Source organism: Ranitomeya imitator, chromosome 2, assembly GCF_032444005.1.
Source record: "Ranitomeya imitator isolate aRanImi1 chromosome 2, aRanImi1.pri, whole genome shotgun sequence".
NCBI lineage: Eukaryota > Metazoa > Chordata > Amphibia > Anura > Dendrobatidae > Ranitomeya > Ranitomeya imitator.
The window spans coordinates 386,123,847-386,195,935 of record NC_091283.1 but is presented as its reverse complement, the minus strand read 5'-3'; the positions used below and the strand labels follow the sequence as shown (position 1 = coordinate 386,195,935).

The following is a 72,089-nucleotide window of genomic DNA, read 5'->3' as shown; positions in this document are numbered from 1 at the left end:
CTATGTTTCCAAAAATGGGAAAAAGAAATTGTCAGTATGAAATCTAAGATATTCCAGAGGGATAATTCTGATTATCAGAGTAAGACTGTCTATAGATGGAGGAGAACCAATAAAATCAATAGACCAGGTGGGTCTAGATCTGGATCAATGTCTCCCTCGACATCTGTAGATGAATTACGAAGCAATACTGGTGATCCCCCCTTTGAGGGCACATCAGCAACGGTGAATACCAGAAACCCTAGGAAGAACAGTAAAACCAATAGAAGGAGAGTTACTCCGCCGCACCAGTACTTTAAGAAAACTCGTAGTGCTACTAACAACTTAGAGGTAATCAATCTCTCCACACATAGTTTATCTCAGGCACAGCAGGAGGTTCTTAGTTTGGGCCTATCATTTTCCCCCACTAATAACTTTCATTATTTTACAGCGGTAAAAGACCTCCATCTTTTTTGCCGCAAGTTGGTCCTGAGGAGGCTGCACCATCGACCAGGGGAGGATATCGGCGTCCGCGGTGAATCTGAGCAGGAGGCATTGGAGGTATTGGAGGGGTTACTTTATGAGCAAGATTCTGAGAGTGTGGCCAACTTTCCTAAGTCCATCATGCCCAGATCAATGACGTTTCCTCCCTTGTCCATTTATCCGCAAATTGATATTTTTGCACGCCTGGTAACAGAAGATTTTAAAAACATACCGACTAGAATAAAGAGGGATAACCTCAGTTCTGAACACAGACGTGCTCTTAAACAATTGAGAACTTTAAATGATGTGGTTATTAAGCCTGTGGACAAGGGGGGAAATGTCGTGATCTGGCCTGTGGATAAGTATGAGAAAGAGGCTCTCAAACAACTAAAGGCCCCTTCACATTAAGCGACGCTGCAGCGATACCGACAACGATCCGGATCGCTGCAGCGTCGCTGTTTGGTCGCTGGAGAGCTGTCACACAGACAGCTCTCCAGCAACCAACGATGCCGGTAACCAGGGTAAACATCGGGTTACTAAGCGCAGGGCCGCGCTTAGTAACCCGATGTTTACCCTGGTTACCATCCTAAAAGTAAAAAAAACAAACACTACATACTTACCTAACACTGTCTGTCCCCGGCGCTCTGCTTCTCTGCTCTCCTCCTGTACTGGCTGTGAGCACAGCGGCCGGAAAGCACCGCTCTGCTTTCCGGCCGCTGTGCTCACAGCCAGTGCAGGAGGAGTGCAGAGAAGCAGAGCGCCGGGGACAGATAGCGTTAGGTAAGTATGTAGTGTTTGTTTTTTTAACTTTTACGCTGGTAACCAGGGTAAACATCGGGTTACTAAGCGCGGCCCTGCGCTTAGTTACCCGATGTTTACCCTGGTTACCAGTGAAGACATCGCTGGATCGGTGTCACAGACGCCGATCCAGCGATGTCCGCGGGAGGTCCAGCGACGAAATAAAGTTCTGCTTCCACCACACCGGCGCCCGGACACCAGCATGTCTCAAGGTAACATTTTGACACTCTTGGCAGCATGCGTACACCTTTCCTAGGACTTGGGCTTGCTGATGTAGAGTACATCTTTATGCTCTGTATACTTTTTGAGCTTCATAGATACATATATTACTTCGGGGATTTTTCATCACCTATTTGGGTTATCGCTCTGGGCCTGTTACTTAGTATTTGATACTGTTATGCCCTTATGTGGAGCGATTCATGTATGATCCACTTTGGATGCTCATTCTATTCATGAGCATATCCCGGTGTGGTGGTATTGCTAGGATGCCTGGATTTTTTGTGTTCCTTTTTCAGCAGTTTACATCTATAATGCTGATGTAGTTTGTTCTGTTTTTCCCAAGCATCTGCTGTCCATGTATATTTATTGCATACTTTGTGTGTATTTTTTGCTTTAATAAATTGTTGTTCATACCTCTATTTGCCTGGTTGTGTATTTTGGGTTATATTTATAGTCCTTGTCGGACTTGGTATATCCTTTTACTTCATACCCCAAACCACCACCTGGCGTTTTTCTTATAGGTTTATATGTTTAGGCTTAGAGGTATGCCCTCTGCTGGCCGAGAGGGCAATTTTGGTTTAAAAGTTCTGGACTTTGTTCAGCGACCAACGATCTCCCAGCAGGGGCCTGATCGTTGGTCGCTGTCACACATAACGATTTCCTTAACGATATCGTTGCGATGTCACAAAAAGCAACGATATCGTTATGTGTGAAGGTACTCTAAGAGATAAAAATTACTATACTGTACTCCCTGGAAATCCATTGACCACATTCTCACTGCTGCTCGATACGATTCTGCTGCAGGCATGGGAGAAGGGGATTATTCCTAAAAAGATATTGGATGGGTTAATGACAAAATTTCCCAAAGTCCCCACCGTCTACCACCTGCCTAAAATCCACAAAGACCCTGTCGACCCCCCGGGGCGTCCCATAGTCTCTGGCATCGGAGGGCTGTCCGACCCAGTATGTAAATTTATAGATTACTACCTTAAACCTTTGGTCGAGACATTGCCCTCATATGCCAGGGACTCTGTGGACGTCTTGGTACGGGTCGATGGTCTCTGTTTGGAATCTGACATGCTCTTGGTCACCGCGGACGTCGAGTCCCTGTATACGTGCATTGATCACCAACATGGTCTGCAAGCGGTGCGTTTTTTTCTGGAGATGAGCAGTCTGGATGGATCACTTGTTGATCTCTTACTCGAACTGTTACAGTTCGTTTTGTACCATAACTTCTTTACACTCAGGGATCGGTTTTACTTACAGAAACGCGGCACTGCCATGGGGGCGGCGTGTGCGCTGGCCTACGCGAATCTCTTCCTCGGCTTTTGGGAGAGGGAGGTGTTTCGCGGGGATAGGGCATGCGCCGCCGACCGTGTGCAGTGCTGGTTTCGTTATATTGACGATCTTTTGATAATTTGGCAGGGGCCGGTCCCTGATTTGGAAAGGTTCATGTCTTCTTTGAATGGAAATAGTTATAACATTAAATTGTCATACACCTGTCATGAACGCAAGATTGATTTTCTAGACATTGCTCTATCAGTTAATAGTCTTGGATTTGTCCAGACTGACATTCACCGGAAGAAGACTTCCGTTAACTCAGTCCTCCACGCCTCCTCGGGACATACGTATTCTACCATTAAAGCTATCCCCACCGGTCAAATCCTTAGAGCAAAACGCACGTGCTCCACGGTAGATAAATTTGAGGAACAGGCAAAGGACCTGAGAAATCGCTTCATGGAAAGAGGGTATAGCCAGAGAAACATCAAACATGGCTATCACCGCGCAAAATATACCCCTCGACAGAAATTATTATGCAGCTCCGGCACACGCAAGGATAAAAACGATGCACAAATTAGATTTATTTCTACATTTAACTGTCAGTGGGATATAATGCGTCAGGTCCTAACGAAACACTGGCCTGTCCTTCATACAGACCCTGTACTTAGTAAACAAATCTCTGAGAGACCCCTAATCACTGCAAGGAGGGGCAAGAACCTTAAAGACCAATTGGTAAGAAGCCACTACGTGGCTCACCATAGGAGCCTCTTTGGTGATTTAAAGCAAAGATGGGGCTGTTTCCCATGTGAGAAATGTATGGCATGCAATTTAGGTAATGTTATAAGGGCCAAGACATTTACGACCATTGATGGTGCTCGTGAATACAATATTGTTCACTATATTTCATGCACCACTACCTATGTCATCTACCTTGCCCAATGCCCCTGTCCCAAGGTATACATCGGGTTAACTTCAAGAGAATTACGGGTCAGGGTGAGGAAGCACGTGAGGGATATTTCGGCGGCGAGAGGGGAGGAAGACCTATCCATGCTAAAGACCATACCAAAGCATTTTCAATTGTGTCATAATTCTGATCCACGTGGCTTTAAAGTCTTTGGCATTGATAGGATACATGGAAGTGTTAGAGGGGGAATTTAAAACAACTGCTGGCACAATCAGAAACTAAACGGATTGTGGAATTGGGTACCATGTCCCCTGCTGGACTCAATGAAAAGTTGAGTTTTGTTCCGTTTTTATAAGATCTCTGCTTTTTAATTTTAATATTACATAGTAACATAGTTAGTAAGGCCGAAAAAAGACATTTGTACATCCAGTTCAGCCTATATTCCATCATAATAAATCCCCAGATCTACGTTCTTCTACAGAACCTAATAATTGTATGATACAATATTGTTCTGCTCCAGGACGACATCCAGGCCTCTCTTGAACCCCTCGACTGAGTTCGCCATCACCACCTCCTCAGGCAAGCAATTCCAGATTCTCACTGCTCTAACAGTAAAGAATCCTCTTCTATGTTGGTGGAAAAACCTTCTCTCCTCCAGACGCAAAGAATGCCCCCTTGTGCCCGTCACCTTCCTTGGTATAAACAGATCCTCAGCGAGATATTTGTATTGTCCCCTTATATACTTATACATGGTTATTAGATCGCCCCTCAGTCGTCTTTTTTCTAGACTAAATAATCCTAATTTCGCTAATCTATCTGGGTATTGTAGTTCTCCCATCCCCTTTATTAATTTTGTTGCCCTCCTTTGTACTCTTTCTAGTTCCATTATATCCTTCCTGAGCACCGGTGCCCAAAACTGGACACAGTACTCCATGTGCGGTCTAACTAGGGATTTGTACAGAGGCAGTATAATGCTCTCATCATGTGTATCCAGACCTCTTTTAATGCACCCCATGATCCTGTTTGCCTTGTCAGCTGCTGCCTGGCACTGGCTGCTCCAGGTAAGTTTATCATTAACTAGGATCCCCAAGTCCTTCTCCCTGTCAGATTTACCCAGTGGTTTCCCATTCAGTGTGTAATGGTGATATTGATTCCTTCTTCCCATGTGTATAACCTTACATTTATCATTGTTAAACCTCATCTGCCACCTTTCAGCCCAAGTTTCCAACTTATCCAGATCCATCTGTAGCAGAATACTATCTTCTCTTGTATTAACTGCTTTACATAGTTTTGTATCATCTGCAAATATTGATATTTTACTGTGTAAACCTTCTACCAGATCATTAATGAATATGTTGAACAGGTCCCAATACTGACCCCTGCGGTACCCCACTGGTCACAGCGACCCAGTTAGAGACTATACCATTTATAACCACCCTTTGCTTTCTATCACTAAGCCAGTTACTAACCCATTTACACACATTTTCCCCCAGACCAAGCATTCTCATTTTGTGTACCAACCTCTTGTGCGGCACGGTATCAAACGCTTTGGAAAAATCGAGATATACCACGTCCAATGACTCACCGTGGTCCAGTCTATAGCTTACCTCTTCATAAAAACTGATTAGATTGGTTTGACAGGAGCGATTTCTCATAAACCCATGCTGATATGGAGTTAAACAGTTATTCTCATTGAGATAATCCAGAATAACATCCCTCAGAAACCCTTCAAATATTTTACCAACAATAGAGGTTAGACTTACTGGCCTATAATTTCCAGGTTCACTTTTAGAGCCCTTTTTGAATATTGGCACCACATTTGCTATGCGCCAGTCCTTCGGAACAGACCCTGTCGCTATAGAGTCCCTAAAAATAAGAAATAATGGTTTATCTATTACATTACTTAGTTCTCTTAGTACTCGTGGGTGTATGCCATCCGGACCCGGAGATTTATCTATTTTAATCTTATTTAGCCGGTTCCGTACCTCTTCTTGGGTTAGATTGGTGACCCTTAATATAGGGTTTTCATTGTTTCTTGGGATTTCACCTAGCATTTCATTTTCCACCGTGAATACCGTGGAGAAGGTGTTTAATATGTTAGCTTTTTCCTCGTCATCTACAACCATTCTTTCCTCACTATTTTTTAAGGGGCCTACATTTTCAGTTTTTATTCTTTTACTATTGATATAGTTGAAGAACAGTTTGGGATTAGTTTTACTCTCCTTAGCAATGTGCTTCTCTGTTTCCTTTTTGGCAGCTTTAATTAGTTTTTTAGATAAAGTATTTTTCTCCCTATAGTTTTTTAGAGCTTCAATGGTGCCATCCTGCTTTAGTAGTGCAAATGCTTTCTTTTTACTGTTAATTGCCTGTCTTACTTCTTTGTTTAGCCACATTGGGTTTTTCCTATTTCTAGTCCTTTTATTCCCACAAGGTATAAACCGCTTACACTGCCTATTTAGGATGTTCTTAAACATTTCCCATTTATTATCTGTATTCTTATTTCTGAGGATATTGTCCCAGTCTACCAGATTAAGGGCATCTCTAAGCTGGTCAAACTTTGCCTTCCTAAAGTTCAGTGTTTTTGTGACTCCCTGACAAGTCCCCCTAGTGAAAGACAGGTGAAACTGTACAATATTGTGGTCGCTATTTCCTAGATGCCCAACCACCTGCAGATTTGTTATTCTGTCAGGTCTATTAGATAGTATTAGGTCTAAAAGTGCTTCTCCTCTGGTTGGATTCTGCACCAATTGTGAAAGATAATTTTTCTTGGTTATTAGCAGAAACCTGTTGCCTTTATGGGTTTCACAGGTTTCTGTTTCCCAGTTAATATCCGGGTAGTTAAAGTCCCCCATAACCAGGACCTCATTATGGGTTGCAGCTTCATCTATCTGCTTTAGAAGTAGACTTTCCATGGTTTCTGTTATATTTGGGGGTTTGTAACAGACCCCAATGAGAATTTTGTTACCATTTTTCCCTCCATGAATTTCGACCCATATGGACTCGACATCCTCATTTCCTTCGCTAATATCCTCCCTTAAATTGGACTTTAGACAAGACTTTACATAGAGACAAACCCCTCCTCCTCTCCGATTTTTACAATCCTTTCTAAACAGACTGCAACCCTGTAAGTTAACTGCCCAGTCATAGCTTTCATCTAACCATGTCTCGGTTATTCCCACTATGTCAAAGTTACCTGTAGATATTTCTGCTTCTAGTTCTTCCATCTTGTTTGTCAGGCTTCTGGCGTTTGCGAGCATGCAGTTTAGAGGATTTTGTTTTGTTCCAATCTCCTTGTGTTATTTCTGTTGTGTCTTTTTGTGTCTTTGTGATTTAAAAAATTTTTTTTGTAAAAAACTTCTTTACTCTAGTACTGACCATGAAAGATCTATCGTCAATAATTGTCCTGGTTTACGATGCCATCCGTATTATCCATTCGTATTGAATGACATCTCTCTACTCACTGGCACTATAGGAGAATCATGCAAGGACTTCATAGTTTTGAAGATTGGCAACATTTATCCAGAAGTCCCTTATTTGACATCGTTTGGAGACTTGGACCATACACAATGGACTCCTTATCTGGCTGGATATGCCTATATAATCTGTATGCACGATATGCTAAAACTATGTATTGTCCAAAATATGAAAATTTATATGGCTTTGTATATATTATCACCTGCTTTGTGATGTAGACCTTGGCGCCTCTGTGTTTTGATGGACGGCGTTACGCCGTCTGCCTATACGCCGCTGTCTGGATGCGGTTGCATTCATCATTACTATTAGCCTCCCCCAATATGGCGACGCGCATGCGCACTGCACCCGATATCCGGCATGCTGTTGAAGGCTTCCCACATGATCAACAGTGCGGATGTGACGTCACGGAGGATTTCCTCCCCGCACTTTGATTAGGAATGCCGGAAACAAATGCACCTGGAGCCGGGGGCGGCGGTGCTATGCGCGACGCATCACTGGGCAGCATGTAAGTGTGGACGCCTATTTAAACCCGGACTTTTGGAGACATGACAGGCACACCTCTCCCCTTGATAAAGCGATTAGCGAAACGCGCGTCAGGGTTTCAGTGACGGAGGACGGGCAGACGATATGGGTATGTGTTCAGTGACCACCTGACCTATTTTTGCATGGACCTTTTGCACTTTGCACGTTGCACCTGTTGGGCTAACTATAGTTGGCTGTACCTCTTGTACTTATCAATAGAATAGATAGAACCTGAATATATTTTTCCTCTGTCCTGTTTGTGCATTTGGCTTGAGTAAATACCTTTCCTCGGATAGTTGTGTGTTTTTAACCATAGTACTTGTAAGATGTGTAATTTAATAAAATTTGTTATCCCTTTACCTTCTCTCTCTGAGTGGTGTGTTAAGATATTTTCTATACCTGGTATTTGGGTTTACTGTAATACAGTGGGCCTGATTTATTCACTAGTCTCCCATATAAAAAAAGGGAGATTTTTATTGCCAGTGTGTGCATCTGCGTCAGTCCTGTTAGTGGCATATCTGTCAGCCACTGTTTGCCACTGAAGCTGTGTACTGTAAAACAGTGGGCCTGATTTTCCCTGCAGTCTCACACACCTATAAAGGGAGATTTAAATTCACAACAAGTTTGCGTACACCTTCTAACTGGTTTTACAGTACCATATAACGTTTGTTAGTTTGGTTACATTTTTCCAAGAATGAGGAATTCTGGTGGAAGAGGTCGTGGCCGTGGGCAGTCATTGCCAGCTGGTAATAATGGTAGTGGAGCATCAGGTGGTCCTGGGAAAAGCAATATAGCACCTAAGTCTCGAGTTGTTGAGCCAGTGTCATCGTCTGGCTACACAAGGCCTCGAACGCTCCCTTTTCTGGGAGTAGGAAAACCGCTTTTAAAGCCGGAGCAGCAGGAACAAGTTTTGGCTTTCCTTGCTGACTCTGCCTCTAGCTCTTTCGCCTCCTCTTCGGAAAGTGCAAAATTTAAAAGCAGCGCGTCGTCAGTGGATGTTCCCGGTCAGGAACAAGTCGCTTGTGCTCTTCACCCAGAACAACAGAGAAGAATGCGTCAGACGACACAACGGGTTACTCCATGGAGCTCTTTACACATACCGTGCCTGGGTTAGAAAGGGAAATTGTTAACAGGCCATGCCCATTACAAGATGAATCGGACATGGAGTGCACAGATGCACAGCCACAGCCAGATTATTATGCTGTTCCTTTGACTCAGATCACAACATTGCTCTCGCAGTGTACTGATCCAGAATCTGACCCTGATGAGACTATGGAGCCCCGTCACGAACGCTATAGCACCGGCTTACACGGTGACACAGAGGAAGGTGCACAGGACATAGAAGAGGAGGTCATACATGACCCAGTTGTTGACCCCGATTGGCAGCCATTGAGGGAACAGGGTGCAGCTGGCAGTAGCTCTGAAGCGGAGGAGGAGGAGGAGCCGCAGCAGGCATCAACATCGCAACAGCTTCCATCTGGCAGGCCCGTATCTGGCCAAAAACGTGTGTCAAAACCTAAAACAGTTGTAGGACAGCGTGGCCATCCGGTTAAAGTAGCTCAGTGTGCAATGCCTGAAAAGGTATCCGATAGTAGGAAGAGTGCAGTCTGGCACTTTTTTAAACAAGATCCAAATGATCAGTGCAAAGTCATCTGTAAGAAATGCTCAAGGACCTTCAGCAGAGGTCAGAATGTTAAAAATCTAAGTACAAGTTGCATGCGTAGACATTTAACCACCATGCACTTGCAAGCCTGGACCAACTACCAAACGTCCCTTAACGTTGTTGCACCCTCTCACAATGAAGCTAGTCAGCAACGCTACATTCCTTCCCTCACTGTAAGCCCACCGTTTACCACACCACCTGCAGCAAATGTGGAGGTTTCGTCACAAAGCCAAAGCTGTCAGGGAATCACCAGGTTCGTGGTAGGAAACACTGTATGTAGGCCAACTGCAAGAATACCATCATCACCAACCCTCTCTGTCTGCCATGTCTACCGGCACCCCCACTAGTTCCACCATATGCAACTCTCCAGTCCAGCTCACCCTACAATAGACTCTCATTAGGAAAAGGAAGTACTCATCCGCTCATCCGCGTACACAGGGTTTGAACGCCCACATTGCTAGACTAATCTCGTTAGAGATGATGCCCTACTGGTTAGTTGAAAGCGAAGCTTTCAAAGCCCTGATGGACTACGCTGTACCACGCTACGAGCTACCCAGTCGACACTTCTTTTCGAGAAAAGCCATCCCAGCCCTCCACCAGCATGTAAAAGACCGCATTGTCCATGCACTCAGGCAATCTGTGAGTAGAAAGGTGCACCTGACAACAGATGCATGGACCAGTAGGCATGGCCAGGGGCGTTACGTGTCCATCACGGCACACTGGGTTAATGTGGTGGATGCAGGGTCCACAGGGGACAGCCCTATTGGGACAGTTCTGCCTAGCCCACGGTCTAGGAAACAGTTGGCTGTAGGCGTTCGCCCCCCCCTCCTCCTCGTCCTCCAGCAGAAGCGAGAGATCGTCCACAGACCGCAGTCGTACGACCACTCCATCCGCAGCTGCCACTGTTCCACACGAGGTGTCCCATTATGGAACAGCTAGTGGCAAGCGTCAGCAGGCTGTGTTGGCAATTAAGTGTTTGGGCGACAACAGTCACACTGTGGAAGTTCTGTCCGAGTTCTTGCAGCAAGAAACTATGTCATGGCTGGGCAGTATACATCAAAAAAAGACATTTGTCCATCCAGTTCAGCCTATATTCCATCATAATAAATGCCCAGATCTACATCCTTCTACAGAACCTAATAATTGTATGATACAATATTGTTCTGCTCCAGGAAGACATCCAGGCCTCTCTTGAACCCCTCGACTGAGTTCGCCATCACTACCTCCTCAGGCAAGCAATTCCAGATTCTCACTGCCCTAACAGTAAAGAATCCTCTTCTATGTTGGTGGAAAAACCTTCTCTCCTCCAGACGCAAAGAATGCCCCCTTGTGCCCGTCACCTTCCTTGGTATAAACAGATCCTCAGCGAGATATTCGTATTGTCCCCTTATATACTTATACATAGTTATTAGATCGCCCCTCAGTCGTCTTTTTTCTAGACTAAATAATCCTAATTTAGCTAATCTATCTGGGTATTGTAGTTCTCCCATCCCCTTTATTAATTTTGTTGCCCTCCTTTGTACTCTCTCTAGTTCCATTATATCCTTCCTGAGCACCGGTGCCCAAAACTGGACACAGTACTCCATGTGCGGTCTAACTAGGGATTTGTACAGAGGCAGTATAATGCTCTCATCATGTGTATCCAGACCTCTTTTAATGCACCCCATGATCCTGTTTGCCTTGGCAGCTGCTGCCTGGCACTGGCTGCTCCAGGTAAGTTTATCATTAACTAGGATCCCCAAGTACTTCTCCCTGTCAGATTTACCCAGTGGTTTCCCGTTCAGTGTGTAATGGTGATATTGATTCCTTCTTCCCATGTGTATAACCTTACATTTATCATTGTTAAACCTCATCTGCCACCTTTCAGCCCAAGTTTCCAACTTATCCAGATCCATCTGTAGGAGAATACTATCTTCTCTTGTATTAACTGCTTTACATAGTTTTGTATCATCTGCAAATATTGATATTTTACTGTGTAAACCTTCTACCAGATCATTAATGAATATGTTGAAGAGAACAGGTCCCAATACCGACCCCTGCGGTACCCCACTGGTCACAGCGACCCAGTTAGAGACTATACCATTTATAACCACCCTCTGCTTTCTATCACTAAGCCAGTTACTAACCCATTTACACAGGTTTTCCCCCAGACCAAGCATTCTCATTTTGTGTACCAACCTCTTGTGCGGCACGGTATCAAACGCTTTGGAAAAATCGAGATATACCACGTCCAATGACTCTCCGTGGTCCAGCCTATAGCTTACCTCTTCATAAAAACTGATTAGATTGGTTTGACAGGAGCGATTTCTCATAAACCCATGCTGATATGGAGTTAAACAGTTATTCTCATTGAGATAATCCAGAATAACATCCCTCAGAAACCCTTCAAATATTTTACCAACAATAGAGGTTAGACTTACTGGCCTATAATTTCCAGGTTCACTTTTAGAGCCCTTTTTGAATATTGGCACCACATTTGCTATGTGCCAGTCCTGTGGAACAGACCCCGTCGCTATAGAGTCCCTAAAAATAAGAAATAATCGTTTGTCTATTACACTACTTAGTTCTCTTAGTACTCGTGGGTGAATGCCATCCGGACCCAGAGATTTATCTATTTTAATCTTATTTAGCCGGTTTCGCACCTCTTCTTGGGTTAGATTGGTGATCCTTAATATAGGGTTTTCATTGTTTCTTGGGATTTTACCTAGCATTTCATTTTCCACCGTGAATACCGTGGAGAAGAAGGTGTTTAATATGTTAGCTTTTTCCTCGTCATCTACAACCATTCTTTCCTCACTATTGTTTAAGGGGCCTACATTTTCAGTTTTTATTCTTTTACTATTGATATAGTTGAAGAACAGTTTGGGATTAGTTTTACTCTCCTTAGCAATGTGCTTCTCTGTTTCCTTTTTGGCAGCTTTAATTAGTTTTTTAGATAAAGTATTTTTCTCCCTATAGTTTTTTAGAGCTTCAATGGTGCCATCCTGCTTTAGTAGTGCAAATGCTTTCTTTTTACTGTTAATTGCCTGTCTTACTTCTTTGTTTAGCCACATTGGGTTTTTCCTATTTCTAGTCCTTTTATTCCCACAAGGTATAAACCGCTTACAGTGCCTTTTTAGGATGTTCTTAAACAGTTTCCATTTATTATCTGTATTCTTATTTCTGAGGATATTGTCCCAGTCTACCAGATTGAACAAATATTGGCAACCAAACAAGCAAATCTTGCAGACCGTTTGATTCAGGCATTCCCAGCACACAGCGCCGGTGATGGTTCTCACACGAGCTGCAGGGGGCAACAGGGCAGAGGTGTTAGAGGTGCACAAATCAGAAGTGGCGTTGGACAGAGGGGTTTTCTGACCAGGTTGTGGAGTGATTTCGCAATGACCGCAGACAGGACAGGTACTGCAGCATCAATTCAAAGTGACAGGAGACAATATTTGTCCAGTATGGTTACTATTTTTCCTCCCTTATCGATGTTCTCCCTCACCCGTCATTCCCATTTGATTACTGGGCATCCAAAATAGACACCCGGCCTGAATTGGCCGAATATGCATTGCAGGAGCTTGCTTGCCCAGCAGCTAGTGTGCTATCAAAAAGAGTATTCAGTGCTGCTGGTTCAATACTGACCGAAAAAAGGACTTGTCTGGCTACCCAAAATGTTGATGATCTAACCTTCATTAAAATGAACCACTCATGGATTTCTAATTATTTTGCCCCACCTTTCCCGGCTGACACCTAGCTTTCCTGTAAAAAGGTATTGCTTTTGGACTGGTCTTACTGACTGTTCCAATTTCTCAATTTGCAGCTGCTGTATGTCCAGCATACGACATGTTTACACCTCCCTAAATGGGCTGACTCCCTCCATGGGGCCGTGGTCACCACTTGGCGCAAGCACCCGTGAGAGTGCCATTTGTCTGAAGAGGTGGGTGTGCCCACTATTGGTCGACGGCCCTGGCACTCGGTCCCTCATAGTACAATGAAGTGTCTCTGGCGGTGATGGTGCGCACCCAATGTCAGAAACACCATTGTAACATGAGGGGTCCTGGGCCAGTAGCGCCGGCCACGAGAGTGTTCCCCCCCAGCTCAAACAGTGCTCTACCACTTGCAAAATTATCTCTCACTGCTCCACCACTGTTTAGTCTATGTGGTGAAATCCTTCAATGCCTGGCACTGACAATACCAATTTGTTGACATGTATGATGCTAGTTATATTGAGGTGCCCTGTCCTACATTTACACTAGTAAATACTTGGCGCCAAATAACAATGTCTGAAAGCCAGCAGAGGAGCCCACCCCTGTACCTATGTATGCCACCTGTTTTTTTTTTTTTGTTTGTTTTTTTTGCGAGACATTAACATCTATTTATTATTTTGGAGTACTAACTGTGTCAGACACTCCTTCCAATTGTCCTCCGCTGACCACACCAATGCTGCCTGTGCACCCCTGCAACATAATTAAACCTGCATTGAGCCTAATTTTTTTATTTTAGGCCTACTAAGTCTGTCTGCGGTCACTCCTTCCAGTTGTCCTCCGCTGACCACAGCAATGCTGCCTGTGTATCCTGTAACCTAATAAAACCTGCATCGAGCCAACTTTTTTAATTTAAGGCCTAGTAAGTCTGTCTGCGGTCCCTCCTTCCAATTGTCCTCCGCTGACCACACCAATGCTGCCTGTGTACCCCTGCAACATAATTAAACCTACATTGAGCCTAATTGTTTTTATTTTAGGCCTACTAAGTCTGTCTACGATCACTCCTTCCAATTGTCCTCCGCTGAACACACCAATGCTGCCTGTGCACCCCTGCAACATAATTAAACCTGCATTGAGCCTAATTTTTTTTATTTTAGGCCTACTAAGTCTGTCTGCGGTCACTCCTTCCAATTGTCCTCCGCTGACCACACCAATGCTGCCTGTGTACCCCTGTAACCTAATAAAACCTGCATCGAGCCAACTTTTTTAATTTAAGGCCTAGTAAGTCTGTTTGCGGTCCCTCCTGCCAATTGTCCTCTGCTGACCACACCAATGCTGCCTGTGCACCCTTGCAACATAATTAAACCTGCATTGAGCCTAATTTATTTGTTTTAGGCCTATTAAGTCTGTCTGCGGTCCCTCCTTCCAATTGTCCTCCGCTGACCACACCAATGCTGCCTGTGTACCCCTGCAACATAATTAAACCTGCATTGAGCCTAATTTTTTTTTATTTTAGGCCTACTAAGTCTGTCTGCTATCACTCCTTCCAATTGTCCTCCGCTGACCACACCAATGCTGCCTGTGTACCCCTGTAACCTAATAAAACCTGCATCGAGCCAACTTTTTTAATTTAAGGCCTAGTAAGTCTGTTTGCGGTCCCTCCTGCCAATTGTCCTCCGCTGACCACACCAATGCTGCCCGTGTACCCCTGTAACCTTTTTTAAACCTGCATCGAGCCAACTTTGTGGTGTAAGGCCTACTACCAGTGTCTGTCTGCGCCACTCAATACAGCTGTCCTCCTCTTAAAAAAGCGGAGCTGCAATTGTCAGGTTTTCAGCCTATCGGAATTTGAAAACTGCATTGGGGCCACAAGTTTGGTTGGGTTCTACAAACGGTAAAAGCACAAAAAGAGGATTCAGAGATCCTGCAAAAATTAGAAAAAAACAGCAAAACACGGCAGAGGTTCTTACCTGCCTAGGCCTCCAAACAAATGCACTAACAGGATGCAGTGGACCCATGTGGTTAAAATAGAAACAACACAGGTGCAGTATAACTGATGAGGCAGCCACTCAACAGCTACCAAACTAATGGAGGGGGTGGCTGCTTGGCACATTGCTGCACATAAAAACTTGTATGTGGCGCTGTTCACACAATGGAGATGCACAGCATCCAGGCAGGCCTAGTAGTTACATCCTTCTATTAGATCAGGCGGGCCTGCCCAGCGCTATCCAAATGCACCCCATGTGCAGACACCACAGTTTACAAGCAGAAAATGGGCCCAACTGCACCCCGAAAAAAAGTGAGCTTGCGTATTTTGGCCAGAATATAAACTAATACCTCACATAATATTTTTTTGTGTTTTTTTCACTTTTTTGGACTTCGTGGTGGGTTTACCTAAGTCTCGTAGCTGCACCGTTATCTGGGTAGTCACCGATCATTCTTCTAAAATGGTGCACTTGGTGCCACTTCCACGGTTGCCTTCTGCACGGGCCTTGGTGGCATTGTTCATTAAACATATTTTCCGTCTACATGGCATGCCTGTAGAGGTAGAGGGCCAACCAGACTCTGGTGACATACCTGCAACATTTTGTCTCCGCTAGGCAGGATGACTAGGCATCTTTGCTACCTTGGGCGGAATTTGCTTTGATAACGCTGTAGCCAACTCCACTGGGCAGACTCCATTTCTCCTTAATTACGCGGGTACCTGTGCCCATGCCCATGTTATCCTGATTCCAGGGTGGCAGATTGGGAAGTGGAGGCCCGTGACATTTGGGACTGCACACAGAATGCCATTCGGGCCTCCAAGGAGAGAATGAGGGTTTCTGCCGATGCACACCGCGCCCCGCTCCAACCATTGCTCCTGGTGACTTAGTGTGGCTCTCCACCCGTAACATCAGGCTGCGAGTTGAGTCCACTAAGTTTCCGCCTCGCTACATAGGTCCTTTCAAGGTTCTGTAACAGGTTAACCCTGTGGTCTACCGTTTGGCTATTCCTCCGTGCCTTGGTATCACCGACACCTTTCATGTTTCCCTCTCAAGGTATGTGCACACGCTGCAGATTTTGCTGCGGATCCGCAGCGGTTTCCCATGCGTTTACAGTACAATGTAAATGTCATGTCGGACGCTATTCACACTAGGGCGTCCGACAGACAGCGGCAATTCAACATTTGTCAACTATACGCTCAGTGGCGCTGACTAGATTTTATCCAGGTTATCCAGGGTTAATCTGGCTGGTAATCTGGTTGGAGGCTGGGTCATGCCCGTGGCCTTTAGTCATTCTGGACTTTGGGCGTCGCCGATTATAGCTTGTGTCTTGTGCCTGGTGATCTCGGTCTGGAGTGGTGGTCTAGGAGTTGAAGTATCGTATCTGGTGGTGTATTATCCTTTGTCATATTTCTCCTTCCTATATTTGTGTTTATTTTTGCCCTGTACACATTATAGTGTTTTCCTGTGTGTCTGCGGCGTGGTGCGTTTTCAGTTTTCCCTGTCTGTACTTCCTGTGTAGGTTGGTGTGTGGTCTTATCACTGGGTGGCGGGTGGAGGTTTCAGCATAGGGCTGAAACAGGAGTTAGGGTCAGGCCTACCGGCCCAGACAAGCACACCATCAGTGTCAATTCTGGGAGAGGGACAGACAGGGTTTTCCCGAGTCTGAGAGATATCGCAGGGGCCCGGGTAATCAGTTTTAGTCTACCCACTACCCCCGTGATAGTAAACCTATGGGAAACGAAGTCCGCAGTGCACATGCTGCGGAAAAAACCTGCGGAAACGCAGCGGTTTACATTCCGCAGCATGTCAATTCTTTGTGCGGATTCCGCAGCGGTTTTACACCTCCTCCAATAGAAAACTGCAGGTGTAAACCCGCAGCGGAATCCGCAATAGAAACCGCGATAAATCCTTAGTAAAAAACGCAGCGGTTTTGCACTGCGGATTGATCAAATCCGCTGCGGAAAAATCCACAGCCCTCACAGATACGTGTGTACATACCCTTAAATTTAGAACACCTATTGAAAGGACACATCACAGTAATAATCACAAAAGATCTAATATTTAGAAGACTGCGATGTCTATGGACATAACAACGGAATGTCGCAAGACTAAATATAATACGGAGGAAGAATACGACAAAAAACTCCCGAAAATGAAGTATATAAACATGATATAAATTTTATTAATAAGACCAAGTACAGATGACACAAGGAGGGGGGAAAAAGAAGAACACCCACTCCGCACATGTCCAGAACAAAACGCCCACAGAAAAAACAATAGCAAATAAAGATATTAATAAGCATTGCCAGCAATCATAATATCAGTCTATTGCACATAATCCCAAATAGTCCGTTGCATAACAGTCCCCAAGAAGAGAGTATAAAAGTATTAAGCTGGTATATAATGGGGCAGCCACAATGGCTGTATATATTACCTATGCGATAGGGAAATCCTGAGGACGCCCACAGGATTTCCCTATCGCATAAGTAATATATACAGCCATTGTGGATGCCCCATTATATACCAGCTTAATACTTTTATACTCTCTTCTTGGGGACTGTTATGCAACGGACTATTTGGGATTATGTGCAATAGACTGATATTATGATTGCTGGCAATGCTTATTAATATCTTTATTTGCTATTGTTTTTTCTGTGGGCGTTTTGTTCTGGACATGTGCGAGTGGGTGTTCTTCTTTTTCCCCCCTCCTCCTTATGTCATCTGTACTTGGTCTTATTAATAAAATTTATATCATGTTTATATACTTCATTTTCGGGAGTTTTTTGTCGTATTCTTCCTTCGTATTATATATACCCTTAAAAACCCGTCTATAAGTCCCGGTTTTCCGAGTCATCTGCCCGGACATCGGGGTCATCCACGGATGAGTACGAGGTGAACTCTATCTTGGGGTGCAAGGTGGTACGTGGTAAAAAATACTATCCGGTGGACTGGAAGGGTCATGGCCCAGAGGACAGAACCTGTGGATCACATTCAGGCTCCGCTGCTCATTGCAGTCTTTGAGCGTAGCGAGGCTCAAGGAGGAGGCCGTCCTAGGAGGGGGGTAATGTTAGGTGTCGAGTTCCCGCTGCGGCACAGGGGGAATCTCGAACCATGTCTGCTGCAGTCTCCCATTCTTCAGCTGCAGTGGAGCCTGCTCAGTGGAGACATCGGTCCCAGCGTCTGGCTCAGCCTGATACTGTGCGGATGGTTACTGCTGCCTTTCCAGGCTCTGCCTTTGTAGCCAGCACTGGTCAGCGGTGAGCAGGCGTTTCTGGGACTAAGTCCTGCTTTTTCACACACTGAGCATGCCCACGGGAGGACCTCTCATTGGAGGTCGGGGGTCACATGCTCAAGTCCTGTGGCAGCTCTCATTGGTCCACAGGAAGGTCCTGAAGAGCTGCAACTGTAAAAGGTTTGCATGGCCATGCGCTAGTATCAAATGTATTTGGCTTATGCCAGTGGATACTATACCACTCTATACATATGTGGTGTGAGGCTGTAGCTTTGGGACTGTACACTCAGGCAGGCAGCTAGCGTCAGTGGGGGCAATTAGCCTTGGCTTAGCATCTGGTTCCTTCATGTGTGCGGTTAGCACAGAAGAGTTCCAGAGCAAGCACAACCCTAGTTAGGGTAATAGTTTTGTGTACAGCGCGGCTCTGTGAGGCAACAGAGATCGCTTCCACGTGTGAGCTTAACCCACGTGTGAGCTCAGGGTCTTTCCACCATTACTTTGCAGCAGGTATCTCTGCACGGTGGACTCCGGGCTGCGAACGCACCTTGTAGCTACCTATCTATACTCGGTGCGTTCCGATAGCCCTAACACTCATGTTAGAAATAAATAAGCATTTATAGCTGATATATTGAAGATATAAGAAAATATGACCATTGGCCATCTCTTACACGTTTAGGTTTCTCACATTTTCACATTAGTATCAATGCCACCCTGGGTTTTATTGCAAAAGTCTATTATTTCCAGCTTCTTCTTATCACCGTCCCATATAACTTCATCATGATGCATAGTGGACACTATGGTGGCTCAGTAGTTAGCACTTCAGCCTTGCCGCACTATGGTATTGGGTTTAAATCCAACCAAGGACAACATCTGCAATAAGTTTGTATGTTCTCCTCGTGTTTGTGTGGGTTTCCTCTAAGTATTTCAGTTTCACCCCAAACACCAAAGATATACTGATAGGAATTTTAGATTGTGCCACTAATGGAACACTAAGAAGAGGAATTGACTGGACCACCGTCATAGAGTATAATCATTAAAAATCAATCTTTATTGAAAAATATAAGATATAAACGCCTCTCAATCAGCAAAACCAGATCTCCACTTTGCACTGACGAGGGGCAGAACCCCGAAACACAGTGTCTGCAAGTTGAGATTGTGGTTTGGCTATTATCCTAAGTCATGTGACAAGGCTTGTTAAAGGGCCACTGTCACCCCCTCCAGCCGTTATAAATTAAAAGAGCCACCTTGTGCAGCAGTAATGCTGCATTCTATCAAGGTGGCTCTTTTAGTTTTTGGTGCATTTATTCCCAAAATAAAGCGTTTTATAACTTCTCCAAAATACCTGTCTTTAGCCACTGAGGCAGGTCCTCACCCCCCTGCTTGAAACGCCACACTGCCGTCACCGGGCGCCGCCCCCTCCGCGCTGTTTTCTCATGAAATCCGGCGTCTGCGCTGTGTAGTACTGTCTGGTGCAGGCGCAGAGAGCTCTGGCCGTCTGACGTCACAGCCAGGCTTGCAGACTGCGCCTGTGTGGCCGCCCTGCCTATGAATCCCAGCCCCACACTGTGCATAATGCATAACACACTGTGGGGCTGGGATTCCCAAGGTGGGTGGCCGCACTGGCCGCACAGGCGCAGTCTGCAAGCCTGGCTGTGACGTCAGACGGCCAGAGCTCACTGCGCCTGCATGACAGAGTACTACACAGCGCAGGCGCCGGATTTCATGCAAAAACAGCGCGGAGGGGGCGGCGCCCAGAGCCCCTGAAGATTTGAGTGACGGCAGTGTGGCGTTTCAAGCAGGGGGGTGAGGACCTGCCTCCCTGGCTAAAGACAGGTATTTTGGAGAAGTTATAAAACGCTTTCTTTTGGTAATAAATGCACCAAAAACTAAAAAAGCCACCTTGTTAGAATGCAGCATTACTGCTGCACAAGGTGGCTCTTTTAGTTTATAACGGCTGGAGGGGGTGACAGTGGCCCTTTAAAGGGTTGACATTGACTTGTTGGATTGCTACCTTCCAATAGGTGGCACTAAAGTTCTAATTCTCTTCCTCTCTGAAGAAACAATTTGCATAATTAGCATATTTCCCAGAGGAGCATTGCGGCTTTAAGTCTCCTCACATCGACATGCTTAACATTTCACTCTCCACAAGGAGAAATGATACTTTATGTAATGCCCCATGGAATAAATGGCGCTATATAAGTGAGTAAAATAAATACTAGAAATTTTTTTGCTGTAGCACATGTAGCTGATACAGCGTCAATAAGGACTAAGAAGCTACCAAATCAGACTGTTACCTGACTTCCATACTTGCAGAAATATTACCAAAACAAATTTGATTGGGGTCCAATGGACTCCACGCAACTATTGGCTAAATAGTACATAGAAATATTCAATATTTTGTAAAAATTAGGATTGTACTTACTTTATAGAACAAATGGTCATTGGTAATTATATACATTTTCTATTAATTATTTAGTGTTTTAAGTTGCTTTCCCTTTCTCTTGTAGAAAAGTGACTTTACTTGATAATAACTTGTAATTTTTCTGTTACATGGTAACAATGGTGTGAGTTATTTCATGTATAACAAGATTGAATTTCTGGGTAAAACATTTCCCACATTCTGAACATGAAAATGGCTTCTCTCCTTTGTATTTTTTTTTTCAAACTCTTTTTATTAGTTTAAAACAATACATATCAAACCAGTAACATGTCATAGAATCCATGTCAAGTTGTCTTTTCCCTTCTGTTCAATATGACATTATCAAAACAAACTCATCCAAACTCTACCTAAGTTTGGAAACATACTAGGTACACTAAATGTTAAAACTGACCTGCCATTATGATTCTCCATGTCATTATGAGCTCATAAACACCAAACAAGTCTAGGTTCTTTTTTATCTAAGTGGTGAAAAAAATTCCAAACTTTGTTAAAAAAAACAAAACATTGCGCAATTTTTCCGTAGTGTTTCCATTTTTCGTGATCTTGGGTCGCGTGAGGGCTTTGATTTGCGCACTGAGCTGACATATTTAATGATACCATTTTCATGCAGATACAATCTTCTGATCGCCCATTATTGCAGCTTAATGCAATGTGGCGGTGACCAAAAAGCAAATTTCTGGCATTTTGACATTTTTCATCAAAACAATAAACTCATTCAAACTCTACTTATTCCGTAATCCCCCCCCCCCCCCCCCCCACTTCTCTTTGTGCATCCATAAAAAGCTAGAGTTTATGGAATCGGGTAATGTCCATCTATACATTAAAGGAGATACCATCAGGTGTCCTTCAACTGGGCTCTCAGTCTATCTTTGATAGCTGGTGATAATGTAGGAATAAGGAAAGACCAAGTCGTGAGAAACTTCCCCGTTAAGTCTCTCTCTGTTGGTTAATGTTTCCAACCAATCCATTTTGAATAGGAACATTATTTTTGTCTGTATTACTTATTTGGATGGTATATTAGGGTTCAACCAATGGCATAATATGTTCTTACTAACTGCCGACGCCCATATTACAAAAATTGATTTTATATGCTTGGGCAGAGATTGCTGAGATTCCTCCAACATAACGATTGCCCGTTGCAGTGTAAGTGGGAATGTAATATGACAGGTAGTCTCTAGTTCTACATATGTCTAGTGATCAGCCAGTGTGCTCGTTACTCAAGATTTCCGAGTATGCTCAGGTAATCTGAGTATTTTGGGTGTGGTCGGAGATTTAGTTTCTGTCGCCGCAGCTGCATAATTTGCGGCTGCTAGAAAGCCTGAACACATGTGGGAATTCCCTAACAAACAGACAATCCCCCACATGTATTCAGGCTGTCTAGCAGCAGCAAATCATTGTACCATCCCTGCTGTCATAACTGCATGGCTTCCCATCTCCCCTCTTACTCACCACTCTGGGCCATGCTGTGAGTTCTGTCTTCTGCCGACTTCATGTCCTTGCTTGCTGCATGCTTCCTGGCTGTATGCTTAGGGCGGTGGCCCCGGCACTTCCTGTTTCTTGTAAAGACTGTGTGCATCTTCCTAAGGTGTCCCCAGCCAATTGCCAAGAGGCATCAGGTACTTAAGGCATCTCCACTCCTAGGGGGATGCCTGAGCAATGTACTTTCTCAGTTAGTGTTTTGCTGCCAGGTCCTGTCTTGCTGTGTCGCTCGTTTCAGCCACCCAGGGGGGCTTCGTACCCTTGGCTGCACCTGTTTCCAGTGTCTCTTGTTTCAGCCACCCGGGGACTTTATACCCCGGTCTGAATCCTTGTTTCTGTGCCTTGTCCCATACCTGACCCTGTCTGAACTAAGTCCTATAACGGTGTCAGTTTCTATCCCTGTCTGTAGCCTTTTCTATCCTGCTGTTTTTCCTTGTGTTGACTCCTTCTACTCTTTGCTCCGCAACCTGCGGCTTTGCTCCACAACCTGCGGCTCTGCTCTTTGCTCCGCAACATACGGCTCTGCTCTTAGCTACGCAACCTGTGGCTCTGCTCTTTTCTCCGCAATCTGCGGCTCTGCTGCACATCTTGCGGTTCTGCTCTTCTCCACCTCCTGCGGTTCTGCACTGCTCCACTTTCTGTGGTTCTGCTCTGCCTCCTGCGGTTCTACTCTGCTCCGCCTCCCGTGGTTCTGCTTCTTTAGTCTGTACTGGTTCCTGCCTGTATTCCTGTGTCCCTCCAGGCTGAACTGGTTCCTATCTGATCCCTATTCATACCAGCCTACGCTCCTGTCCTACTCGAACCTGTTCCAGTCCCGATAGCCGTGCCCGCCTGCCTGCCTTGAGTGCCAACCATGCGCACCTGCCTAGTGCCATCTGGGCCCGCCTTCCTGCCAGAGTGCCAGCCATGCCTGTCCGTACTAGCTCGCACCTGTCACTAGGGTTTCGTCCCTCCGTGGGATCAGCTGTGACAGCCAGACAACGCCCTGGAGTGGTGCCTGGCAGCGATCTGCCGCACAAGCCTGAATTCACCATCAGAGGCTCCAGTGAACACCAAGGTAGGTGCTTAGTCACGCCCCTTCCATGGTAGTCTAGTCTGTGGCACAGTGGGGCCACATTCCCACGCTCACGCCACAAGCATAACAATCAGGTAGTTGAAGCAACACAAACTTAATCTCTGAGCACACCCAACATACTCGGAGATCACCCGAGCATGCTCGGAAATCTCAAGTAACGAGCATACTCGCTCATCACTATATGTATCCTAAGCCATAGATATTGTATTCCTGGACAACTCCACAGGTGATGGAAGATGTCTGTGTTGTGTGTTCTACATTTTGAGCATGTATACAATGTTGTAGGTGAAATTTTGTCCTGCATTGACGAAGTGATGTATGCCCTATGGATAATCAATAAAGCCATGTCCGTGTAACTACTATAGGGAATAAATTTCTTCTGTGACATCGTAGCATCCAAATTACCCATCTAGAAGGCCGGGTGTCTCTCCCCTCCCAAGACCAAAGCTAACGTAGTATGGAATATATTTTGCTCATTGAAGCATTCTGCAATCTGAGGGTTTTAAGAAAGACCTCCATGTTATTCAACTGAGCTGTGTCTTTCCTACCTCTAGTATATTTTTGGGCTAGGCTACGTGCCTGAAGGAAGAGGAATGGCCGGTGTCTAAAAAAAAAAAAGGAAAGCGCTGTGTTATTGTCTCAAAAGATAATAGGGAGAAATTCTGATCCAACATGTCAGCCCACATAGACTGATGAAGAGACGTAAACATCTTGGTACATTCCTGTTTTGCCAAGGTTACATAATGTTCAGGTGGACAATTATTCATAAAATTAGGATTGCTTAGAAATGGCTGAAAGGGAGACAGATCACCTGTCCCTCCACATATTTTTTTCCCGCTCCTACATGTCAAAATAGTTTGCCACAAAACCGAGTGTTCTCTAATATCATCAGGGAGCTCATCGTTACCAAGCTGGATCAGAGCGGTTAGTGACACCTGAGGGCTCAACTGTTTCTCCAATTGTACGTTGGCAAAATGGGAGACCCTGCAAATCCAACCCACAATGTACCTAAAGTTAGCTGCCAGATTGTATCTTCCAATATCCAGAAAATTAATTCCTCCCTCTCTTCTGGGCAATTGTAGCTTGAGCAATCTTATATGCGTTCTCACCCCATATGAACCTCCTAAACGCTGCATTTAATTGTTTAATATCTGGTTGTGACAATAACAGTGGAATAGCTTGTAATAAGTATAGCAACTTTGGAAAGATGACCCTTTTAATCAAATAGCATCTGTAACGGGGTCTACTGTGCTGTAGTACCTCTTTCAGCACCCCCCGTGTTTCAGGAGGTCCACTCTGCTTTTGCTGGATTCTGAATGAAGGACGCTGGCTGGAATTCCTTGATTATGTGAGAGCATATAAAAGCTGAGTGCTACTCCACGTATTTCCAGTCTAAACACACTTTATTCACAGGACACAGACTATATAACACAGATACACATGGCAGGCCAATAGAAAAAGCAGGCCAGACATACATTACAATAGCTGCAGGGGGCCGGAGCCTGCTGATATTTACTGTGGGAATTACAAAGGTGGGGGAGGTCAGAAGGAGAATATCTTGTCCCCTCTGCCCAGGGATGCAGCCTGTGGACTGATGCATTTCACATGGAACCTATTATACATAATATATATACTGCATAACATATTCTTGGTGCTGGGGCTCTGTAACAGCATCTACCTGAACTTTGTGAGTTTCTTGATGCGAAACAAGATTTGATTTCCTTTTAAAACATTTCCCACATTCTGAACATGAAAATGGCTTTTCCTCTGTGTGAGTTATCTGATGTTTAATAACATTTGATTTATCTATAAAACATTTCCCACATTCTGAACATGAAAATGGCTTTTCCCCCGTGTGAGTTCTCTGATGTGTAACAAGATGTGATTTCTTTGTAAAACATTTCCCACATTCTGAACATGAAAATGGCTTTTCCCCCGTGTGAGTTCTCTGATGTGTAACAAGATGTGATTTCTTTATAAAACATTTCCCACATTCTGAACATGAAAATGGCTTTTCCCCTGTGTGACTTCTCTGATGTGTAACAAGACCGAATTTACGTCTAAAACATTTCCCACATTCCGAACATGGAAATGGCTTTTCACCAGTGTGAGTTCTCTGATGTCTAACAAGATGTGATATCCGATTAAAACAACCCCCACATTCGGAACATAAAAACAGTTTTTCCCCTGTGTGAGTTGTTTGATGTGTCACAAGACTTTGTTTCTCACTAAAACATTTCCCACATTCTGAGCATGAAAATGGCTTTTCACCAGTGTGAGTTCTTTGATGTGTAACAAGATATGGTTTATCTATAAAACATTTCCCACATTCTGAACATGAATATGGCTTTTCCCCTGTGTGAGTTCTCTGATGTACAACAAGATGTGATTTATCTATAAAACATTTCCCACATTCTGAACATGAAAATGGCTTTTCACCAGTGTGAGTTCTTTGGTGTTTAACAAGTTGGCATTTATGTAAAAAACACTTCCCACATTCTGAACATAAAAATGGCTTTTCCCCTGTGTGAATTTTCTGATGTACAACAAGATGTGATTTAACTTTAAAACATTTCCCACATTCTGAACATGAAAATGGCTTTTCCCCTGTGTGAATTTTCTGATGTACAACAAGATGTGATTTAACTTTAAAACATTTCCCACATTCTGAACATGAAAATGGCTTTTGCCCAGTGTGAGTTCTCTGATGTGTAACAAGATTTTTTTTCTCACTAAAACATTTCCCACATTCTGAGCATAAAAATGGCTTCTCCCCTGTGTGAGGTTTTTGAGCTACTTCATGTTCATCAGTACTTTTGTGTTTTTTGTTTTTCATATTTTCCTTTAATAAAGTAGAAGAAAGGACCTGTTTAAAAGGATCAGATGATAGATTTTTCCTAAGATGGGCTTGAGGTATATCTTTGATAATTACATGGTCTTCATATGTATCTGATATGATACCTTGATCCCCTGCTGCAAAATCTGAAAATATCAGATGTCCCTCTGAGCTCCTGATACCGTCATCTGCCAAGAATAAAATTATTTGTCAATAACACTGCATTGAAATTCTATTAATATTTATATTATCTAAATAGACTGACTAAGACAGTAGACTAATACCCAAGGACTAGTAGATTATGATGTTAGGCCACCAGGTTTTGCTTTTTCAATATCTTCACATCTCTGTTGAAGCCGTATTCTCTGTAGGTTCTGGTTTCACTTCACCTGTCACCAATCATTTGCAGCTTCATGTTCAGTGGACCCTTATCAATTTAACTTCAAGTCAGTGCTATTAAATAGTGTTCATCTCTCATACACTCCCTGACAGGTATATACTGTACTTGCATCTAGCACAGAGCACAGAAGTGGTCACTTAAAAATAAGCAATGGCTTTTATGCAAGTGTAGGTTTTCATTTTTTTTTTTTTATAAAAAGAAACTAAGCAATAGATAAAAGATATGAGAAGAAGTTTTTTATACTATTTTATATGTAAAGGAACTCAACAGAAAGCATTGGATTCCATCATAAATACGGGAGCACTGGGCATCTGAAAATGAATTTGCAGCAGTGTCCTCAGTCATTAATGGTTCACAGTTGTTGGTTCTTTCAAAGATCACCTAGCTTGAAGGCTACGGACACCTTTGTGCACAACAAATAGGTAACCACATATGTGACTAAGCCTCTGTGGTAATAAAGTTCCACATATCTGTTTTTGCATGGAGCTATCCTGCTCATCAGAAACCTTCAGACCTTTTTTTTCACTTCTTCCACATTCAAACTTTTTTCTCTCGGGATGTTTCTCCAGCTTTGTTCACATGATATGTTTTGATTTCTCATGAGCTTGCACAGCTGAAGTTACATTATCCCCCACCTTCTTCAATTTCTATGGCTGTTTACCACAACCAAGCACACTAACTGCCAGTCAGGGATATGATTTCTCCGTCATTCTTTCCCTCTCCATGGGACATATTCACACTATGAAGTTCTCCACCGTAAAAATATTGGCGTCTGGTGGTTCATGAGGAAAAAACGTCAACATACAATATTCTGATTCAGTTAATGAACCAGGAGATTCTGGATGACATGCGAGTACGATCTGGAAATGCAGACCCATTCCCTTGAATGGGCAAATTCAATCAAGCGGATCAAAAACAGATATGTGTCCATTTTTCCATTTTTTGCCGGACATCTTTGGAGTGTGTTCACACCTGAGTTTCTGAGTTTTGATTGTTCTTTTCAGGAAAATGGAATTTATGTCCAAAAGAGATCGGTTGCACAACTGAAGCAAACAGAAGTCGAGTGGGCCTATTAATGGTGGTCCGTCTGGGTTCCTTTATTATTATTATTATATGTGTTCTTTTATACAATGGAAATCAAAGTTCTGAGTGATGAGCTTTTTTTGCTGCTAAAAAATATATATTTATATAATATGAATGTAAGTTAAGGTGTCATATTTATTCACACTATTTACCGATCACCATAAATCACTATATTGTACATGTTGTTACAATTACAGGGACACAACATATGTCCATATTTACTGTGATGATTTTGTATCATTTTTGAAAATGATTCTATAGTTAGAAATCTCTGGTGATTAGATTTCAGCACTTATAATGTTCTGGCGAGATATCTGTATATAATGTTATATTATGCATGTAAAGAAGAATGCTTTTGAGGTTTTAAGGCTGAGAAAATTCTCCAGAACAGTACAGCCTGTGGCTCCCTAGTAATGTTTCTACCTTCCATATCAGGGGTCTTGAGTTCAGATCCCCGGCGCTGACAAACTACAAAAGTGTATTAATAGACATCCACTGAGTGTCCTGTATAAAACAGGACTGTGAATACAGAAGTATCTCTTCTGCTTCATAAATGGCAAAAACAAAAGGCCCTAAAAAGGTTAAGTACATGATATGTAATGGTAACAAAAAAGGGCCTATTAATCGTGGTTCATTTGGGTTTCTTTATTATTATTTATTATTTGTGTTCTTTTTTAGAATGGAAATCAAAGTTCTGAGTGATAAGCTTTTTTTGCCGTTAAAAAATACATATTTATATAAGAATGTAAACAAAGGTGTCATTTTTATTCACACTATTTACTCATCACCATAAATCACTAGATGGTGGCCCGATTCTAACGCATCGGGAATTCTAGAATATGCATGTCCACGTAGTATACTGCACAGCCCACGTAGTGTATTGCCCAGCCACGTAGTATACAGCACAGAGCCACGTAGTATATTGCTCAGCCACGTAGTATATTGCCCAGTCACGTAGTATATTGCTCAGCCACGTAGTATATTGCCCAGTGACGTAGTATATTGCCCAGCCACGTAGTATATTGCCCAGCCACGTAGTATATTGCTCAGCCACGTAGTATATTGCCCAGTCACGGAGTATACAGCACAGAGCCACGTAGTATATTGCCCAGCCACGTAGTATATTGCCCAGTCACGTAGTATATTGCCCAGTCACGTAGTATACAGCACAGACATGTCCAGACACTGCCCAGCCACGTAGTATACTGCCCAGTCACGTAGTATATTCCCAGTCACGTAGTATATTGCCCAGCCACGTAGTATATTGCCCAGTCACGTAGTATATTGCCCAGTCACGTAGTATATTGCCCAGCCACGTAGTATATTGCCCAGTCACGGAGTATACAGCACAGAGCCACGTAGTATATTGCCCAGTCACGTAGTATACAGCACAGACATGTAGTATACTGCCCAGCCACGTAGTATACTGCCCAGTCACGTAGTATATTGCCCAGTCACGTAGTATATTGCCCAGCCACGTAGTATATTGCCCAGCCACGTAGTATATTGCCCAGCCACGTAGTATATTGCCCAGCCACGTAGTATACAGCACAGACATGTATACTGCCCAGCCACGTAGTATACTGCCCAGTCACGTAGTATATTGCCCAGTCACATAGTATATTGCCCAGCCACGTAGTATATTGCCCAGTCACATAGTATATTGCCCAGCCACGTAGTATATTGCCCAGTCACGGAGTATACAGCACAGAGCCACGTAGTATATTGCCCAGCCACGTAGTATATTGCCCAGCCACGTAGTATATTGCCCAGTCACGTAGTATATTGCCCAGCCACGTAGTATATTGCCCAGCCACGTAGTATATTGCCCAGCCACGTAGTATATTGCCCAGCCACGTAGTATATTGCCCAGCCACGGAGTATAGTGCCCAGCCACGGAGTATAGTGCCCAGTCACGGAGTATAGTGCCCAGTCACGAAGTATATTGCAGTCACGTAGTATACAGCACAGACATGTAGTATACTGCCCAGCCACGTAGTATACTGCCCAGTCACGTAGTATATTGCCCAGCCACGTAGTATATTGCCCAGCCACGTAGTATATTGCCCAGCCACGTAGTATACAGCACAGACATGTATACTGCCCAGCCACGTAGTATACTGCCCAGTCACGTAGTATATTGCCCAGTCACGTAGTATATTGCCCAGCCACGTAGTATATTGCCCAGTCACATAGTATATTGCCCAGCCACGTAGTATATTGCCCAGTCACGGAGTATACAGCACAGAGCCACGTAGTATATTGCCCAGCCACGTAGTATATTGCCCAGCCACGTAGTATATTGCCCAGTCACGTAGTATATTGCCCAGCCACGGAGTATATTGCCCAGCCACGGAGTATAGTGCCCAGCCACGGAGTATAGTGCCCAGTCACGGAGTATAGTGCCCAGTCACGGAGTATAGTGCCCAGTCACGAAGTATATTGCAGTCACGTAGTATACAGCACAGACATGTAGTATACTGCCCAGCCACGTAGTATATTGCCCAGTCACGTAGTATATTGCCCAGTCACGTAGTATATTGCTCAGCCACGTAGTATATTGCCCAGTCACATAGTATACAGCACAGAGCCACGTAGTATATTGCCCAGCAACATAGTATACAGCACAGACATGTAGTATACTGCCCAGCCACGTAGTATATTGCCCAGCGACGTAGTATACAGCAGAGCCACGTAGTATATTGCCCAGCCACGTAGTATACAGCACAGAGCCACGTAGTATATTGCCCAGTCACGTAGTATATAACACTGCCCACGCAGTATATAACAGTGGCCACGTAATATATAGCACAGCCCACACAGTATATAGCACAGCCCACGGAGTATATCACACAGCCCACATAGTATATAACACTGCCTATGTAGTATATAGCAGCCATGCAGTATCTAAGACAGCCCACGTAGTATACAGCAGTGTGGGCACCATTTTCCTGTTAAAAAACTAATTAAAATAAAAAATAGTTATATACTCACCCCCCTGGGATCCACCGAAGCTCCGGCGATATGCGCGCGGCTGCTGCCATCTTCCGTTCCCAGGATGCATTGCGAAATTTCCCAGATGACTTAGCAGTCTCGCGAGACCGCTAAGTCTTCAGGGTAATTTCGCAATGCATCGCTGGGAACGGAAGATGGCGGCCGGCGCAAGCGGCTCGTCGGACTACGGAGGGCGAGTATAGCAGGGTTTTTTTTGTTTTTATTATTCTCAACATTACATTTTTTTTTTTACTATTGATGCCGCATAGGCAGCATCAATAGTAAAAAGTTGGACACACAGGGTTAACCCTGCTGTTCTGTTGGTCAAAAATGACCGACTTTGAACTTCAATATTCTTTAAAATATTCAAGATGCGGCTCTGAAACCCGTGGCCGACCGACCCATCCTCATTTAAGTCAATCAACCACAAGTTTCAGAACCGCATCTTGAACACCCAAAAAAATACCAAAGTTCAAAATAGGTCTCCCCAGACCGAACAGAACAGCAGGGTTAATAGCAGCGGTAACAGAGTGCGTTACCCGCAGCATAACGCGGTCCGTTACCGCCGGCATTAACCCTGTGTGAGCGGTGACCAGGAGGGGAGTATGCGGGCGCTGGGCTCTGACTGCGGGGAGTAAGGAGCGGCCATTTTCTTCCGGACTGTGCCCGTCGCTGATTGGTCGTGGCTCTTTTGCCGCGACCAATCAGCGATTTGGATTTCCATGACAGACAGACAAAGAGACAGACGGAAGTGACCCTTAGACAATTATATAGTAGACTAGATTGTGGCCCGATTCTAACGCATCGGGTATTCTAGAATATGCATGTCCCAGTAGTATATGGACAATGATGATTCCAGAATTCGCGGCAGACTGTGCCCGTCACTGATTGGTCGAGGCGACCTTTATGACATCATCGTTGCCATGGCAACCATTATGACATCATCGTCGCTGTGCCCGTTGCTGGCGGCCTCGACCAATCAGAGAGCCGGGATTTCCAGGACAGACAGACAGACGGAAAAACCCTTAGACAATTATATATATAGATGTTGTTACAATTACAGGGACACAACATATGTCCATATTTACTGTGATGATTTTGTATCATTTTTGAAAATGATTCTATAGTTAGAAATCTCTGGTGATTACATTTCAGAACTTATAATGTTCTGGCATGATATCTGTATATAATATTATATTATGCATGTAGAGAAGAATGCTTTTGAGGTTTTTAGGCTGAGAAAATTCTCCAGAACAGTACAGCCTGTGGCTCCCTAGTAATGTTTCCACCTTCCATATCAGGAGTCTTGAGTTCGGATCCCTGGCACTGACAAACTTCAAAAGTATATTAAAAGACATCCACTGAGTGCCCTGCATTAAACAGGACTGTGAATACAGAAGTATCTCTTCTGCATCAAAAGTGGCAAAAACAAAAGGATCTAAAAAGGTTAAGTACATGATATGTAATGGTAACACAAAACTGCCATGAGTATAGAGCTATAACTGAAAAAAATCACTACTAAAAGTAAAACCGTGAAGTAAAAACGATCAATATCTTTTATCACAGGAAGATGTCAGAATGTAAGAACATCATTGTACAAAAATGAGGAAGGGATCCAAAATCTGTTTAGGATTTAGGAATACAGACACACAATCCACGTGTTTAATTAGGGGAAAAATATACTATGTAATGATCAGAGTGGATGGTAGTAGGTTTACAAAATATGGATTTTTGTGTACTCACCGTAAAATCCTTTTTGTCAGAGCCACTCATTGGGGGACACAGGACTGTGGGTGTATGCTGCTGCCACTAGGAGGCTGACACTAAGTAAATACAAAAAAGGGTTAGCTCCTCCTCTGCAGTATACACCGCCCACTGGCTCCGGATAATACCAGTTCGTAGCAAAGCAGTAGGAGATTAACAAAACACGCTTAACCATAGAAACAACATGTCATAGACTAGAACAGTTATTATAGGCAACAAGCCAAACAAGGGTGGGTGCCGTGTCCCCCAATGAGTGGCTCCGAGAAAAGGATTTTACGGTGAGTACACAAAAATCCCTATTTCTCCATCGCCACATTGGGGGACTCAGGACCGTGGGACGTCCAAAAGCAGTCCCTGGGTGGGAAATAACCCAACAGTGTAAACTTATGGCACCTGTTACCGCTGCCTGCAGAATAAGCCGACCCAGGCTTGCATCTGAAGATGCCTGTGTATGGACATTGTAATGCTTTGAAAAGGTGTGCAGGCTAGACCAGGTAGCAGCTTTGCAAACCTGCTCTGCAGACGCTTGATTCCGAAAGGCCCAGGAAGCACCCACCGAGCGAGTGGAGTGTGCCCTCAGGCCCGCAGGGATAGGCTTGCCTCTGACGCGGTAAGCCTCCTGAATAGTCAACCGAATCCATCTGGCGATTGTCGACTTAGAGGCGGCCAGTCCCTTCCGGTGTCCCGCCGGGAGCACGAACAGAGCATCCGTCTGTCGAAAAGATGCCGTCCTGGACAGGTACTTCCTGAGGGCTCTGACAAGATCCAAGGAGTGAAGAGCCTTCTCCACGCGGTGCGTTGGAGCAGGGCAAAGAGACAGAAGTACGACATCCTCATTGAGGTGTAAGGAAGACACTACCTTCGGGAGGAAAGTAGGGGACGGTCGGAGAACTACCTTGTCCAGGTGGAACGTAAGGAACGGCGTCCTACAGGAAAGAGCCGCCAACTCCGAGACTCGTCTGATCGAGGTAATAGCGACCAGAAAAGCCACTTTCTATGAAAGGAGATGCAGAGAGATGTCCTGCAACGGCTCGAAGGGGGATTCCTGTAGGACACCTAGGACCAGATTAAGTCGATGGATGCTAAGAATTCATCGTGTTCCATCGAGGCAATGACGGAACGGAGGGATTCCATCCTGAAATGACGGACAACTCCGTTCAAGAGCTTTAGGTCCAGGATGGGCCTTACTGTTCCATCCGTTTTGGTGACCATAAACAGGTTTGAATAAAAACCATGGAATCTCTCGTCCTCTGGGACAGGGACAATCACTCCGTCTTGTCGGAGCGACTGGATGGCCTGGGAAAAGGCTCGGGTGCGCCGTCCCGCTTCGGGAGGGCGGGAAGCGAAACACCGGTTTGGAGGGGAGGAAAAATCGATTTTGCAACCGGAGGACACCAGATCCCTGACCCACTCGTCGTGAACAACGGCGAGCCAGGCATGACGGAATGAGAGAAGGCGTTCGCCAACTTTGCTGGTGTCGTCCGGACGGGATTGCGAGTCATTTGGAAGATGATTGGGGTCTGGACCTAGATTGTGTGGAGCGGCCCTTCCAGGAATGGTTGGGCCTGTATGAAGCCTGAGGGATTTTGTCTCTGGCGGCACGGCGCCCCGAACCAGGGAAACTGGCCGAGGAATGCCATGAGTAGGCTCCACGAAAGGGCCGAAACCGGGCCTGTGGCTGTCTTCGGAACGGTTGCCTGAATCTCTGCTGGGGAAGGGAAGCACTATTACCCCCCGTAGCGTCGGAAATCAGTTTGTCCAGTTTTTCACCAAAAAGACGGCCACTGAGATATGGCAGAGGCGTGAGCGACTTTTTAGATACAGAGTCCGCTCGCCAGTTCCTCAGGCATAGCACTCTCCTAATCACCACAGCGTTAGCAGCCGTAAGTGCAGAGCAGTTAGACGCATCCAGGGAAGCGTTTACTAAGTAATCGCCAGCCAAGGAGATCTGATTTGCAAGCTCCGCTATGTCAGGAGAAAGGACGCTGTTCTGTAGGGTCTTATGCAGAGAGTCTGCCCTGTTGTGAATTCTGTGGCTGAGTTCACTTCTGTGGTCACAAGTGGTATTGCAGTCTCTGGGCTTCCTCCCTCAGGTGTTTTGGTGAGCTCGTTGGCTGCCTTGCTATTTAGCTCCACCTGAGTCTGTCTTCCTTGCTCCTTGTCAATGTTCCAGTGTTGGATCTGAGCTACTGCATCTTTCCTTGGGCCTGCTGCTCTGCTAGATAAGTGCTTCTAGTTTGTTTTCTGTTTTTTCTGTCCAGCTTGCTATTAACTTTTGCTGGAAGCTCTGAGAAGCAAAGGGGTGCACCGCCGTGCTGTTAGTTCGGCACGGTGGGTCTTTTTGCCCCTTTGCGTGGTTTTCGTTTTAGGGTTTTTTGTAGACTGCATAGTTCTCTTTGCTATCCTCGCTCTGTCTAGAATATCGGGCCTCACTTTGCTGAATCTATTTCATTCCTACGTTTGTCTTTTCATCTTGCTAACAGTCATTATATGTGGGGGGCTGCCTATTCCTTTGGGGTATTTCTCTGAGGTAAGTCAGGCTTGTATTTCTATCTTCAGGCTAGTCAGCTCCTCAGGCAGTGCCGAGTTGCATAGGTAGTTGATAGGCGCAATCCACTGCTGCTTATAGTTGTGTGAGGATAGATCAGGTACTGCAGTCTACAGAGATTCCACGTCTCAGAGCTCGTCCTATTGTTTTTGGTTATTGCCAGATCTCTGTATGTGCGCTGATTACTGCACGCTGTGTTGCCTGATTGCCAGCCATAACAGTACAAGGAGCCCCTCCAATGATTTCCAATAGAGGGAAAAAAGAAATCCTGACATTTTTTTTTCTTAGCTCTGTCTTCAGTCTTTTTTTTCCCCTAGACATTAGAGTGCTTCAGGACACAGCTGTGGACATGGATATTCAGGCTCTGTGCTCCTCAATGGATAATCTCGTTGTAAATGTACAAAAGATTCAAGATACTATTGATCAGAAATCGATGCTAGAACCAAGAATTCCGATTCCTGATTTGTTTTTTGGTGACAGAACTAAGTTCCTGAGCTTCAGAAATAATTGTAAGCTATTTTTGGCCTTGAAACCTCATTCTTCTGGTAATCCTATTCAACAGGTTTTGATTATTATTTCTTTTTTGCGCGGCGACCCACAGGACTGGGCGTTTTCTCTTGCACCAGGAGATTCTGCATTGAGTAATGTTGATGCATTTTTCCAGGCGCTGGGATTGCTTTACGATGAGCCTAATTCAGTGGATCAAGCTGAGAAAAATCTGCTGGCTTTATGCCAGGGTCAGGATGATGTAGAAGTATATTGTCAGAAATTTAGGAAATGGTCAGTACTCACTCTGTGGAATGAATCTGCACTAGCGGCTTTGTTCAGAAAGGGTCTCTCTGAAGCTCTTAAGGATGTAATGGTGGGATTTCCTATGCCTGCTGGTTTGAATGAGTCTATGTCCTTGGCCATTCAGATCGGTCGTCGCTTGCGCGAGCGTAAATCTGTGCACCATCTGGCGGTATTGTCTGAGAGTAAGCCTGAGCCTATGCAGTGCGACAGGACTATGACTAAAGTAGAACGGCACGAACACAGACGTCTGAACAGACTGTGTTTCTATTGTGGTGATTCTACTCATGCTATTTCTAATTGTCCTAAACGCACTAGGCGGTTCGATAGCTCTGCCGTTATTGGTACTGTACAGTCCAAATTCCTTTTGTCCATTACCTTAATGTGCTCTTTGTCATCATATTCTGTCATGGCGTTTGTGGATTCAGGCGCTGCCCTGAATCTGATGGATTTGGATTATGCTAAACGTTGTGGATTTTTCTTGGAGCCTTTGCGGTGTCCTATTCCGTTGAGAGGAATTGATGCTACACCTTTGGCCAAGAATAAGCCTCAGTACTGGGCCCAGCTGACCATGTGCATGGCTCCTGCACATCAGGAAGTTATTCGCTTTTTGGTACTGCATAATTTGCATGATGTGGTCGTGTTGGGGTTGCCATGGCTACAAACCCATAATCCAGTATTGGATTGGAACTCTATGTCGGTAACCAGCTGGGGTTGTCAGGGAGTACATGGTGATGTTCCATTTTTGTCTATTTCGTCATCCATTCCTTCTGACATCCCAGAGTTCTTGTCGGACTTTCAGGATGTATTTGAAGAGTCCAAGTCTGATGCCCTACCTCCGCATAGGAATTGTGATTGTGCTATCGATTTGATTCCTGGTAGTAAATTCCCTAAGGGTCGTTTATTTAATTTGTCCGTACCTGAACACACCGCTATGCGCAGTTATGAGAAGGAGTCCCTGGAGAAGGGACATATTCGCCCATCGTCGTCACCATTGGGAGCAGGGTTCTTTTTTGTAGCCAAGAAGGATGGTTCGCTAAGACCGTGTATTGATTACCGCCTTCTTAATAAGATCACTGTTAAGTTTCAGTATCCCTTGCCATTGATATCTGACTTGTTTGCTCGGATTAAGGGGGCTAGTTGGTTTACTAAGATTGATCTTCGTGGTGCGTATAATCTGGTGAGAATCAGGCAGGGAGATGAATGGAAAACGGCATTTAATACGCCCGAGGGTCATTTTGAGTATCTGGTGATGCCGTTCGGACTTGCCAATGCTCCATCTGTTTTTCAGTCTTTTATGCATGACATTTTCCGTGAGTATCTGGATAAATTCTTGATTGTTTACTTGGATGACATTTTGATCTTCTCAGATGATTGGGAGTCTCATGTGAAGCAAGTCAGAATGGTTTTCCAGGTACTGCGTGCTAATTCCTTGTTCGTGAAGGGATCAAAGTGTCTCTTCGGTGTGCAGAAAGTTTCATTTTTGGGGTTCATCTTTTCCCCTTCTACTATCGAGATGGATCCGGTTAAGGTTCAGGCCATCCAGGATTGGACTCAGCCGACATCTCTAAAAAGTCTGCAGAAATTCCTGGGCTTTGCTAATTTTTATCGTCGCTTCATCTGTAATTTTTCTAGCATTGCCAGACCATTGACCGATTTGACCAAGAAGGGTGCTGATTTGGTTAATTGGTCTTCTGCTGCCGTGGAAGCTTTTCAGGAGTTGAAGCGTCGTTTTTGCTGTGCCCCTGTGTTGTGTCAACCTGATGTTTCTCTTCCGTTCCAGGTCGAGGTTGATGCTTCTGAGATTGGTGCAGGGGCGGTTTTGTCACAGAGAGGTTCTGGTTGCTCAGTGTTCAAACCATGTGCTTTCTTTTCCAGGAAATTTTCTGCTGCTGAGCGTAATTATGATGTGGGCAACCGAGAGTTGCTGGCCATGAAGTGGGCATTCGAGGAGTGGCGTCATTGGCTTGAGGGTGCTAAGCATCGCGTGGTGGTTTTGACTGATCATAAGAACCTTACTTATCTTGAGTCTGCCAAGCGCTTGAATCCTAGACAGGCCCGTTGGTCGTTATTTTTTGCTCGTTTTGATTTTGTGATTTCATACCTTCCGGGCTCTAAAAATGTGAAGGCGGATGCTCTGTCTAGGAGTTTTGTGCCCGACTCTCCGGGGTTATCTGAGCCGGCGAGTATCCTCAAGGAAGGAGTCATTGTGTCTGCCATCTCCCCTGATTTGCGGAGAGTGTTGCAGAAATTTCAGGCTAATAAACCTGATCGTTGTCCGGCCGAGAAACTGTTCGTCCCTGATAGGTGGACTAGTAAAGTTATCTCTGAACTTCATTGTTCGGTGCTGGCCGGTCATCCAGGAATCTTTGGTACCAGGGAGTTGGTTGCTAGATCCTTCTGGTGGCCATCTCTGTCACGGGATGTGCGTGCTTTTGTGCAGTCCTGTGGAATTTGTGCTAGGGCTAAGCCCTGCTGTTCACGTGCCAGTGGGTTGCTTTTGCCCTTGCCGGTCCCGAAGAGGCCTTGGACACATATTTCGATGGATTTCATTTCTGACCTTCCCGTTTCTCAAAAAATGTCGGTCATTTGGGTGGTCTGTGATCGCTTTTCTAAAATGGTCCATCTGGTGCCCTTGGTTAAATTGCCTTCCTCCTCTGATTTGGTGCCTTTGTTCTTCCAGCATGTGGTTCGTTTACATGGCATTCCTGAGAATATTGTTTCTGACAGAGGTTCCCAGTTTGTCTCGAGGTTCTGGCGAGCCTTTTGTGGTAGGATGGGCATTGACCTATCTTTTTCCTCGGCCTTCCATCCTCAGACTAATGGCCAGACCGAACGAACCAATCAGACCTTGGAAACATATCTGAGATGTTTTGTTTCCGCTGACCAGGATGATTGGGTGTCATTTTTGCCGTTGGCTGAGTTCGCCCTTAATAATCGGGCCAGCTCGGCTACCTTGGTCTCTCCATTTTTCTGCAATTCTGGGTTCCATCCTCGTTTCTCTTCAGGACAGGTTGAGTCTTCGGACTGTCCTGGTGTGGATTATGTGGTGGACAGGTTGCAGCAGATCTGGACTCAGGTAGTGGACAATTTGACCTTGTCCCAGGAGAAGGCTCAGCTTTTCGCTAATCGCAGACGCCGTGTGGGACCCCGACTTCGTGTTGGGGATCTGGTTTGGTTATCTTCTCGTCATATTCCTATGAAGGTTTCCTCTCCTAAATTTAAACCTCGTTTTATTGGTCCGTATAGGATTTCTGAGATTCTCAATCCGGTGTCTTTTCGTCTGACCCTCCCAGACTCCTTTTCCATACATAATGTATTCCATAGGTCGTTGTTGAGGAGATACGTGGCACCTATGGTTCCATCTGTGGAGCCTCCTGCCCCTGTTTTGGTGGAGGGGGAATTGGAGTATATTGTGGAGAAGATTTTGGATTCTCGTGTCTCTAGACGGAAACTCCAGTATCTGGTCAAATGGAAGGGTTATGCTCAGGAAGATAATTCCTGGGTTTTTGCCTCTGATGTCCATGCCCCAGATCTTGTTCGTGCCTTTCATGTGGCTCATCCTGGTCGGCCTGGGGGTTCTGGTGAGGGTTCGGTGACCCCTCCTCAAGGGGGGGGGTACTGTTGTGAATTCTGTGGCTGAGTTCACTTCTGTGGTCACAAGTGGTATTGCAGTCTCTGGGCTTCCTCCCTCAGGTGTTTTGGTGAGCTCGTTGGCTGCCTTGCTATTTAGCTCCACCTGAGTCTGTCTTCCTTGCTCCTTGTCAATGTTCCAGTGTTGGATCTGAGCTACTGCATCTTTCCTTGGGCCTGCTGCTCTGCTAGATAAGTGCTTCTAGTTTGTTTTCTGTTTTTTCTGTCCAGCTTGCTATTAACTTTTGCTGGAAGCTCTGAGAAGCAAAGGGGTGCACCGCCGTGCTGTTAGTTCGGCACGGTGGGTCTTTTTGCCCCTTTGCGTGGTTTTCGTTTTAGGGTTTTTTGTAGACTGCATAGTTCTCTTTGCTATCCTCGCTCTGTCTAGAATATCGGGCCTCACTTTGCTGAATCTATTTCATTCCTACGTTTGTCTTTTCATCTTGCTAACAGTCATTATATGTGGGGGGCTGCCTATTCCTTTGGAGTATTTCTCTGAGGTAAGTCAGGCTTGTATTTCTATCTTCAGGCTAGTCAGCTCCTCAGGCAGTGCCGAGTTGCATAGGTAGTTGATAGGCGCAATCCACTGCTGCTTATAGTTGTGTGAGGATAGATCAGGTACTGCAGTCTACAGAGATTCCACGTCTCAGAGCTCGTCCTATTGTTTTTGGTTATTGCCAGATCTCTGTATGTGCGCTGATTACTGCACGCTGTGTTGCCTGATTGCCAGCCATAACACTGCCCAAAAGGCCACGGCTTTGGCTACCCAAGTAGCAGCGAAGGAGGGGAAGAGTGCCGAGCCTGAAGCCTCAAAGACTGAACGGGCGAGGCTGTCAACTAGGCGGTCTGTGGGATCTTAGATAGAAGATCCGTCCGTCATGGAAAGGATAGTTTTAGAGGACAGACATGGGACAGGAGGATCCAAGGGAGGGGATTCTGTCCATTGTGTTTGGAGAAAAGGGATATTTGGACTCAAGAGATCTCTGGCCTTGAAAACGTTTGTCTGGACGCTCCCTATGTCGCTGGACTATGGCCTGGAACTCCGGGTGATTGGCAAACACCCTGTGAGTACGTTTACTCTTTTGAAGGACACCGAATTATCCGTACTGGAGGTCGCCGATTCCTCATCGACCTGGAGGGACTGGTTGATGGCCTCATTGAGACTATCTATAGTGCTCCGATAACCTGGCGACTCCAGATCTAGAGGCCCATCGGACTCAGGATCAGAGTCCTAGTTGGAAGCAGGAAGCGGAGCTACCAGACGCCAAAGCACCAGAGGGCCTGGGGGACGAGCTACGGACGCGCTTCCTAGATGGCCTCTTGTGCTTAGAATGAAAGCGGCCCCTGCCCTGCAGGCTGAAGATTCCGCAGCCGTAGGGGAATCCTCCTGAATAGGCGGATTAGTGGTCCTACTCCTGGTTGGATCCTGGAGGGACTCAATAGCCTTAGTCAAAGAAGCCATAGACTGCGAAAGTGACAAAGCCAACTCAGGGGGACTTTGTCACCGCGGGCTCGTTTGCGGTGGGGGGCTCCTGAGTGCTTTTAAGGTCACAAGCATTACAGAGCGGGGCAGTATGCCCGCTTGGTAGCGCAGCCTGACAGGAGGCGCAAGAAGTAAAAAACACTGTATGTGTTTTTGCAGACTTTTTGTGTTTAGGTAGAGACATGTTGTCTGTTAATCTCCGTGCAGGCTGTGCAGCTAGTAAAGCGGAGCACTGTGCGGCTAGTAAAGCAGAGCACTGTGCAGCTAGTAAAGCGGAGCACTGTGCTGCAGCTAGTAAAAACGGAGCGCTGAGTAAAGCGGAGATGGGAGCTGTGTCAGCGCGCAGCGCACGTACCCAGGTCCTGTGTCCAGATCACGGAGACCGGTGGGGAGAAGTAAAGTGGCGTTAAGGTCCCCCTGCTGTGGCAAGATGGCCACTGAGAGCTTGGAGGGCGTTTCTCGCAGTGTGCGAGAAGCGCTGAAGCGGTGGGCGGGGCCTTGCGCGTGACGCACTGTGGGCGGACCGCGGCCTAGCAGAATCAGAAGCCGGGGACTAAATTAAGCAGTGCCCGGCCGCAATATGCGGCCGAGCCTGCGGTGCGCTAGGGAGCCTCCCCTTACCTCAAAAGACTCACCTCTTGGGATCCTCTTCAGGTGAGGTATGAGGGGCGATGCAGTCCACCTCGATCCAGCGCCCTCTTGATGAGGGGCTGGAGGGGGACTGGGAAGCTCCTTGCAGCACTGCTATTCTTTTAGTGGTGGAGCAGAGGGAGGGCGGCCAGACAGTACTCTGGAAAAATGGCCTCTGTGTATCCTAAGGGTTCGCTCCCCTAGGATTTCACAGGGCATGTCCACGGCCGAGCATCCCAAGTCGCAGGAAAGGGTACATGGAATAAACTCGCCGTGCTCGCCTGTTGGTGTTTCGGGGGAGATCGGACCCCTTAAAAGGGTCCGTTGTCCCCTTCATTCTCTTGCGCAAAGTGAAAAAATAAAAATAAAAGTAAAACGTCAGGAAAAAAACAGACGCAGTGTGCCTCCTACGGACACGAAGCAAGAACTGGTATTATCCGAAGCCAGTGGGCGGTGTATACTGCAGAGGAGGAGCTAAACCTTTTTTGTATTTACTTAGTGTCAGCCTCCTAGTGGCAGCAGCATACACCCACGGTCCTGTGTCCCCCAATGTGGCGATGGAGAAAAACAGGGTTATACTAGACATTGCAGAAGTCTGCAGCAGATCACCATATAATGTAATATAATAATAATCATGTGCTGCAAGAGCGATAATTGTATAATGACCAGATATGTGCAAGAGATGAAATGTCCTAACAGGTCACAAAAATAATCATATATCATTATATGCACAATCATGGAGCATAAATAAATACCCATAATGGATTTGTGTTCCCTCTGGGATGGAGCCAACACGATGTGCGCTCCTGGCACTGATTGTTTTTTAGGTTATACTCACCCGTGCGGTTATCTGTGGGAATCTCCTCTTTACACCGCTCATCACCTCTCATATATGTCTCTGTAGTATTAATATGAGGCAGATATTTACCCTGAAACGAAAATTTTAACAGTCAGAGAAAGATGAAAAAATCATAACCAGAAAACTGGGGGAAGATCCAGACAACGTTTAATGTCTATGATCAGCTTTACCCTGCCATCTCCACCAAGTATAAAACACACACTGAATGGCCACATTATTAGAGACACCCGCGTTGTCTATTCAGATCCTCAGCAACTCAGATTGTAATAGATTCCACTAGATGAAGAAGTAATTCTGTGGGATTATTGGCCCATCCGCAAATAATATGGAGATGCTGATATGTTGTGAACAGTCTCTTTCATCTCATCCTGAAGATGCGCTATAGGATTAAAACATGAGGACTATGAAGTCCGGGGAAGTGACAACAACTCTCTAATGTTCCTGGAATCAGTCCTTGACTAGCGGACCATTGTGTCATGGTGCATTGTCCTTCTACCGTAAGGAAACAGCTGCCATGAAGTGATGATCTTGGCTGACCAAAATGCTTATGTAAGCCCTAATGTCCAAACATCCATCCACAGATAAAGGATCCAAGATGAGCCAAGAAAAAATCCCCCGCCATTACTCTACCTCCACCAGCCTGAAATGATGACACCTGATAGATGGTGGCACAGGAACTGTTCATCTGATGTTATAGCCCATCTGTGCCAAGGAAAAATGAGTGATTTCAAACACATTAGTTGGACACCAGTCCTGTAGTCAGTTAAAATTTACAACACTGTGCACTACCTACAATTTGTAGTGCAGCGGTATCCATACTATGCAGTGATGAGGCAGTGACCCAGCAAAGTTCCAAACAAAAGTCTCTTTAATGCGTTTACTTGACAGCATTAATGTCCAACTCACAGCATTACACAGTACACGATATCCTCCGGATAGCAGCCGAGCACCATATTCTCCAAGACTAGTTTCCGTGGGCGACCGCACCGCTATGTACGCTGTGGGTGCCAGGCATCTGAGCTCCCCTGGCTGTTTGGCTCTGCCTACCTGTGTTGCCTCACACAGGTGGAGCTCTGCAGAGCCAACTGCTCTGCACTCTAGCAAACACCAGACTGACACTAAGGCAGGGGTCAGACATGCGAGAAACTCGCACGAGTCTCGCATTTCAATATCCGGCACTGCCGCCGGCACTCGGACAGGAGCGTACAGCTGTATGTATTTCTATGCAGCAGCACGCTCTGGTCCCGAGTGCCAGCGGCAGTGCCAGGTATTGACATGCGAGAATCGTGCGAGCTTCGTGCATGACTGACCCGGGCCTAACTCGGACACACCCAAACCCTTTACTGCAGGGCTTTTAAGCAAAGTACCTGGAGCCTTCGGCTGCATGTAAAACCAGGCCAGGAAGGGAACGGACTGCCACCCTACCATCCTGTAGTCCATTTCAAAACAAAAGTCCAGCAGGTTTTCTCAAATCTGCCCTGGACAACTAGCTTGTCCAAGACTAACACTCACTTTTATATTTTTATTGCAATCACAGCTACGCCCGTGACTGCAATGCACTCCCATGGCCTCAATACGCCTCCAATTGCATTCTGGGGGAACATACAGTGACCCTCACATGTAACACAGGTCACTGCCTCCCATATTATTATCTTCATCAACAAATCGAGTATGTCCTATGGATCCCCTTTAATTTTATTTTTTCCCTCAATCACAATATTCTCAGTACTAATACTTTTGACAAGAAAAACTAAAGAGGTTAGGAATTTTTCAAAATTTCCCTGACAACCATGCCTAGGTGAAGTGCTCAAAATTCCCATTTTAATGTGGTTTCAGACAGAAAAATTATCACTTTACTTTATATTACACGGCAATATATTCTAATTCTTTATTTTATATTACACTAATTGTTCGTATTCTCTATACAGGAAAGTTTCAATAAAGAAAGTGTCAGTGTTTCTAATAAATTGTCAGTTCAGTGTATAATACTGGGGGATAAAACAAGACTGAGCACAAGACCTTCATAGCCTTATACACATCATAGGGGAGATCTCATGACACTTTCTCTCCATCTACCTGATGATCCTGAGGAATATTGGGATCTTCTTGTTTACAGTCCTGTGGAAGAAGAGGACGGGGACATCTCTCTGGTGTTGTCCTCTTACTGGATAGAACTGGAGGAAACACATACAGGGACTGAATTCATTCTCTACATACAGATAATTATAGGCCGTGTGTATTTAGTCCTGTCTATTACCTGGTGATGTGAGGGGCTGGGGAACCTCCATCATGACGTCCTTGTACAGATCTTTGTGTCCTTCTAAATACTCCCACTCCTCCATGGAGAAATAGACGGCGACATCCTGACACCTTATAGGAACCTGACACATACAATGATACCGTCATCCCCCGATCCCTCCATAGCGTTACTGTATAATGTCCCAGCATTCCCAGCAGTGTCACCTCTCCAGTCAGCAGCTCAATCATCTTGTAGGTGAGTTCTAGGATCTTCTGGTCATTGATGTCCTCATGTATCAGGGGGTGAGGTGGAGGCCTCGTGATTGGGCTCAGGGGTCTTCCCCATCCCTCAGACACAGGGTCCTGACAGCGCTCACTAGAGGTCTTCTTCACTACTGTGTAATCCTGGTTATGGAGAGACACATTAATAAATCTCACTACAGACATTTCCAGAGTCCTCACCTCTCCAGTTCTGTCCATCTGTTATTCCCATAGATAAGAATGAGGTAATGTGACGTCATCAGAATCTCTCACCTCTCCAGTAAGCCGGAAGAGGATCTCTAGGGTGAGGTGTAATATCCTCTCCGCCATCTTGTCCCTGTCCCTATCCATCCTTGTAGGGTCACTCAGGAGAATTCTCTTATATAGAAGATCTCCACTGAGAGGATCCGATATTGTAGGGACCTGAATGGGGAAAAGATGACGATGTAACATCATAAAGATCCCATGTAAGAAATCTCCGGAGCTGTTACCGGCGTCACATGATCACTACATCCAGTCATGGCCCCGCCCTGCCCCCGGTATAACACATAGCCCCATTATAGTCACATACAGAGATTTATCACAGGCTCAGCACTGAGGGGGTTAATGTCCCCTGCGCCCAGTAATGGGGAATCTCCAGCACCTACCTCCACCTGCAGAGCCGCACACCACATATATGGCTGTTCTGTGCGCACAGGACCTGTGATGAGGTCACAGGAGGGGAGGAGTCAGGGGGTCACATGATCAGGGGCCTCTATGACTAATGGACCATTGTGTCATGGTGCATTGTTCTTCTAGGGTAGGGTAAACCGCTGCCATGAAGTGATGAACTTGATTGGCCAAAATGCTTCTGTAAGCCGTAATGTCCAAAAATCCATCTACAGATAACAAAAGATCCAGGATGAGCCAAGAAAAAAATCCCCCGCCATTACTCTACCTCCAGCCGCCTTAAATGATGACACCTGATAGATGGTGTCACAGGAACTGTTCATCTGATGTTATAGCCCATCTGTGCCAAGGATAAATAAGTGATTTCAAACACATTAGTTGGGCACCAGTCCTGTAGTAAGTTAAAATTTACAACACTGTGCACTACCTACAATTTGTAGTGCAGCGGTATCCACGCTATGCAGTGATGAGGCAGTGACCCAGCAAAGTTCCAAACAAAAGTCTCTTTAATGCGTTTACTTGACAGCATTAATGTCCAACTCACAGCATTACACAATACACGATATCCCCTGGATCACAGCAGAGAACCATATCCTCCAGTTTGCAGCCAATAAACACGCCAGTCCAACTCCAAGACCAGTTGCCGTGGGTGACTGCACAGCTGTGTACGCTGTTGGTGCCAGGCATCTCAGCTCCCCTGGCTGTTTGGCTCCGCTTACCTGTGTTGCCTCACACAGGTGGAGCTCTGTAGAGCCGACTGCACTGCACCAGACTGACACTAACTCTGACCCTGACACACCCAAACCCTTTACTGCAGGGCTTTTAACCAAAGTACCTGGAGCCTTCGGCCACATATAAAACCAGGCCAGGAAGGAAACAGACTGCCACACTACCATCCTGTAGTCAGTTTCAAAACAAAAGTCCAGCAGGTTTTCTCAAATCTGCCCTGGACAAATAGCTTGTCCAAGACTAACACTCACTTTCATTTCTCTAGTCACCTTCCACGACGGCATACGGAGGTTGCCTCTTTGCCCTAATGGGGAACAGGAAATGGAGAGGTTAAAAGGCCCTCCCACCACCCCCTCACCAGTGTCTTTCCTGTTCCCCATGGGACAGGAGAGGTTTACTACGTATGCAGTGGTGGCCGGTAACTACTGCTGCAGGCTCTGCCTGAAATGTAACCGGGCAGCATGGGGTCGTATCTTACCTCCCCCCGTTATGCTGCTCCCGTCGCGCCGCGCTGCGGTGTCCTCGGGACCTGGTCCTAGCCTTCCCGCGCCCCTGTGAGGGCAAAGCAGGCTAGAGTTTCCATCCGGAGTCCTCCTGGAGCTCTCCGGTTCCCTCTCCTCCACATGCCGCTGGCGACCCGGAAGTGATCGCGCGCGTCACTTCCGGTCCTTTCTGCGCTCCCTGGAGGCACTTCCGCCGGCGGTGTCTCGTGCAGGACGGCGTTCTCCACCCTGGACCATGGAGGGGAGGGGGATTTTTCGAATCGCTGGGGGCAGGGACATGCCACAGAGCATAAAACCTGCCAGAAGACGTCGCAGGTAAGACTATCCTGACATGGAGAGCAATACCTGCCCTGCACTTGCAGAGCCCAGCGCTGCCCCTGCCACAGTAAGTGCTGCAGGGACAGGGGGTCCCTAGTTAGTGACTTGGGGGTATTATTAGTATGACTCTCTCTCCCCTCTCATTGCAGGGAGAAAAGTCTACCCCCAAAACTACTACTAAAAAGAAGTGTGCCATCTGTAACATTAAGCTGCCACCATTATGGGAGAAGAAACTCTGCAGGACCTGTACTGATAAGATTGTCAGGGCAGAGCAACCTTCTTTACTGGAAGAAATACACTCTCTGGTCAAACAAGAGGTGCAATCCTCCCTAGCGGCCTTTACCCCCCACCCCCTCCACCACTCTCCAGCTAAAAAAAGGAAGATCCAGGAGGAGGATTCTGAATCTGAATCAGACCTCTCCTATGCCTCATCCTCGGGTCGACGGGAGGAACCTACGTCCCCTATAACTGCTGAAGCTAGAAAGTATCTTTTCTCTTCAGAATGGGTTGAGGATCTAGTAGCTGCCGTACGCAGTACTATGGGGCTGGAGGAAGAGCCAGAGCCACAGTCCATACAGGACCAGATGTTTGGCGGTATATCTAAGGGTAAACGGGTGGGGTTCCCAATCCACTCAAATATATCTGACATGATTGATCAAGAGTGGGAATCACCTGAAAAACGTCTCAGTACTCCATCCGAGATGAAGCATAGATTCCCTTTAGAAGGGGATTTGACCAAATGGGATACACCTAAAGTTGATTCACAGGTGGCAAGAGTGGCTAAGAGAATGGCTCTTCCATTCGAAGACTCGTCTCAATTAAAAGACCCAATGGACAGAAAAATAGAAAGTCTGTTGAAAAAATCGTGGGAGACCTCCATGGTAGCTCTCAAAGCCAATATTGCCTCAACATGTGTGGCTAGAGCACTTTTCCGTTGGATAGGCGAACTGGAATCACACATATCCCTGGGTACCTCTAGAGCTGAATTATTGGAATCTCTACCCAGTCTCCTTAGAGCCACGGGTTTCCTAGCAGATTCTTCTATGGAGACCATCAGAATTGCTGCTAGGTCATTAGTACAGACTAATTCGGCTAGAAGGGCGCTTTGGTTGAAAATGTGGTCCGGTGATATCACCTCCAAAGCCAAATTATGCGCCATACCGTTTAAGGGTATCTATGTCTTCGGGCCTTCCCTGGATGACATCTTGGAAAAGGCAACCGATAAAAAGAAATCCCTCCCAGAACAAAAAACTCCCAAAAAGAAGTTTTTTCGTCCTTTTCAGGGCCAAACCTCTCAGAAAGGGAAAGGCAAAACCGGGAGGTGGAGTTACCCGAAGGGAGGCGGGAGAAACATCCTTATCCCTCAGCAACAGCAGGATCAGTCTCAACAAGAAAAGCAGTGACTTCGACCCGGTGGGGGGGGGGGGAGGCTCTCAGAATTTATACTCCAGTGGCAAAAAAAATCACCAATTGCCTCTGGGTCCTCAAAGTCATCAAAGAGGGTCTTCTAATAGAATTCATTTCCTCTCCCCCACGGGGTCTAAAAATTACCTCCCTTCCCTCCGTGAAAGACCAGTCCATTCTAGAGTCGGGTCTCAGGACCCTAAAGATGTCAAATGTGATATCCCAGGTTCTGGAATCAGAGAGGGATCGGGGTCACTACTCTCGTCTATTTCTGGTTCCCAAACCATCGGGCGAGTCCCGTATTATTATAAATCTGAAGGGCCTCAACCGGCATGTCAAATACCGAAAATTCAAGATGGAATCGGTGAAAAATGCGATTCCCTTGTTAAGCCCGCACTCCTTCATGGCCACTATCGATTTGAAAGATGCATACTTTCCCATCCCCATTCACCAGAGACATCGCCAGTATCTCAAGTTTGCAGTGCAGAAGGGACGTCTGATAGAGCACTATCAGTTCAACGTCCTTCCGTTTGGGATCTCCTCTGCTCCAAGAGTATTTTACAAAATAATGGGGGAAGTGGTCTCCTTCATCCGGAGGCAAGGCGTCTGTATAGTGCCGTATTTAGACGACCTTTTGTTAGTGGCTCCCACCAAACAATCTCTGGAGTCTCATGTATCAAAGACGCTCGATATTCTGACATCTCTGGGATGGGTGCTGAATTTAGAAAAATCTCACCTAAGACCCTCCAAATGCAGGAAATTCCTGGGAGTTCTTCTGGACTCTGCAAGACAAATGTCCTTCCTCCCACTGGAACATCGTCTGACTCTTCTATCAAAAGTCAAGATGTTCAGAGATACCAGATCCCCTACAATCAGAGAAGGCATGTCTCTGCTAGGATCGATGACAGCTTGCATCCAATCGGTACCATGGGCCCAAGCCCATTCCAAGATTCTTCAGGCACATATCCTGCAGAATTGGAACGGTCAGCCCAGTTCTTTGAACAAGAGACTGTACACACCGGGCTGTATCAAGGCTTCTCTGGCGTGGTGGATGACTCCAAAAAATTTACAAAAGGGAGTCAGTTGGACTCAGGTTCCTCTGACTACGGTCACAACAAATGCCAGCAAAAGAGGCTGGGGGGCCATGATAAATCGCACCCCTTTTCAAGGGCTCTGGGACCAATCGACAAGCAGGAAATCATCCAACTACAGAGAGCTAAAAGCTGTAGAAGAAGCCCTTCTGATAGGGGGTCATCTTATCAATGGACATCATGTCCGAATATATTCGGACAATGTGACCACGGTGGCTCACATCAGACATCAGGGCAGTTCAAAAAACAACAACCTAAAGAACATATCTGCCAGAATATGTTCCTGGGCAGAAAGACATCTGTTATCCCCGACGGCAGTTCACCTGAAAGGCTCATCCAACACTCAGGCGGATTATCTAAGCCGTCAAGACATACATCCCGGAGAATGGTGTTTGAGCAACCGAAGTTTCGAGATGCTGATGAACAAATGGGGTCTTCCAGAAATCGACCTCTTTGCATCCCGGCAAAATTCGAAAGTCGAAGCCTTCTTCTCCCTAAACCCCAGAGACGGCTCCAGAGGAGTGGATGCATTAGCCCAGGAATGGAATTTTCGACTGGCCTATGCGTTTCCACCAATTCCGATATTGGCAAAGGTCTTGCAGAAAGTTCGGGAAGAACGAACACTAACTATATTGGTAGCCTCATTATGGCCAAAGAGGAGTTGGTACAACCTGATAGTGGATTTACAGGTGGATGGGCCATTCCAGTTTCCGATGGAAGAAAACCTTCTTTCTCAAGGACCAATACATCTCCTAGACGTCCACAAATGGAATCTGGTGGCATGGCTACTGAAGCCCAGGTGTTGAGAGCCAAAGGACTATCAGAAGCAGTGGTTTCCACACTTCAAAAATCAAGGAAACCGGTGACCATTGCTATATATAATAAAATCTGGAAGAAATTCTCATCCTTTTGTCTTCCCGAAGTACCAGATCCCTTTAATCCGAATCTGTCGCAAATTCTAGATTTTTTGCAAAAAGGCTTAGAAATAGGCCTCAGGCCGAGCACCCTATAAGTCCAAGTTTCCGCACTCAGTTCAATATTTGACCAGGATCTGGCAAATCATCGCTGGATTAAGAGGTTCATGATATCAGCCTCTAGGATGAATCCTAAAAAACAAATAACAGTACCGTTATGGGACCTGAATCTGGTATTACAAGGACTTACAGGTGCACCCTTTGAACCATTATCCTCCTGCTCGCAGAAAAATCTGATTTATAAAACAATTTTTCTAGTGGCCATTACCTCAGCAAGGAGGGTAGGAGAATTACAGGCTCTCTCAATGAGAGAACCATACTTGTCTATTCGAGATGACTCTATAATACTGCGCCTTGACCCCTCCTTTCTTCCAAAGGTCGGATCAGATTTCCACCGCTCTCAAGAAATCATTTTACCTTCTTTTTGCCAAAATCCATCAAATCCAAAAGAAGAAAAATTTCATACTCTGGATGTCAGACGCATTGTATTATTTTACCTAGAGCAGACCAGCTCTTACAGAATTGATCAGAATCTGTTTGTCCATCCATCAGGACAAAATAAAGGAAAGAAAGTAGCAAAAAGCACTATTGCCAACTGGATCAAGAAAGCAATAGCAGAAGCATATCTTGCTCAAGATAAAACCCCTCCAGTGGGAATCAAGGCTCATTCGACTAGATCAACCTCAGTCTCCTGGGCAGAAAGAGCAGGTGCATCAACGGAGCAAATCTGCAGGGCAGCCACATGGTCTTCGTTGCATACTTTCTCCAGACATTACAGACTTTATGTAATGCCCAACAAGGATTTAGCCTTCGGCCGGAAAGTCCTCCAGGCCGTTGTCCCTCCCTAGCGCCAAAATTAGTTGGTATTCCTCCGTATGCCGTCATGGAAGGTGACTAGAGAAAATAGAATTATTCTTACCGTTAATTCGGTTTCTAGGAACCTTCCACGACGGCGCTAGTTCCCTCCCTATACTCCTGGATTTTAATCTGGGATTCAAGGTAAACCGGTGCTATGGTTTTCAGTTATAAGTCACTGGTGAGGGGGAGGTGGGAGGGCCTTTTAACCTCTCCATTTCCTGTTCCCCATTAGGGCAAAGAGGCAACCTCCGTATGCCGTTGTGGAAGGTTCCTAGAAACCGAATTAACGGTAAGAATAATTCTATTTTTTCATTGCAATCACAGCTACGCCTGTAACTGCAATGCACTCCCATGACCTCAATTATCCTCCAAACACATCCTGGGGGGAACATACAGTGACCCTCACATGTAACACAGGTCACTGCCTCACATATTATTAATATCTTCCTCAACAAATCATGTATGTCCTATGGATCCCCTTTCATTGTATTTTTTCCCTCAATCACAATATTCTCAGTACTAATACTTTTGACAAGAAAACCTGAAGAGGTTAGGAGTTTTTCAAAATTTCACTGGCAACCATGACTAGGTGAAGTGCTGAAAATTCCCATTCTAATGTGGTTTCAGACAGAAAAATGATCACTTTATTTTATATTGCACTGCAATACATTCTAATGGTACAACTTCCCACCTCTGATTGCTGTCTCATCTCCTGCAATATATTCTAATGGTACAACTTCCCACCTCTGATTGCTGTCTCATCTCCTGCAATATATTCTAATGGTACAACTTCTCACCTCTGATTGCTGTCTCATCTCCAGCAATATATTCTAATAGTACAACTTCTCACCTCTGATTGTTGTCTCATCTCCTGCAATATATTCTAATGGTACAACTTCCCACCTCTGATTGTTGTCTCATCTCCTGCAATATATTCTAATGGTACAACTTCTCACCTCTGATTGCTGTCTCATCTCCTGCAATATATTCTAATGGTACAACTTCCCACCTCTGATTGATGTCTCATCTCCTGCAATATATTCTAATGGTACAACTTCCCACCTCTGATTGCTGTCTCATCTCCTGCAATATATTCTAATGGTACAACTTCTCACCTCTGATTGCTGTCTCATCTCCTGCAATATATTCTAATGGTACAACTTCTCACCTCTGATTGATGTCTCATCTCCTGCAATATATTCTAATGGTACAACTACCCACCTCTGATTGCTGTCTCATCTCCTGCAATATATTCTAATGGTACAACTTCTCACCTCTGATTGATGTCTCATCTCCTGCAATATATTCTAATGGTACAACTTCCCACCTCTGATTGATGTCTCATCTCCTGCAATATATTCTAATGGTACAACTTCTCACCTCTGATTGCTGTCTCATCCCCTGCAATACATTCTAATGGTACAACTTCCCACCTCTGATTGCTGTCTCATCTCCTGCAATATATTCTAATGGTACAACTTCCCACCTCTGATTGATGTCTCATCTCCTGCAATATATTCTAATGGTACAACTTCCCACCTCTGATTGCTGTCTCATCTCCTGCAATATATTCTAATGGTACAACTTCCCACCTCTGATTGATGTCTCATCTCCTGCAATATATTCTAATGGTACAACTTCCCACCTCTGATTGCTGTCTCATCTCCTGCAATATATTCTAATGATACAACTTCCCACCTCTGATTGCTATCTCATCTCCTGCAATATATTCTAATGATACAACTTCCCACCTCTGATTGCTGTCTCATCTCCTGCAATATATTCTAATGGTACAACTTCTCACCTCTGATTGTTGTCTCATCTCCTGCAATATATTCTAATGGTACAACTTCCCACCTCTGATTGCTGTCTCATCTCCTGTAATATATTCTAATGGTACAACTTCTCACCTCTGATTGTTGTCTCATCTCCTGCAATATATTCTAATGGTACAACTTCTCACCTCTGATTGTTGTCTCATCTCCTGCAATATATTCTAATGGTACAACTTCCCACCTCTGATTGATGTCTCATCTCCTGCAATATATTCTAATGGTACAACTTCTCACCTCTGATTGCTGTCTCATCTCCTGCAATATATTCTAATGGTACAACTTCCCACCTCTGATTGCTGTCTCATCTCCTGCAATAAATTCTAATGGTATATAATTACAGCTACTTATGCTATGAGGGGAACTAACTTCTCAAAGTGGTTTATGATCCATTTAGGCCTGGACATTTGTTTATCTGTTCACTACATTTATTGTGTCCTGCTGTCTCAACTTAGTATCTACCATATTTTTCGGACTATAACACGCACTTTTTTCTCCCAAAAAATGTGAGGAAAATGGGGGGTGTCTTATAGTTGGAATGCAGGCTTACCGGCAGTGGTGTGGCGGCACTGGAGGTGCGGGGATGATGGGGCGCGGTTAGCGGTATGGCGTGAGCAGGGTCCCTTCCACAGGTGAGGTGACGCAGCGGCCCAGTATCCAATGTGAGCAGAAGAGCCGGGTGAATCACGGCTTTCTTGGTGGCGGCGGCCATCTTCCTGAGGATGCGCGTGCGCAGATGGAGATGGCGGCGGCCATTTTCCTGAAGCCGAGATCTTAATCCGCGCCGCCGCCACCGAGAAACCCCTCTAACCTTATTAACATTCACTGCATGCCTTCGGTCTATTTCAATTGTGCCCTTTGGAATTCTCGCTCAGGATGTAATATACTCCCCTTCATTCATGATTTCTTCTTTTCTGATTCTCTTAAAACTTCTAGCTCTTAGTGAAACCTGCATCCAGCAGTTAGACACCACCGCTGCTGCTACTCTTTCATATTATGGACTACACTTTTCTCATACCCCAAGATCAGACAACTGAGCAGGTGGAGGCATTGGTCTGCTCCTATCACCCAAATGTACCTTTCAGGTGATCCCCAAGTACCCTCACTTGTCTTCCCTTCTTTTGAGGTCTATGCGGTCAGACTCTACATTCCCTTCTCCATGCGAGTGGCGGTGGTGTATCGTCCTCCGGGCCCCTCCCATCAGATCCTGGATCACTTTGCCACCTAGCTTCCGCACTTTATCTCTTGTGACACCCCCACCCTCATCATGGGTGATTTCAACATCCCCATTGCTTTTCCCCTCTCCCCATCTGCTTCTCACCTTTTATCTCTAACCTCCTTTTTCGGCCTCTCGCAGCATACTAACTCTTCAACTCATGAAGACGGGAACTCCCTCGACTTGGTCTTTTCCCGCCTTTGCTCAGTGGATGATTTCGCAATTTCCTCTCTCCTGCTCTCTGACCACAACTTTCTTTCTTTCTCTATTAAGAACTACCATCCCGCTCAGGTCACCCCCACTTTCCACCCTTATAGAAACATACAGGCCATTAACACCCAGAAACTTATGAAGAACTTACAGTCCTCATTGGCCCCTATCTCCTCCCTCTCATGTCCGGAATCTGCACTGAAGCATTACAATGAAACCCTGCAGAGTGCCCTGAATTAAATTGCCCCTCCTATACATAGAACAACTCGAAACAGATGGCAACAACCATGGCACACGCTGCAAACATGTTTCCTACAGCGGTGCTCCAGGTGCGCTGAACGCCTGTGGAGAAAATCTAATCTACCCGAACATTTCATCCATTATAAGTCAATGCTTAAAACATAGAACTGTGGCCTTCACCTCTCCAAACAAACCTATTTCAACACCCTCATCACCTCACTGTCCAATAATCCTAAACGTCTCTTTGACACTTTCCAGTCCCTACTCAACCCAAGAGAGCAGGCCCAAACCACGGACCTCCATGCTGATGATCTGGCCAACTACTACAAAGAAAAAAATGACCATATCTGACTGGAAATTATCTCCCAATCTCCTCATATCATGCACTGTCCTCCCTCCCCCACTGCATCTAGCTCACTCTCTGACCTTGAACCAGTCACAGAAGAAGTAGTAATCAGGCTCCTTGCATCTTCTCGGCCGACCACTTGAACCAGTGACCCCATTCTGTCACATCTCCTCCAGTCCCTTTCCCCTGCTGTCGCCTCTCACCTAACAAAAATATTCAACCTTTCTCTCTCTCTTCCAGTATCTTTCCCTCCTCATTTAACCCCTTTACCCCCAAGGGTGGTTTGCATGTTAATGACCGGGCCAATTTTTACAATTCTGACCACTGTCCCTTTATGAGGTTATAACTCTGGAACGCTTCAACGGATCCCAGTGAATCTGACATTGTTTTCTCGTGACATATTGTACTTCATGACAATGGTAAAAATTCTTTGATAGTACCTGCGTTTATTTGTGAAAAAAAATGGAAATTTGGCGAAAATTATGAAAATTTCGCAATTTTCCAACTTTGAATTTTTATGCAATGAAATCACAGAGATATGTCACACAAAATACTTAATAAGTAACATTTCCCACATGTCTACTTTACATCAGCACAATTTTGGAACCAAAATTTTTTTTTGTTAGGGAGTTATAAGGGTGAAAAGTTGACCAGCAATTTCTCATTTTTACAACACCATTTTTTTTTAGGGACCACATCTCATTTGAAGTCATTTTGAGGGGTCTATATGATAGAAAATACCCAAGTGTGACACCATTCTAAAAACTACACCCCTCAAGGTGCTCAAAACCACATTCAAGAAGTTTATTAACCCTTCTGGTGCTTCACAGGAATTTTTTGAATGTTTAAATAAAAATGAACATTTAACTTTTTTTCACAAAAAATTTAATTCAGCTCCAATTTGTTTTATTTTACCAAGGGTAACAGGAGAAAATGGACCCCAAACATTGTTGTACAATTTGTCCTGAGTACGCCAATACCCCACATGTGGGGGTAAACCACTGTTTGGGCGCATGCCACAGCTCGGAAGCGAAGGAGCGCCATTTGACTTTTCAATACAAAATTGACTGGAATTGAGATGGGACGCCATGTTTCGTTTGGAGAGCCCCTAATGTACCTAAATAGTAGAAACCCCCCACAAGTGACACCATTTTGGAAAGTAGACCCCCTAAGGAACTTATCTAGATGTGTGGTGAGCGCTTTGACCCACCAAGGGCTTCACAGAAGTTTATAATGGAGAGCCGTAAAAATAAAACAAAAATTTTTTCCCACAAAAATTATTTTTTAGCCCCCAGTTTTGTATTTTCCCGAGGGTAACAGGAGAAATTGGACCCCAAAATTTGTTGTCCAATTTGTCCTGAGTGCGCTGATACCCCATATGTGGGGGGGGGGAACCACTGTTTGGGCGCATGGGAGGGCTCGGAAGGTAAGGAGCTCCATTTGGAATGCAGACTTAGATGGAATGGTCTGCAGGTGTCACATTGCATTTGCAGAGCCCCTAATGTACCTAAACAGTAGAAACCCCCCACAAGTGACACCATTTTGGAAACTAGACCCCCTAAGGAACTCATCTAGATGTGTTGTGAGAGCTTTGAAGCCCCAAGTGTTTCACTACAGTTTGTAACGCAGAGCCGTGAAAATTAAAAAAAAAATCTTTCCCCTAAAAATTATTTTTTAGCCCCCAGTTTTGTATTTTCCCGAGGGTAAGAGGAGAAATTCAACCCCAACAGTTGTTGTCCTGTTTGTCCTGAGTACGCTGATACCCCATATGTTGGGGTAAACCCCTGTTTGGGCACACGGGAGAACTCGGAAGGGAAGAAGCACTGTTTTACTCTTTCAACGCAGAATTGGCTGGAATTGAGATCGGACGCCATGTCGCGTTTGGAGAGCCCCTGATGTGCCTAAACAGTGGAAACCCCCCAATTATAACTGAAACCCTAATCCAAACACACCCCTAACCCTAATTCCAACGGTAACCCTAACCACACCCCTAACCCTAATCCCAACCCTATTCCCAACTGTAAATGTAATCTAAACCCTAACTGTAACTTTAGCCCCAACCCAAACTGTAGCCCTAACCCTAGCCATAACCCTAACCCTAGCCCTAACCCTAGCCCTAACCCTAATGGGAAAATGGAAATAAATACATTTTTTAAATTTTTCCCTAACTAAGGGGGTGATGAAGGGGGGTTTGATTTACTTTTATAGTGGGTTTTTTAGCGGATTTTTATGATTGGCAGCCGTCACACACTGAAAGACGCTTTTTATTGCAAAAAATATTTTTTGCATTACCACATTTTGAGAGCTATAATTTTTCCATATTTTGGTCCACAGAGTCATGTGAGGTCTTGTTTTTTGCGGGACGAGTTGACGTTTTTATTTGTAACGTTTTCGGGCACGTGACATTTTTTGATCGCTTTTTATTCCGATTTTTGTGAGGCAGAATGACCAAAAACCAGCTATTCATGAATTTCTTTTGGGGGAGGCGTTTATACCGTTCCGCGTTTGGTAAAATTGATAAAGCAGTTTTATTCTTTGGGTCAGTACGATTACAGCGACACCTCATTTATATCTTTTTTTATGTTTTGGCGCTTTTATACGATAAAAACTATTTTATAGAAAAAATAATTATTTTTGCATCGCTTTATTCTGAGGACTATAACTTTTTTATTTTTTTGCTGATGATGCTGTATGGCGGCTCGTTTTTTGCGGGACAAGATGACGTTTTCAGCGGTACCATTGTTATTTATATCTGTCTTTTTGATCGCGTGTTATTCCACTTTTTGTTCGGCGGTATGATAATAAAGCGTTGTTTTTTGCCTCTATTTTTTTTTTTTTCTTACGGTGTTTACTGAAGGGGTTAACTAGTGGGCCAGTTTTATAGGTCGGGCCGTTACGGACGTGGCGATACTAAATATGTGTACTTTTATTGTTTTTTTTTTATTTATTTAGATAAAGAAATGTATTTATGGGAATAATATATATATATATATATATATATATATATATATATATATATATATATATATATATATATATATTTTTTTTTTTTTTTTTTTTTTTTCTTCATTATTTAGGAATTTTTTTTTTTTTTTTTACACATTTGGGAATTTTTTTTTTTACTTTTTTACTTTGTCCCAGGGGGGGACAATACAGATCGGTGATCTGCCAGTTTGCACAGCACTCTGACAGATCACCGATCTGTCAAACAGCGCTGCAGCGTTACCAAGTGCCTGCTCTGAGCAGGCTCTGTGAAGCCACCTCCCTCCCTGCAGGACCCGGATCCGCGGCCATCTTGGATCCGGGACTTGCTGCAGGGAGGAGGTAAGAGACCCCCGGAGCAACGCGATCACATCGCGTTGCTGCGGGGGGCTCAGGGAAGCCCGCAGGGAACCCCCTCCCTGCGCGATGCTTCCCTGCACCGCCGGCACATCGCGATTATCTTTGATCGCGGTGTGCCGGGGGTTAATGTGCCGGGGGCGGTCCGTGACCGCTCCTGGCACATAGTGCCGGATGTCAGCTGCGATAGGCAGCTGACACCCGGCCGCGATCGGCCGCGCTCCCCCCGTGAGCGCCGCCGATCGCGCTGGACGTACTATCCCGTCCGTGGCCATAGGGGCCCACCCCACATGGACGGGATAGTACGTCCGATGTCAGAAAGGGGTTAAGCATGCCATCATACATCCATTACTTAAAAAACCATCCCTCGACCAAAACTGTGCTGCTAACTATAGACCTGTCTCTAATCTTCCCTTCATCTCTCCTCGAGCGCCTGGTCGACTCCCTTCTTACCCGCTATCTCTTAGATAATTCTCTTCTCGACCCTCTTCAATCGGGTTCCCGCTTTTTACACTCTACTGAAACTCCCCTCACTAAAATCTCTAATGATTTATTAACAGCTAAATCTAATGGTCACTACTCCATGCTAATTCTCTTGGATCTCTCTGCAGTATTCGACACTGTGGATCATCAGCTCTTCCTCACTATGCTCCGCTCAATCGGCCTTAAAGGGAACCTGTCACCCCCCCCAGGCGTTAGAAACTAAAAGAGCCACCTTGTGCAGCAGTAATGCTGCATTCTGACAAGGTGGCTCTTTTAGTTATTGGTGCAGTCAAAGCAGAAATAATGCGTTTTATAATTTCTCAAAAATACCTGTCTTTAGTCCTGGAGGCAGGTCTTTCCCCCTGCTGCACACACCACACTGCCGTCACTCAAGGCTTCTTCGGCGCCGCCCCCTCCGCGCTGTTTTCAAATCATTCGGCGCCTGCGCTCTTTTGTTCTACCTGGGGCAGGTGCAGTGAGCGCTGCCCGTCTGACCTCAGATGCAGTCTCGCAGACTGCGCCTGTGCGGCCGCCCTGCTTATGAATCCCAGCCCCGCACTGTGAATAAAGCATAACACACTGTGGGGCTGGGATTCACAAGCAGGGTGGCCGCACAGGCGCAGTCTGCGAGACTGCATCGGAGGTCAGACGGGCAGCGCTCACTGCACCTGCCCCAGGCAGAACAAAACAGCGCAGGCGCCGAATGATTTGAAAACAGCGCGGAGGGGGCGGTGCCGAAGAAGCCTTGAGTGACGGCAGTGTGGCGTGTGCAGCAGGGGGGAAAGACCTGCCTCCAGGACTAAAGACAGGTATTTTTGAGAAATTATAAAACGCATTATTTCTGCTTTGACTGCACCAATAACTAAAAGAGCCACCTTGTCAGAATGCAGCATTACTGCTGCACAAGGTGGCTCTTTTAGTTTCTAACGCCTGGGGGGGGATGACAGGTTCCCTTTAAGGACACCGTTCTCTCCTGGTTCTCCAATCTCTCCGACCACTCTTTCACTATATCTTTTGCTAGTTAATAATAATAATTTTTATTTTTACATAGCGATAACATTCCGCAGCGCTTTACAGTTTGCACACATTATCATTGCTGTCGCCGATGGGGCTCACAATCTAAATTTCCTATAAGTATGTCTTTGTAATGTGGGAGGAAACCGGAGTACCAGGAGGAAACCCACACAAACACGGGGAGAACATACAAACTCCTTGCAGATGTTGTCCTTGGTGGGGTTTAAACCCAAGCGCTGCAAGGCTGTAGTGCTACCGCATCCACTGAGCCACGATGCTCCTCCTCCTCTCATCTTCCCCTTACTGTTGGGAGTTCCTCAAGGATCAGTTCTAGGCCCCCTCCACTTCTCTTTGTATACCGCCCCTATTGGACAATCAGAAGATTTGGGTTCCAGTACCATCTCTATGCAGATGACACCCAATTATACACTTCTGCTCCTGATATCACGCCTGCCTTTTTAGAAAACACCAGTGATTGTCTTACCGCTGTCTCTAACATCATGCCCTCCCTCTATCTGAAAATGAACCTGTCAAAAACTGAACTCCTCATGTTCTCTCCCTCTACTAACCTACCTTTGCCAGACATTGCCATCTCCGTGTGTGGTTCCACCATTACTCCCAAGGAACATGCCCGCTGCCTTGGGGTCATACGTGATTCCGAGCTTTCATTCACCTCCCACATCCGATCACTGGCTCGCTCTTGTTATCTGAACCTCAAAAACATTTCTAGAATTCGACCTTTTCTTACTTTTGATTCTGCAAAAACTCTTACTGCTTCTCTTATTCATTCTCGTCTGGACTATTGTAATTCTCTACTAATCGGCCTCCCTCTTACCAAACTCTCCCCGCTCCAATCTGTGCTGAATGCTGCAGCCAGGATCATATTCCTCACCAACCGTTACACCGATGCCTCTACCTTGTGCCAGTCATTACACTGGTTACCCATCCACTCCAGAATCCAGTACAAACTTATTACCCTCACCCACAAAGTGCTTCATGGCTCAGCACCACCCTACATCTCCTCCCTGGTCTCAGCCTACCACCCTACCCATGTCCTCCGCTAATGACCTCAGGTTAGCATCCTCAATAACCAGAACCTCCCGTCTCTGAGACTTTTCACGTGCTGCACCAATTCATTGGAATGTACTAACCATGTTAATACGATTAATCCCCACAGTTTTAAGCGTGTCCTAAAAATGCATTTGTTCAGACTGGGCTACCGTCTCAACACATTAACCTAACTATCCCTGTGTGGCCCATTCAAAAAAAAATTAAACTATAATCCAGGGCCCTCATTCCTCTTGGTATCTGTTTTGATCTGTGTGTATTGTTATGCTGTAATGTCTATTGTCTGTACAAGTCCCCCCTATAATGTAAAGTGCTGCAGAATATGTTGGCACCATATAAATAAAAATTATTATTATTATTAGTTATTAGTATTCTCTATACATGGAAGTTTCAATAAAGAAATTGTCAGTGTTTCTAATAAATTGTCAGTTCAGTGTATAATACTGGGGGATAAAACAAGTATGATCACAAGACCTTCACAGCCTTATACACATCATAGGGGAGATCTCATGACACCTTCTGTCCATCTACCTGATGATCCTGAGGAACATTGGGATCTTCTTGTTTACAGTCCTGTGGGAGAAGAGGAAGGGGACATCTCTCTGATGTTGTCGTCTCACTGGATAGAACTGGAGGAAACACATACAGGGACTGAATTCATTCTTTACATACAGATAATTATAGGCCGTGTGTATTTAGTCCTGTCTATTACCTGGTGATGTGAGGGGCTGGGGAACCTCCATCATGACGTCCTTGTACAGATCTTTGTGTCCTTCTAAATACTCCCACTCCTCCATGGAGAAATAGACGGTGACATCCTGACACCTTATAGGAACCTGACACATACAATGATACCGTCATCCCCCGATCCCTCCATAGCGTTACTGTATAATGTCCCAGCATTCCCAGCAGTGTCACCTCTCCAGTCAGCAGCTCAATCATCTTGTAGGTGAGTTCTAGGATCTTCTGGTCATTGATGTCCTCATGTATCAGGGGGTGAGGTGGAGGCCCTGTGATTGGGCTCAGGAGTCTTCCCCATCCCTCAGACACAGGGTCCTGACAGCGCTCACTAGAGGTCTTCTTCACTACTGTGTAATCCTGGTTATGGAGAGACACATTAATAAACCTCACTACAGACATTTCCAGAGTCCTCACCTCTCCAGTTCTGTCCATCTGTTATTCCCATAGATAAGAATGATGTAATGTGACGTCATCAGAATCTCTCACCTCTCCAGTAAGCCGGAAGAGAATCTCTAGGGTGAGGTGTAATATCCTCTCCGCCATCTTGTCCCTGTCCCTATCCATCCTTGTAGGGTCACTCAGGAGAATTCTCTTATATAGAAGATCTCCACTGAGAGGATCCGATATTGTAGGGACCTGAATGGGGAGAAGAAGACGATGTAACATCATAAAGATCCCATGTAAGAAATCTCCGGAGCTGTTACCGGCGTCACATGATCACTACATCCAGTCATGGCCCCGTCCTGCCCCCGGTATAACACACAATCTACTATATAATTGTCTAAGGGTCACTTCCGTCTGTCTGTCATGGTTATTCATTCGCTGATTGGTCTCGCCAGCTGCCTGTCATGGCTGCCGCGACCAATCAGCGACGGGCACAGTCCGGAAGAAAATGGCCGCTCCTTACTCCCCGCAGTTAGTGCCTGTCGCCCGCATACTCCCCTCCGGTCACCGCTAACACAGGGTTAATGCCGGCGGTAACGGACCGCGTTATGCCGCGGGTAACGCACTCCGTTACCGCCATTAACCCTGGGTGTCCCCAACTTGTTACTATTGACGCTGCCTATGCGGCATCAATAGTAAAAAATGTAATGTTAAAAATAATAATAATAATAAAAAAAAAACCTGCTATACTCACCCTCCGTTGCCGCTTGCTCCGCCGCCATCCTCCGTTGCAGGTTCCGGTGGCAAAGATGGTATGGGAGAAGGACCTGCCATGACGTCACGGTCATGTGACTGCGACGTCATCACAGGTCCTGTGCTGATACCAACCCTGGGACCGGAAGCTGCCGTGGACTACAAGGGGCCCTCAGAAAGGTGAGTATATGTTTATTTTTTAGCCTGTGACAAACCTGGCTGGGCAATATACTACGCGGCTGGGCAATATACTACGTGACTAGGCAATATACTACGTGGCTGGGCAATATACTACGCGGCTGGGCAATATACTACGCGGCTGGGCAATATACTACGCGGCTGGGCAATATACTACGTGGCTGGGCAATATACTACGTAGCTGGGCAATATACTACGTCACAGGGCAATATACTACGTAGCTGGGCAATATAGTATGTAACTGGGCAATAAACTACGTGACTGGGCAATATACTACGTGACTGGGCAATATACTACGTAGCTGGGCAATATAGTATGTAACTGGGCAATAAACTACGTGACTGGGCAATATACTACGTGGCTGGGCAATATACTACGTGGCTGGGCAATATACTACGTGGCTGGGCAATATACTACGTGGCTGGGCAATATACTACGTGGCTGGGCAATATACTACGTGGCTGGGCAATATACTACGTGGCTGGGCAATATACTACGTGGCTGGGTAATATACTACGTGGCTGGGCAATATACTACGTGGCTGGGCAATATACTACGTCGCTGGGCAATATACTACGTCACTGGGCAATATACTACGTAGCTGGGCAATATACTACGTCACAGGGCAATATACTACGTAGCTGGGCAATATACTATATACTACGTAGCTGCGCAATATACTACGTGATTGGGCAATATACTACGTGATTGGGCAATATACTACGTGACTGGGCAATATACTACGTGACTGGGCAATATACTACGTGACTGGGCAATATACTACGTGACTGGGCAATATACTACGTGACTGGGCAATATACTACGTGACTGGGCAATATACTACGTGACTGGGCAATATACTACGTGACTGGGCAATATACTACGTGACTGGGCAATATACTACGTGACTGGGCAATATACTACGTGGTTGGGCAATATACTACGTGGCTGGGCAATATACTACGTAGCTGGGCAATATACTACGTGACTGGGCAATATACTACGTGACTGGGCAATATACTACGTGACTGGGCAATATACTACGTGACTGGGCAATATACTACGTGACTGGGCAATATACTACGTGACTGGGCAATATACTACGTGACTGGGCAATATACTACGTGACTGGGCAATATACTACGTGACTGGGCAATATACTACGTGACTGGGCAATATACTACGTGACTGGGCAATATACTACGTGACTGGGCAATATACTACGTGACTGGGCAATATACTACGTGACTGGGCAATATACTACGTGACTGGGCAATATACTACGTGACTGGGCAATATACTACGTGACTGGGCAATATACTACGTGACTGGGCAATATACTACGTGGTTGGGCAATATACTACGTGACTGGGCAATATACTACGTGGTTGGGCAATATACTACGTGACTGGGCAATATACTACGTGGCTGGGCAATATACTACGTGGCTGGGCAATATACTACGTGACTGGGCAATATACTACGTGACTGGGCAATATACTACGTGACTGGGCAATATACTACGTGACTGGGCAATATACTACGTGACTGGGCAATATACTACGTGACTGGGCAATATACTACGTGACTGGGCAATATACTACGTGACTGGGCAATATACTACGTGACTGGGCAATATACTACGTAACTGGGCAATATACTACGTGGCTGGGCAATATACTACGTGGCTGGGCAATATACTACGTAGCTGCGCAATATACTACTTGACTGGGCAATATACTACGTGACTGGGCAATATACTACGTAGCTGCGCAATATACTACGTGACTGGGCAATATACTACGTGACTGGGCAATATACTACGTGACTGGGCAATATACTACGTGGTTGGGCAATATACTACGTGGTTGGGCAATATACTACGTGGTTGGGCAATATACTACGTGACTGGGCAATATACTACGTAACTGGGCAATATACTACGTAACTGGGCAATATACTACGTAACTGGGCAATATACTACGTGGTTGGGCAATATACTACGTGACTGGGCAATATACTACGTGGTTGGGCAATATACTACGTGGTTGGGCAATATACTACGTAACTGGGCAATATACTACGTGACTGGGCAATATACTACGTGGCTGGGCAATATACTACGTGACTGGGCAATATACTACGTAGCTGCGCAATATACTACGTGGCTGGGCAATATACTACGTGGTTGGGCAATATACTACGTGGTTGGGCAATATACTACGTGGCTGGGCAATATACTACGTGACTGGGCAATATACTACGTGACTGGGCAATATACTACGTGACTGGGCAATATACTACGTGACTGGGCAATATACTACGTGACTGGGCAATATACTACGTGACTGGGCAATATACTACGTGACTGGGCAATATACTACGTAACTGGGCAATATACTACGTAACTGGGCAATATACTACGTGGCTGGGCAATATACTACGTGGCTGGGCAATATACTACGTAGCTGCGCAATATACTACGTAGCTGCGCAATATACTACTTGACTGGGCAATATACTACGTGACTGGGCAATATACTACGTAGCTGCGCAATATACTACGTGACTGGGCAACATACTACGTAGCTGCGCAATATACTACGTAGCTGCGCAATATACTACGTGACTGGGCAATATACTACGTAGCTGCGCAATATACTACCTGACTGGGCAATATACTACGTGACTGGGCAATATACTACGTAGCTGCGCAATATACTACGTAGCTGCGCAATATACTACGTGACTGGGCAATATACTACGTGACTGGGCAATATACTACGTGACTGGGCAATATACTACGTGGCTGGGCAATATACTACGTGGCTGGGCAATATACTACGTCACTGGGCAATATACTACGTAGCTGCGCAATATACTACGTAACTGGGCAATATACTACGTGACTGGGCAATATACTACGTGGCTGGGCAATATACTACGTGACTGGGCAATATACTACGTAGCTGCGCAATATACTACGTGGCTGGGCAATATACTACGTGGTTGGGCAATATACTACGTGGTTGGGCAATATACTACGTGGTTGGGCAATATACTACGTGGCTGGGCAATATACTACGTGGCTGGGCAATATACTACGTGGCTGGGCAATATACTACGTGGTTGGGCAATATACTACGTGGTTGGGCAATATACTACGTGACTGGGCAATATACTACGTGACTGGGCAATATACTACGTGACTGGGCAATATACTACGTGACTGGGCAATATACTACGTGGCTGGGCAATATACTACGTGGCTGGGCAATATACTACGTGGCTGGGCAATATACTACGTAGCTGCGCAATATACTACGTGACTGGGCAATATACTACGTGACTGGGCAATATACTACGTAGCTGCGCAATATACTACGTGACTGGGCAACATACTACGTAGCTGCGCAATATACTACGTAGCTGCGCAATATACTACGTGACTGGGCAATATACTACGTAGCTGCGCAATATACTACGTGACTGGGCAATATACTACGTGACTGGGCAATATACTACGTAGCTGCGCAATATACTACGTAGCTGCGCAATATACTACGTGACTGGGCAATATACTACGTGACTGGGCAATATACTACGTGGCTGGGCAATATACTACGTGGCTGGGCAATATACTACGTGGCTGGGCAATATACTACGTGGCTGGGCAATATACTACGTCGCTGGGCAATATACTACGTCACTGGGCAATATACTACGTAGCTGCGCAATATACTACGTAACTGGGCAATATACTACGTGACTGGGCAATATACTACGTGTTTGGGCAATATACTACGTGGCTGGGCAATATACTACGTGGCTGGGCAATATACTACGTGGCTGGGCAATATACTACGTGTTTGGGCAATATACTACGTGGTTGGGCAATATACTACGTGGTTGGGCAATATACTACGTGGTTGGGCAATATACTACGTGGTTGGGCAATATACTACGTGGCTGGGCAATATACTACGTGGCTGGGCAATATACTACGTGGCTGGGCAATATACTACGTCGCTGGGCAATATACTACGTAGCTGCGCAATATACTACGTGACTGCGCAATATACTACGTGACTGGGCAATATACTACGTGGCTGGGCAATATACTACGTGGCTGGGCAATATACTACGTGACTGGGCAATATACTACGTCGCTGGGCAATATACTACGTAGCTGCGCAATATACTACGTGACTGGGCAATATACTACGTCGCTGGGCAATATACTACGTGGCTGGGCAATATACTACGTGACTGGGCAATATACTACGTGACTGGGCAATATACCAGGTGGACATGAATATTCTAGAATACCCGATGCGTTAGAATCGGGCCACCATCTAGTCCAATTATAGTCACATACAGAGATTTATCACAGGCTCAGCACTGAGGGGGTTAATGTCTCCTGCACCCAGTAATGGGGAATCTCCAGCACCTACCTCCACCTGCAGAGCCGCACACCACACTATGGTAGGGTAAATGTGCTAGAGTGTATGGGCTCCTTCCAGGTGTGACGTCATTTCCGGGGGCGTGTCCTATCGGGAGGGGGCGTGTTCTGAGTTCACATCATGGGCTATTCTCTATTGGTAGAGGCTAAATCCAAGACGGCTAAAGGACCTCTGCCGACGTCATGCCATGTGACCGGAAGGGGCGGCGCTTCTTCATCCATACAGAGCAGACACCAGGAAGCTGTGTGGATGTCATGGCGGGATTTCGAAGATTTTGTGCAGGATTTGAAGTGTTTTGGGTCGTTCTCCGTAGTCACAGATCAGGTAAGTGGGAGTCTGCCTGGGGAGAAAGGGGTGATGTTGCTTATTGGGGGGGGATCTGCTTGGAGAGAAGGGGGTGATGCTTGCATAGGTATGCTGGGGGGTCTGGGGGGAAAAGGGGATGATGCTTGCATGGGGCTGCATGTGCATGCTGGAAGGGGGCAGCCTGGGAGAAGGGGGTGATGCTTGCATGGGGCTGCATGTGCATTCTGGAAGGGGGCAGCCTGGGGAGAAGGGGGTGATGCTTGCATGGGGCTGCATGTGCATGCTGGAAGGGGGCAGCCTGGGGAGAAGGGGGTGATGCTTGCATGGGGCTGCATGTGCATGCTGGAAGGGGGCAGCCTGGGGAGAAGGGGGTGATGCTTGCATGGGGCTGCATGTGCATGCTGGAAGGGGGCAGCCTGGGGAGAAGGGGGTGATGCTTGCATGGGGCTGCATGTGCATGCTGGAAGGGGGCAGCCTGGGGAGAAGGGGGTGATGCTTGCATGGGGCTGCATGTGCATGCTGGAAAGGGGCAGCCTGGGGAGAAGGGGGTGATGCTTGCATGGGGCTGCATGTGCATGCTGGAAGGGGGCAGCCTGGGGAGAAGGGGGTGATGCTTGCATGGGGCTGCATGTGCATGCTGGAAGGGGGCAGCCTGGGGAGAAGGGGGTGATGCTAATGTGGCACCCCTAGGGGTATTTGCCACAAAAATAGTTACTGACAGTAAGTACAAATACTAAAATAGCAAGACTGCACTACCACCTCCGGCCAGAAGGGGGAGCTCCAGAGACTCCCCTTGATCCATTCTGGTCTGAGAGAAGAACTGGCAGTTGGGCTAAGGAGCTGATAGTGAGAGGTCATACAGTTGAATCTCTAACAGCCCTGTGACTGTTACCAGGCCTAAATCACCGGCCTGAGGAGAAGAGGGATAGAGAAAAAGGACATTGTGAGAACCGGGTAGCATTAATCACTACCCAGAACAGGCGCAAAGACGGATACCGGATCCGTGGCTGTATTCATTACATATAATACAGCAACCGGAAAAACGTGAGGTGATATCAGCTTCACTAGGGTCGGATGCAGCAACAGACACAGAGTTCAGCGGTACTCCCAGAGGGGGTAAACCGATAAAAGGACTCGGGTTGCCCGTCGAACCAGGACCCGGAGGGGACAGATTGGGCCGGCAGCCAGTTCACATACAGCAGCAGGGCCACACAGAAATTGCGCACAATAAGAGGCGAAGACCCCGGCAGGGTCAAAGTAACTCAGAGTTCCCATACAGACTCCGGTGACAGGACTGGTTGTAAATCCTTTTTTTGTTAAAGTAAACTGGTTAAACGTTTCAGTGCCTCAGTCTTTCATTTGGACAATAGCCATCTATCCAGGATCGGGATCGTCACCGCTGGGAGAATCTGCTGCTGATCAAGTAAGTGCCTGTCCCCTCATGATACCCCTTACACTGTGCATTGCCTGAGGCCACAGCACCGGGTCAAGCCACCCGTGACATCTCCCTCAAGAGACAGACTCCATTGGTCCGGTGCTGGGTATCCCGGTCTCCTGGGCGTCACACTTGCATGGGGCTGCATGTGCATGCTGGAAGGGGGCAGCCTGGGAGAAGGGGGTGATGCTTGCATGGGGCTGCATGTGCATGCTGGAAGGGGGCAGCCTGGGGAGAAGGGGGTGATGCTTGCATGGGGCTGCATGTGCATGCTGGAAGGGGGCAGCCTGGGGAGAAGGGGGTGATGCTTGCATGGGGCTGCATGTGCATGCTGGAAGGGGGCAGCCTGGGGAGAAGGGGGTGATGCTTGCATGGGGCTGCATGTGCATGCTGGAAGGGGGCAGCCTGGGGAGAACGAGGCTGAAGTTGGTTTCTTATTCGTCAGTTTCTTATTCGGCATTTTTTACTTTTCTGTTTTTTTTATAGGTTTAACAACAAAAAATAAGCATCACAATAATAACATACAATGCAGCGAGGAGCCCTGATGTGAATACACTTAAAAATGGCTACAAAAACAATAAAACTGGCACAAAAATGGGCATCAAAGTGGGCACCAAAGAGCGCTGAAGAAAGGGTTAAATGCCTTTGGGCCACTGATCTCACACTGCAGACATACAGAACAGGGTGCCCCACATCCAAACCAGTTATTTCCAGCCTGGCCCAAATGGGTTCTGGGCATCAGAACTGGCATCAAAGAGGGCAGACAGTCAATTTTGGCCATTGAATAAGTAACTGATGTTTTTAAGGGGTTAAATGCCTTTGGGCCACTGATACCACAGTGCACACATATAGAACAGGGAGCCCCACATCAAAAACAGGTCTCTTCAGCCTGGCCCAAATGGGTTCTGGGCATCAGAACTGGCATCAAAGTGTGCAAACAGCCCATTTTCACGGATTTGAATAAGTAACTGATGTTTTTAAAGGGTTAAATGCCTTTGGACCACTGACATTTAACCTCCTTAAAAACATCAGTTACTTATTCAAATCTGCGAAAATGGGCTGTTTGCCCACTTTGATGCCAGTTCTGGTGCCCAGAACCCATTTGGGCCAGGCTGGAGGGACCTGGGTTTGATGCAGGGCTTCACTTTCTGTGTATTTTAAGTGTCAGATCAGTGGCCCAAAGGCATTTAACCCCTTAAAAACATCAGTTACTTATTCAAATCTGCGAAAATTGGCTGTTTGCCCAGTTTGATGCCAGTGCTGATGCCCAGAACCCATTTGGGCCAGGCTGGAAATAACTGGTTTGGATGTGGGGCGCCCTGTTCTATATGTCTGCAGTGTGAGATCAGTGGCCCAAAGGCATTTAACCCTTTCTTCAGCGCTCTTTGGTGCCCACTTTGATGCCCATTTTTGTGCCAGTTTTATTGTTTTTGTAGCCGTTTTTAAGCGTATTCACATCAGGGCTCCTCGCTGCATTGTATGTTATTATTGTGATGCTTATTTTTTGTTGTTAAACCTATAAAAAAAACAGAAAAGTAAAAAATGCCGAATAAGAAACCAACTTCCGCCTCGTCTGGGGAGAAGGGGGTGATGCTAATGTGGCACCCCTAGGGGTATTTGCCACAAAAATAGTTACTGACAGTAAGTACAAATACTAAAATAGCAAGACTGCACTACCACCTCCGGCCAGAAGGGGGAGCTCCAGAGACTCCCCTTGATCCATTCTGGTCTGAGAGAAGAACTGGCAGTTGGGCTAAGGAGCTGATAGTGAGAGGTCATACAGTTGAATCTCTAACAGCCCTGTGACTGTTACCAGGCCTAAATCACCGGCCTGAGGAGAAGAGGGATAGAGAAAAAGGACATTGTGAGAACCGGGTAGCATTAATCACTACCCAGAACAGGCGCAAAGACGGATACCGGATCCGTGGCTGTATTCATTACATATAATACAGCAACCGGAAAAACGTGAGGTGATATCAGCTTCACTAGGGTCGGATGCAGCAACAGACACAGAGTTCAGCGGTACTCCCAGAGGGGGTAAACCGATAAAAGGACTCGGGTTGCCCGTCGAACCAGGACCCGGAGGGGACAGATTGGGCCGGCAGCCAGTTCACATACAGCAGCAGGGCCACACAGAAATTGCGCACAATAAGAGGCGAAGACCCCGGCAGGGTCAAAGTAACTCAGAGTTCCCATACAGACTCCGGTGACAGGACTGGTTGTAAATCCTTTTTTTGTTAAAGTAAACTGGTTAAACGTTTCAGTGCCTCAGTCTTTCATTTGGACAATAGCCATCTATCCAGGATCGGGATCGTCACCGCTGGGAGAATCTGCTGCTGATCAAGTAAGTGCCTGTCCCCTCATGATACCCCTTACACTGTGCATTGCCTGAGGCCACAGCACCGGGTCAAGCCACCCGTGACATCTCCCTCAAGAGACAGACTCCATTGGTCCGGTGCTGGGTATCCCGGTCTCCTGGGCGTCACACTTGCATGGGGCTGCATGTGCATGCTGGAAGGGGGCAGCCTGGGAGAAGGGGGTGATGCTTGCATGGGGCTGCATGTGCATGCTGGAAGGGGGCAGCCTGGGGAGAAGGGGGTGATGCTTGCATGGGGCTGCATGTGCATGCTGGAAGGGGGCAGCCTGGGGAGAAGGGGGTGATGCTTGCATGGGGCTGCATGTGCATGCTGGAAGGGGGCAGCCTGGGGAGAAGGGGGTGATGCTTGCATGGGGCTGCATGTGCATGCTGGAAGGGGGCAGCCTGGGGAGAACGAGGCT

General features: G+C 45.9%; 1 protein-coding gene across 1 annotated transcript; it reads right to left on the bottom strand.

Moving 5' to 3' along the window:
* Window positions 1-24,604: 24,604 nt before the first annotated feature.
* Window positions 24,605-67,658, bottom strand: LOC138664100 (zinc finger protein 182-like). Its single transcript, XM_069750527.1, has 11 exons — window positions 67,562-67,658; window positions 62,260-62,409; window positions 61,951-62,130; window positions 61,745-61,868; window positions 61,564-61,661; window positions 45,012-45,161; window positions 44,703-44,882; window positions 44,497-44,620; window positions 44,316-44,413; window positions 42,219-42,309; window positions 24,605-26,244 (listed from the first exon to the last, which is right to left on the bottom strand). The coding sequence occupies exons 2-11, from the start codon at window positions 62,335-62,337 to the stop codon at window positions 24,836-24,838; spliced, it is 2,532 nt and encodes an 843-aa protein (XP_069606628.1). The 5' UTR covers window positions 62,338-62,409; window positions 67,562-67,658; the 3' UTR covers window positions 24,605-24,835.
* Between the last annotated feature and the right edge of the window lie 4,431 nt (window positions 67,659-72,089).

Coding starts and splice junctions, on each gene's coding strand:
- LOC138664100 (XM_069750527.1), bottom strand. CDS start 62,337: ATGGATAGGGACAGGGACAAGATGGCGGAGAGGATATTACACCTCACC. Junction 62,131..62,259: donor TCTTCCGGCTTACTGGAGAG/GTGAGAGATTCT, acceptor CTCCATAACCAG/GATTACACAGTAGTGAAGAA. Junction 44,883..45,011: donor TCTTCCGGCTTACTGGAGAG/GTGAGAGATTCT, acceptor CTCCATAACCAG/GATTACACAGTAGTGAAGAA.